The sequence below is a fragment of the Colius striatus genome, chromosome Z, assembly GCF_028858725.1.
Source record: "Colius striatus isolate bColStr4 chromosome Z, bColStr4.1.hap1, whole genome shotgun sequence".
NCBI classification, from domain to species: Eukaryota; Metazoa; Chordata; class Aves; order Coliiformes; family Coliidae; genus Colius; species Colius striatus.
Genome location: NC_084790.1, coordinates 70,682,903 through 70,754,991, shown reverse-complemented (window position 1 = coordinate 70,754,991; position 72,089 = coordinate 70,682,903). Strand labels below are relative to the sequence as shown.

The 72,089-nt window shown below is 38.4% G+C and overlaps 1 protein-coding gene across 5 annotated transcripts; it reads left to right on the top strand.

The window, feature by feature from the left end:
* The first annotated feature begins 32,294 nt into the window (after positions 1-32,294).
* On the top strand, positions 32,295-66,852 carry LOC104550217 (hippocampus abundant transcript-like protein 1). 5 transcript variants are annotated; one of them, XM_062018643.1, is made up of 12 exons: positions 32,295-32,487; positions 44,663-44,755; positions 48,103-48,165; positions 49,943-50,070; positions 50,930-51,044; positions 52,753-52,971; positions 56,735-56,848; positions 57,377-57,448; positions 58,486-58,598; positions 59,094-59,191; positions 61,140-61,297; positions 65,311-66,852. In XM_062018643.1, the coding sequence occupies exons 1-12, from the start codon at positions 32,323-32,325 to the stop codon at positions 65,485-65,487; spliced, it is 1,515 nt and encodes a 504-aa protein (XP_061874627.1). In that variant the 5' UTR covers positions 32,295-32,322; the 3' UTR covers positions 65,488-66,852. The 5 variants fall into 5 exon arrangements, with proteins under 5 accessions (XP_061874627.1, XP_061874629.1, XP_061874626.1 ...); XM_062018645.1 differs by having other exon boundaries at positions 44,660-44,755; positions 58,558-58,598; XM_062018642.1 differs by having other exon boundaries at positions 44,660-44,755.
* Positions 66,853-72,089: the final 5,237 nt, after the last annotated feature.

Below are 72,089 nucleotides of genomic sequence, written 5' to 3'. Positions count from 1 at the left end.
TCTAGATAGGAGAACATGAGTCTAATGGGAGACACAGCTATGCTAGAAGGATAAGGAGAATCACAGTGGTATGTTATAAATTATCTGGAGCTCTGTGCATCAGCTCATACAGTGCTGCTGTACTTGCTGATGTATTCTTAATGCTAATTGTAAAGCAGGCATGTGGAGTCCATGCCAGTAAAATGGTTTGCAAATGCAGAGGGTGAAGAAAGCTGAAGCATGTTTCATGCTGAGATTGAAGGGGTGGCATAATGTGATGACATTTCATCACAGCTGAGGAAATTGCTCACTCCTTAATATGCAGTATTAGGCTAGAAATACAGCAGGTACATATTGCTGAGGTGTTGGTGGCTAATCTGTCATTCACAAAATGAGCAATGTATTGTTTAATTATTCACTCAGCCTTCTATGGATGAGACACAGAACTTATTCTGTAACATATTTTAATAAGATATCATGAATTAAAAATCATTCCACTATTGCAAATTCAAAGCTACTGATTATCTATGCGTGTGTGTTTACAGTCAGAAATACTATTGTTGTGTCCACACCGGGAACTATGTGGAGAGAGTTGTTTTTAAAACTGCTTCCATTTGCCTTAAATTGCTGTACTGTAGAGACCAGTAACAGTCAATGGCTACAGAATTGAGGAGAAAATGGTTTATTACAGCTGTATTTTCCATTGAAGTAAAATTCCACTTGTACAGACTCAGAGCTTAACAACCTAAGAAGATCTGAAAGCAAAAAGATCCCAGTAATCACATCTCAACTTTTAACAAGTTCTATTGACTGTAAAAGACTAATATTATATTTTTGCTGTTTTGACCATTCCTATATCTGGAGGTAAATAGACTTGTTGCCAATTAAAAAGATACAAGAAGAATAGTAAATTATTGCTATTTTTCTTTTACTGGAACTCCTTATTTGCTTGAGATAACCTCAAATTTTTAAATTGCTATGCTATTATTTTAAAGGATTTTTGTGCTGAAATCAGTCCTACTTTATTACAAGTGCAGGAAACATTTTTTTCCCTATGAACACTCACTGTAGCCAGTAAGATCACATGCCAGGGTTCTGTAGCACCAGAACTCCACAGAACACTGACAAATGTAAAAATATAATTAAATTTACCTGTGTTCTTACGTGTTACATAGTTACATAGGGCTGAGGCATGTGCTTACAAACTTCACAGAGCTAAGAATCTCGTTATTGAATGAGGGTTCTTATTCAGCTTTAGACTGCCTGGAACACTGAAATAACATGACCATTGAAAGTAAGAGCAATTAACAGCAAGAAGACAAAGTCTTCCAGATTCACAACTTTTTGTGTACTTTGGAATGAGCTGCAGCAGGTAGTGGAGTATTCATTTGTCCCTGGTTGACTAAGAACCTTAGGCGTAGGCAGAGTTTCTGTGGCTTTACTGCGTTAATACAGGGTTAATGCTCACACTAGTTTGAATTTGAGATGGCTTATATCTTTAATAATGATAATTTACTCTTGTTAGGGTCCAAAACTAGGTTCTTTCAAAATGGTACAAGGCGACAGAATGTTCAAAACCCTTATGTACTACATGCAGTTCTTATAATACTCTATTGATACCTTAGCAGTCCACTATTTTATATCTTCAGGTCGTCACCAAGAGATGTGGACCACCACAGTTGTTTTTCACCAGTCTTAAATATTGTGATACTAGCCATTTTAGTGTTCTGTGGACAAGTGAGATTCTCTGAAGGTTCTACTTCATGGCAAAGCTGCACTCCCTAGCTTTCCTTCACAAGATTCATTTACGGAACTTATCAAGCTTTTACTGAGAGAATCAGTGGCATTTCTTTCATTTCTTTTAAAATCAAGTCCCAGATATAAAGAGCAGACTGGGGGCTTGAGCTGTCTTCTACAATAGATCTTGTGACAAGACTGGTATGTTAATAGCTTTGTAGGGAATAAAATGAGCAAGGATGTATATGCTGATCTTTTATTGTTACAGTTACTTGGAACACTGATAAGCTTTCTATCTTGATAAGAAATTGAAACCTGAAATCGAGGCATTAGAAGACCTTCAGAGAAAATGTTTTCAATGAAGAATCAAGGGTGACTACATGATCCTCATCAACATAATTTTCATCAGTGAATAATGCTCAATGTCTGACTATATTGCTGCTTCATCTGGATATCTGGTAGGTATCTTGGATTCTATTTCCTGATTTGTCTGGGCTCTTTTTCTCCTCCTTTTGGGTTGTTATATTTCTTTATAATACAGTTCAAGAACAATCTCAAGCTGTGCCCTACAGTCCTTAAAAGACCTTTCTCATCACCATGAAGATCTGAGCCTTTACTTTCCTCTTTCCAGTCAGAGGTCCTGCTTGGGAACATGTCCCTGGATGGTGGCGTACTCTTCTTTTTCTATTTTTTTCTTTTCATGAAGTAAGAACAATTCAGTGTTTAAAAAATGAGAATGTACCCTATACATCTGTATTGATATTCTGTCAAGATCAACAGAGCTAGAACTCAAGGAGAGCAGAGAGCCAAACAAGTTGCAGGTGCTTTCCAGACCAAACAAGAGAAACTGCTCTTCCATGAAGCACTCAGACTGTTTCTTGCATTTAACTGATTCTGCCACTTTTGGGGGGACCATCATACTCTGCCACCAATAATTGTTCCTAACTGAACTCTTGTTGGCTCTTTGCTCATTTTCACACATAAATATTTGTGGTTGATTTATGCTTCTGAGCCTGATTTGAGATGATGCAAACTACCACACTTTGAGTAAGAGCATCGACTTTTGGTTTGAATTATAACTTCAGGTCAGAGGCCGACTCAGTTTTTTTCTGCCTAGTTACAGAGTGTTCTTCTGGAGTGTAAAGAATTGGTCTTACAGAGTTTAGCTTTAAATGAGACTAGGGAGAAGACAAAGATCTCAGCTAACTCACTCATTGTCAACAGTTAATTTAGGAATTTACCAACTGTTCATTGGAAGACTTTGTAAGTCTCATCCATCACATCATTAAGCTTCCTTCTTTAGCTCCACCAAAGATTTAAATGTGAGACTTGGAATACAAACAAGAGATTCCAGTGCAACTCAGCATATTTTACAATATTTCAGCTCATTATAAACATATCAACTGGAATTTGTTGATAACTTCTGTATCCATTGTACACTTACATAATGTTGTTTCAAAGTATTATGATGAAATCTGCAAAAAAATTACTCAATGCCTAATTATGCTACAGCTTTGGAATAGGGAGAGGAGAACTTAGAAGTGATACACTATCTATCCTATCTGAGAAGTATAAAGGAAGAGGTGAGAGGTGTCTTCAGCCTCTTTATCCTCTATCATTTTTGGCCATACAATGTTTTTATATGTTCTCTAATATTTGCAATGTTCAGAGTAGTGAAACAGTAAAAATCAAATAATAAAATGGATGTCAGGTTAAAATAAGGTGATCCATAACCAAAAGGCTAAGAAAAAATGCCCAGAATTTACACATAGCACTGTGAAAAAGAAAGTACATATATCAAACAGGTTTCCATTCTCTGGACAGTGCAAGAAATCAAACAAGCAGGTACTCAAAGTTATACAGTACTGAAGAAATCCCAAATTAAGTAATGCAAAAATATGAAAAAGTGCCCCAGGAATACTTCTGTAATTTGAAAACTGCACCAGTGTGGTGCTTTAGTCCAATGTCCATCAAGTCATAAAAATCATCCCCCCCCCCCCCCCCCCCCCCGCTAAACTGGACAGAAGAGAGAGAGAAATACAACAAACGGCTTGTGAGTTGAGATAAGGACAAAGAGATCATTCAGCAATTAGAGTCACGGGCAAAACAGACTCAAGTTAGGGAGAAAAAGGTTTGATTTGTTAAAGAAACAATAAGAGCAGGGAGATGAGAAATAAAACCATTTTAAAAACACCTTCCCCCACCCTTCCTCTTCCCAGGACTCCCTTTCCTTCCCCCCCCAGTGGCAGAGAGGATAGGGGATGGGGGTTGTAGTCAGTTCATTACAGATGGACTTTGCTGCGGCTTCTTCTCAGGGGGAGGCTTCCTCACACTTCCCCCTCCTACACTGTGGGGTCTGTCCCATGGGAGACAGTCCCTCACAAACTTCTCCAGTGTGAATTCTTCCCATGGACTCCAGCTTCTCATGAACTGCTCCAGCATGGGGCAGCTCCTCACACACTGCCCCAATGTAGATCATCCATGGGGAGAACAGTCCTTCAGGTACCAACTGCTTCACCCTGGGTCCCTCAATGGATCACAAGTCCTGACACCAAACCTGCTCCAGTTTGGGCATCTCCCCCACGAACAACTAGGTCCTGCCAGGAACTTGGTCTAGGATGAACTTCTCATGGAGTCACTGCTTCTTTCAGGCATCCGCCTGCTCCAGCATGGGGTCCTTCATGGGCTGCGAGTGGGTCTTTGCTTCTCAGTGATCTTCCATAGACGGCAGGGAGACAATTTGCTTCACTATAGTCCTCACCACAGGTCAGAGGGGGGAGCCTTTTCAGTCCCTAAGCACCCTCCTCCCTCTCCTCCACTGACCTTGGTGTCTGCAGAGATGTTTTCACATTCTCCCTCCCTGTTGCTGCTGCAGTTTTGCAACTGTGCAACAATTTCTTCTCCTTCTCAAATATGTCATTCACAGAGGTGTTACCTCCATCACTAATTGGCCAGGCCTGGGTCAGGTGCAGGGTCCATCTTAGAACTGACTGGCCCTAACCCTGTGAGCTACAAGGGAAGCTTCTTTGTTTAAAGAAGCCATTTCTGTCGCTCCCCTGCTACCAAAAACCTGGCCCAGGCAAAACCACTACAACCAGATATGAATGGAAATGGTAACATAAGCTTGGAGACCATTAGTAAAAATCTCTTTCACTAGATAGTAAAAATAAACACTTCTGGGACTGGGAGAGAAGACCGAGCAAACTCTATGTACTGCAAGCCTTACCAAGTACTCATTTTCTGTCTGCAGTTGAGAAAGATTGAAATGTTTGGAATCTGACTGCAAATTTCAGAAGGGGTGGTAATGTTAAGTCAAAAGCCTTGCTGATCCCTCTTTCTACTAGTGATATTTTGCAAGTAGAAAAAATATTTAATATATTTCAGCTTTGCAACATACAGACTGTGTTTTTCAATGTTAAATGAAACTGCCTTCACTTTTAAAACAAAACAATTTAAAGAATTTTGTCAGAAACTGAAGTATGCAAAATGAAAGACTGCAGTTAACTAGTAGACAGTGACTACATGTAAGAACTAAAGAGACTGCAACTCAGTATATTGCTTGAAGAAACATTAATTGGATGCAGAAGACTTCAAAACCAATTGTTTGTTGTGGCCCCGCTTTGGCAGAGGGCTTCTTCCAATATTGGTTTCCCTGGCACAGGTATGAAGAATAAATGCCACACGGCTGCAGCTACAAGCATATGATGGTGTAAAGTGACATCTTCCATTTAACCTTTGATGTAAAATATGACAGAGAAAAACAATTACAAAATAAGATAAACATGTTACTAGTGCATTGACACACCTCTGCAGTTGTCATATTGTAAGGTGCATAATGTCATGTTTGCAAGTCTAGGAAATCTGTGTAACTATGTGCTTTGCTTGGTACTGCAAAAGCCAGTCTGAGTAAACCCTCTAAGATTCACTTTGGAGTTTTAGGAAGCAGGCATTATTTTATACAAAGCTGCCTCCATAGAGATACACAGGAGCACTTCCTCTAAAGCTGTTTTTCTTATCACACTAAGACAGCCATCTTTACTGTTAAGTGAGTTACATTCATTATATTTCTCATAAAACACATACATACTCATCCAAGTTCCTGGTAACTATTTACATACCCCCATCCACCTTGCACGGGTTTCATGATTTGAGTCAGGGGTCTTTTGAGGATCTCTGATGGTCTCTAGTGGTTGTTTTGAAGTGTGTGCTGTTTGACCCTAAGGTAGTTGGTCCACATGATTCAGCTTAAAAGGAGCTGTTTTTCACAAAGACCATGTTAACTGCAGGTGTATTGAAGAACATCTTGTTAGCTGCCTATGTATCTTTATGTTATTTATTACCCTCTTCCCTCATCTTCCTTCTATCATCTGGCTTAGCTCATTAGTGGTTATTTATGTCTTCCTAGTGATTACACAGTTTCCAGTATCTACACTTGTGCATACTATATAAGTGCCTTGCCTCAGTTTCTCTTAACTCAAGGCCTACATCTTGTTTATATCTTTTTTATATCTTGTATCATGCCAATTAAATAATTACAGCAATGAAGGCTATGGGAAAAGGAATATGCATGACTCTGGGTAATTGTTTAATCACAAATAGGAAGGTTCTGTCAAGCAGATGTCTTTCACTCTTCCAAATAGTGAAAGGCTGATTTCAGGAAGCTCAAAATGCTTAAACTCCAAAAACCATTATACCATTAAAAATACAAAAGGATTATCATAATAAAACCAAGAACCCACATTTGAAAAAAGCTGCTGAGAAAATGTTCAAAGAATGACAGATAAATATTTGTAATGTCAGAAAGGATAATAATAATATGAGAAAATGTTTTACATAAACAGAATTGATTTTAGTCTCACATATTTTATAAGCTGCATTCAGGCATAATTTTGCCCACTGGTGGAAATCACTGAGGAAACGTAAAATGGTCCCTTCCAGTAGTACACTGACTTGAATCTATTCCTCTCTGAGAAAAAGGGCAATTTTGCTCCAGAAAACCAAGCAGAGCTGCAGGAGTGGTATTGAATGGAGGAAAGGGTAAAGTAGTGGTGGCACTAATCCCAGTTGCTTCAGTATTTCAATACTTGTTATCTGTCCTGACTTCTTCTGAAAAAGTGAATTCTAGATGTTATGTACTACAACTCTATACCCACACAGGCTCTCCACCATCAAAGGAATCTGCTGATGGAAATACTTTCTTATTGATGGAAGGACAGAGATTGCACCCAGTAAGGTAGAGCACAAAAGTCACCATGTTATTTACTGAGAGGAGATAAAAGGCATGACAGACAACAGGGCTGGCCATGGAGGAAGAGCAGCACACACAGATAATAAGTACAGTGAGCAGAAAGGCATGTAAATTCATTTCATTGTTTTAAGTTCTGGAACTTCAACATACTTAAGCATGTTAATTAATTAAAGGAAGAGAAACTGATAAAAAAAAAAAAGAAAATTATCAAACTAAGGTGAAGATAACAAAACAACAATGAATTTACAAAACCTACACTGTTTTATTTTTTTCATGAGTTGTCTCAGAATCTCAAGGTCTGGAAGGGACCTTGAAAGATCAACCAGTCCAACACCCCCGGCCACAGCAGGACCACCTAGAGTAGGTCACACAGGAGAAGATGCCACAACCCATCTGGACAGCCTGTTCCAGTGCTCCCTCACCCTCACAGTGATGAAATTCTTCCTTGTATTTCTTTGGAACCTCTTATGTTCCAGCTTGTACTCATTGCCACTTGTCCTGTCACTGGACATCATTGAGAACAGCCTGGCTCTATCCTCCTGACTCCTGCCCTTTATGTATTTGTAAACATTAATGAGGTCATCCTTCGGTCTCCTCTTCTCCAAGCTGAAGTGCCCCAGCTCCCTCAGCCTTTCATCCTAAGGGAGATGCTCCACTCCATCAACTCGGTGGCCCTGCGCTGAACTCTCTCCAGCAGCTCCCTGTCCTCCTTGAACTACTACCTTTTTTTTACTTCCATTCTGGTTTAAAAGAAAAGCTAGATTTTTTACTGATTTTACTAGAATTCTGTCTGCTTATAGATTTTTTTTTTCAGTGGATCACACTAAGGAACTGATAATTTATTTGGTAAATAACTGCATGTCTAGGCTGACACACAGACTCCTTTAGTACAAGTTGTATGAGTGAATGCTTACCATGGAAAGGAAGCAAAAGGCTCTCAACATGTGTTTCCAGAGACAAATAGTGACATATTTTTCAGTCTCTTTGGCAAAGTGTTGGATTGAAGTTGTTTATCAAATTTGTGTAGAGAAATATTGCAACCTGATTTAACTCATAAAATACCATCCAAACTTGCATTAGACATGCCAGGCAATTACTAAAGGGCACAGTAAGTTTTTTTTCAAGTAGCACAAAAAAGCTGACTTAGATTTCAAGCCCAGTGTATCTTATGTTTAAATATTATATGGTCACTGTTACATGTCAAAGATTTGCAATTAACTGCTAAATGAAGGATCACAAATTGATTAGTGTTATGTTTGTATATTCTTTTATACAGTTTGAAACAGATGCAAAGAGGTATGCAACCTTGTTTTGTTGATCTGGTGTATGTTTAAACGGGATACTTCTCTATGCTGTGTTATTCTATCCAGCAATTAAAAACTGTATGTTCTGACTAACCCATCATTGCAATTGAAGTCATCTGGACTTTATGTCCATGTATCATTCCCTGGCACTTGATTGCTATCTCTGGACCCATCTGTTCCTCCAAACAGACAACCTGTAGTAAAATATACATCACCATACTCAGATCAAAATCTTATGCAAAGTTTTCCCCACATATACAGGCAGACAGACAAAAAATTACACTACAAAAAGACTCCTCTCACTTATGGAGGAAGAAAGAAAAAAAAAAGTGGGGGAAAGAATGAAGGACCTCATCAGTTACTATTTCTTATTAAAGACAGAAGGTAAGTGTGGGATTTGATGAAATATACTATGAACTCTCTAAGTAGGTTTCATTGATTAGGGAACTCCATGAGTACTATGCTATCTAATATTTCACTGAGTCCTTAGGCATCCTAGATGTTTTCTATGTTCTAGTGAAAGAAAAAGAAACCTCAAGGTGTTAAAAAATGACGAGTGTTTCAGATTTCAGCTAAAAAAAATTACCTTGTCCCCAGTTGTGGCACAAAGGTTCCCTGATGACATTAGCATAGCTGGATTTTTCAAAGGAACAGACCTGCCAGTCAGAGCTCTCACAGACACCTTTTCAGGCTGACTGGTGGTGTGGCAAAATAGGAGGACACAAAATGAACAAATTATGGCTTTTTTCTTCCGATGTAAGCTTAGTGCTTGCAACACTTGCACATTAATCTCTCAATTACAAACTCCTGTAAGAAATGTCCCTTTAGTGCTGGAAAAATCCCACTACAGGGGTGAAAACAGTCTTAAGTTCCTCTCTTCTCTGTCCTGAATGTCTTGTAAGAATTTCAACTGCAGTGCCACTTACAAATGTAGACAAAAGCTCACTTTTCTGATGTCTTTCAAAAGTCAAAGAGCTAGCAGAAAGTAATGTCATCCAGTCATTACTCTCTTCAAGCTGTTTGAGTGCCAAAGGTTGGAATGTCCTTTTGGAAACCCAAGTCTAAAGGTTGTACCCAAGCCTGCAAAATAGCTAAGAGATGTCAGAGGCATGATAAGGGTGTCGGAGATTCTGCCTTTTGGTCCCTTGTTTAGGCTATGTGAACACACTGCTGTTCAGCAAGCCACAAATTACTGTGAAGGTGTCAGAGCCATGGCACAGGCTGTCCAGGGAGGATGTAGAGTCTTCTTCCCTGGAGGTTTTCAAAAGCTGCCTGGACGCATTCCCATGTGATCTGATCTAGGTGGACCTGCTTTGTCTGAGGAGGTTGGACTAGATAATCTCTAAAGGTCCCTTCCAACCCCTACCATTCTTGAAAAGGACCTCTGAAGATGATCTAGTTCAACTTCCCTGCTCAAGCAGATCCCCTTAGATCAGGTCACTCAGGAACACTTCTAAAGAACTTTTAATGTCTTATGTAAGAAATGTTAGAAGAAGGAAAATAATAGTATCATGCAGGACCTTTGAGTAGGGTTCTGGTTTTCTAACAGGATTTCTTAGATTCCCTTAAGATCTGTTCTACAACATCGGCTTTTATAACTGTAGTGGTTTTGTCTGGTTTAGGTTTTCGTAGTGGGGAGCTACAGGAGTCACTTCTTTGTTTAAAGCTGCCAGAGGCTTCCTCTGTAGCTAATGCCAGTCAGTTCTAAGACCTAGTTGTTCACGGGGGAGGTGCCCAAACTGGAGCAGGTTTGCTGTCAGGACTTGTGATCCTGTGAGAGACTCAGGCAGGAGCAGTCAGTACCTGAAGGACTGTTCTCCCAGTGGATGACCCACGTTGGGGCAGGTTGTGAGGAGCTGCCCCCATGGGAGGCCTGGTGCTGGAACAGTTTGTAACAAATTGTAGCCCATGGGAAGGACCCATGGGACTATTTTCCATGAGAGGAACCCAACAGTGTAGCAGTGGGAAGTGTGATGAGGCCTCCCCCTGAGAAGACACAGGCGGCAAAGTCCATTTGTAATGAACTGACCGCAACCCCCATCCTCCATCCTCTACACCACTGCGAGGGAAGGAAGAAGAGTCTTGGTAAAAAGGAGGGGTAGAGGAGGTGTTTTATGATTTGGTTTTGTCATTTCCATGATTTGTTTTGATTGTTCATTAATAAATCAAACCATTTCTCCCCATGTTGAGTGTATTTTTCCCATGACACTAATTGCTGGTAATCTCCCTGTCCTTATCTTGACTCACAAAACTCTTGTGATATTTTATCTCTTCCCTGTCCAGTTTAGGAGGGGGAGTGATAGAACAACTTGGTGGGCATCTGGAACCCAGCCAGGGCTAAAACATCACACGTACAAATCTATTATTCAGAAATATTGCTTTTTTTCCTCCATAATTGAATGTCAATAATCCATTATGGTAATATCATAACAATTATTAGTTGAGCAATCTGGATGTACATGAATCCATAGGCCCTGATGGGATGCACCTGGTGCTGAGGGAGCTGACGGAAGGTATTGCTAAACCATTCTCCATCATCTTTCGTATGTTATGGAGAATAGGAGAGGTGCCTGAGGACTGGAGGAGAGCAAATATCACTCCAGTCTTCAAAAAGGTTAAGAAGGAGGAGCTGGGTAACTACAGACCGATCAGCCTCACCTCCATCCCTGGAAAGGTGATGGTTCAACTTATCCTGGGTTCTGTCTCCAGGCATTTAAAGGACAAGAGGGTCATTGCGAGCAGTCAACATGGCTTTACCAAGGGGAAGCCATGTTTGACCAACCTGATAGCCTTTTATGAAGATGTAACCAGGTGGATACACAGTGGTAGTGCAGTAGATGTGGTTTATCTTGATTTCAGTAAAGGATTCGACATTGTCTCCCACAGCATCCTCACAGCAAAACTGAGAAAGTGTGGGCTGGATGATCAGGTAGTGAGATGGATTGTGAACTGGTTGAAGGGAAGAAGGCAGAGAGCTGTGATCAATGAGGCAGGGTCTAGTTGGAGGCCTGTATCTCGTGGAGTCCCTCAGGGGTTGGTGCTGAGACCAGCACTGTTCAATATATTCATTAATGATCTTGATGAGGGAACAGAGGGCACTGTCAGCAAGTTTGCTGAGGATACTAAACTGGGGGGAGTGGCTAACACAACAGAAAGCTGTGCTGGCATCCAATGAGACCTGGACAGACTGAAGAGTGAGTGGGGAGAAATGGAATAAAATTCAACAAGGGCAAGTGCAGAGTCTTGCATCTGGGAAAAAACAACTCCATGTACCAGGACAGGCTGGGGAATTAACTGTTAGGGAGTAATGAAGGGGAAAGGGACCTGGGGATGCTGGTGGACAGCAGGATGAGTATGAGCCAGCAATGTCCTCATGGCCAAGAAGGCCAATGGCATTCTGGGGTGTGTTAGAAGGGCTGTGGGCAGTAGGTCGAGAGATGTTCTTCTCCCCCTCTACTCTGCCCTCGTGAGACCACATCTGGAATATTGTGTCCAGTTCTGGGCCCCTCAGTTCAGGAAGGACAGGGAGCTGCTGGAGAGGGTTCAGTGCAGGGTCACCAAGATGATGAAGTGAGTGTAGCATCTCCCTTATGATGAAGGAAGTAAAGGAGCTGGGGTTCTTTAGCTTGAAGAAGAGGAGACTGAGGGATGACCTCATTAATGTTTAAAAATACATAGAGGGTGGGTGTCAGGAGGATGGAGTCAGGCTGATGTCCAACGATGTCCAATGACAGGACAATGGGAAACGGGTACAAGCTGGAACATAAGAGGTTCCAAAGAAATACAAGGAATAATTTCTTCACTGTTAGGATAAGGGAGCACTGCAATGGACTGCCCAGATGGGTTGTAGAGTCTCCTTCTCCAGAGATATTCAAAACCTACCTGGATGAGTTCCTGTGTGACCTACTCTAGGTGGTCCTGCTGTGGCAGGGAAGGTTGGACTGGTTGATCTTTCAAGGTCCCTTCCAGACCTTGAGATTCTGTGATTCTGTGATTATTTCTCATTTGTATTGTGGGTTATGACCTAGGATCCCTCTTTATTTACCAAGGTCTCATTCTGCTAGGTAATGCATAAAAACAGTACAAAAAGAAAACCTTTATCACGTAGTTTTTCAGTCTATAACATGGCATGTTCACTATTTCCCCTTTCTTGTCTACAAGTATGAAACCATATACATTCGGCTGTTGCACTGCTTGGTCAGGCTACACCAGCAATAGTCATAGAAAAACTAAGTTGCCCAACAGGACCTTCAGAGTAGGACAGTCTTCAGCACAACCCTGCATAGCTCCTTTCAAAGCCTATTTAATCAAGGTGACAAGATTTAAGTCTACTTTCCAGCTAGGCCAGATCTTATGTTTTATTTGTAGTGAATAATGCCTTGTCACAGAAATGTAAATATGGAGCCCAGTTCAAAACACCTTCTCTTGGCCAACTCGTTCTTTTTTGTACCTCTTTCATAAAGCAGACATTGTGATTATTCCTCAAAAGCTTTTTGTGGTAAAGGTAGGGGCATGAGAAATATTTTTCGATGACAACTACAGCTCTGAAAAACGTCAGCAAACAAGATGACTAATTAGTGTTTTGATAAGGTAGCTGGAATTATAGTTGCAAAAACAAACTCTAGTCACACTATTCTTAAATTTTGCATTCCATATATATTCAAATTACTTCATTAACTCAAGTGCAAAGTGTACAAATTCAGTCCTGGTGTGTGCAGCTGCTGCAATGACTGTTCTGTTTCTGACAGAGGTAAATATGGCCTAAAACGATTTATTCACTTATAAAAGAAGTGTAATTATTCATTTTTAACAATCAACACTGCTTCTTCTATTAACTATGACAGCATAACTGCATTCACGCTTGTTCATTAGATACTGAATTATACCAAAAGGTAAAAGCAAAATGTATGAAAACCACCTTTCTGTACTATTAACACACCTGTGTCATTCTAAAATGAGTAGTATCTACGATTCTGTCAACCATCACAAATACACTTAAAACAGCAAGAAAAAAGGACAGAGGGTAACATATGGCTATGAAATTAATTTCATGACTACACTCTCTTGGTTCTGCAGACAAAAAGGCAAAGAAAGAGAAGACTCCACATGACAAATCATCTTTCTGTACACTGTATAATTTGATTTTACTGATATGTAAAACCCCTTCATTTAAAAATGTGCTTAAACAAGACATATTTCTGGAGCACTGAAGTTTCATTTTCCACCCTCAAAGAGCCTCGGTAAGCTTTATGTTTTCAAGGAGCCTGACATTAAGCAGAAAAGTCTTCTTATTGCAGTATTTCTTAATATGACTATGTCTTCAGGACAATTCATGTCACAGATGCTTGCATGAGACAAAGAGAAGAAGCACTTTTATTTACCTTTACTCTCTTTTGCTATCTTTCATGGCTAGAATGACCTGCATATTAAATCAAACTTTCCAATGCTGGAAAACTTACTCATAAGTAGTAGCAAGCTGACTGAACTGGAAATATTTACTTTTAGCTAGGAAAATACTCCAGTGATAAGTGCCTACAATGTTTTCAGGGCCAGATAAATATGTAGAAAACCTGCCTAGGTGCATTACCTTAGTATCTACTTTAGGGTGATTTTTCCTCCTATGACATATTTCAGGATTTTCAATGATACACAAAGTCAGGCTATTGACCAATAACCTATTGATTTGTTTCTATTTTCTGTTTCTAATGAGAAATAGGAATTTGTGATCTTCTATGAGTTTGCAGATTTTAGCCTTCATGATGTAAGCTGTATCTTACTGAGATTTGAGTGCAGACATGTTTTAGGATTCATCTTTTTATAAAACATTGTAGTCTTATAAGGTTTTAAAACAATAGTCTTTCTTTGTTGGATGTCATGCAGGAACAAATGTGGACTTTATGGAATAATCCACATTGGTGGAGCCCCATCTAAGTTCAGTTTTGCTTATAAAGCAGATTCAACTCCTATGTTAGGTACATAGAATTCACCATTTCTTCCCCTATGTTTAGCACTTATTAATCAAATTCTGATTGAATTGTCTCAGAATTTACATGTAAAGTCATAAACTGAATAAAGGTTAAAAAGGAGCCAAAAATAAATGAGAATTTTAGCATCTTTGTGAGCTGATCCTTTGCTCTAAATAATTCAAACAGTGGAACAAAGCAGCCCTTTCAGGCTCATTAAGAAAACTAATTGAGATTTTGTATGCTGGCTATATTTGGAGACACTGTTAATAGTTGCTGTGCCTATTTAATTGGAAAGACTGGAAGAGGTCAACCACTCAGATAGCTTTTAATTGAAATTAGAGAGTAGGTTCAATAGTGGCTATTCATTCTCTGGAACTAACTCCGTGAAAAAATTTTGCTCTTTTTTTGTGACTCGAACATAGGAATGAAGACAAATACTCAGCGTTCTCTCACTATCAGATTATGTATCCCATCCGAACCCACCAAAGATCCTATGATTGCAGCCCAGCCCATGTGTCTGTGCCTCATGGACACGTGGGGGCAGCAGTGGCTTGGTTGTAAGCTGGTTAAGCCTAAATACTTTCCTTAAGCATGACGTTGGCATTAATGGAAAGTGCTGAATTGCTCAGTATTTTTCAATTTGCAAACCGTACTCTTATAAACTCAATCATCGCCTAACCCTGCCAGCTTTGTTACAGATATACATGGTTCTATTTTACATTATTTCACAAAAAGGACTTAGCAGAAACTTGAACATGTGTGTCTGGGATGAGAAAATCTGTGAGCCTGTATTTCTACACAGTTCTTGGCTTCAGCAACAAGATTGTTAAAGCATCTGTTTTTGTTCTACTGTTAAACGAAGGGAAAAGAACAAATATATTTCACAGTATTGCATTTAACACATCGTGGACATTGCTAATATAGGGTGGATATAACGCAGGCAAGGAGGAGTGGAAGACTATATATTCCATTTCAACTCCTCTGATCTTGCTAGTTTCTTTTAAGTTGATATATTGTAGAACAAGAAGAAGCAAAATAAACATTTATTTGGGGCGAGAAGAACCCATAGATTGTTCATGTGTTTCATCCTGGTTTTGAATGTTTGGAAGAACTGTGTAAAAAGAGGAGATTCCAGCAAAATTGTTAACACCCTCAAACCATTTTTCATCTACTTATTACTGCCTTCAGAAACTGAGGTGCACACAAATGAAATATTTTTTCCCTGCACACCACACTAGTTGTAAAGTCAGGAAAAAAAAAGAAATTAATTTATATCTCTAGAGTGCATACTTCAATGTACTCTGTAACTTAATAGTTATCTACTTCTTTCTCCTCAAGATCTTTGTATCCATTCAGGTATGGTATCCATTCTGGTAACCAGTTGAATAGGGAAGCACTTTTCTTAATATCCAATGTAAACCTCTCCTAGTGCAACTTGAGGGCATTTCCTCTTGTCCTATCACTTGTAACTTGGGAAAAGAGACTGATCCTTACCTCGCTATAATCACCTTTCAGGTAGATGTAGAGTGATCATGTCTTCTCTCAGCCTCCTCCTCTAGATTAAATACCACCAGGTCCCTCAGATGCTCCTCATAAAACTTGTTCTCCAGACCATTCAACAACTTCATTGCCTGTCTCTGGACACACTCCAGCACCTCAGTGTCCTCCTTGTAGTGATGGGCCCAGAACTGAACACAGTATTCGAAGTGCAGCCTCATCAGTGCCGAATACAGCGGGATAATCACTTGCCTGGCCCTCCTGGTCACACTATTTCTGATAGAAGTCAGGATGCCATTGGCTTTCTCGGCCAGCTGGGCACACTGCTGGCTCTTATTCAGGCAGCTGTCGACTAATACTCCCAGGTCCTTCCTGCCAGGCAGCCTTCCAGCCACTCATTCCCTTCAGTTCACTTCAGACACAAACATTTTATATGCAATAAAAACATGATTATATATTTTATCCGCTCAGAGAAAAGTGTGTGGCCTTTGCACAAGAATGGTATTTCTGGGATCCTAGCAAATGACTGTAGAGTATTGAGCTGTCTTTCTTTCCTTCCTCAGAAAGACAGACTTTTGGACATACATCTAATGTGGGCTGATACCTGAATTTAATCCCATATTTCTTCTTCATAAACAACTGTAGTTATAAGTCAGGCATCAAGTTGATTGAGCTTTATAATTTTATTTTATGTCTTTGGAAGTGATGGATTTTATCCATGCTGTCCAGTCTCAGAATAATAATTAATAAAACAAAATCAAGGCAAACAATTAAAGGATGTAAAGAAAAAAAAGTTTGAACAATGCTAACAAAATTCTTCTACTAAAAAATGATGTAAAAATTTGAAGACAGATACATCTTAAACGACAACAAAGAAATGCAACCCTCCAAAATATAAATTAAGTCATTTGTGTTCTGCCTTCCTTCCCATCTACCCAAAAGCAAAGTGAGTCAATACATTTTTTTTTTCATCAGTGTGAAGTACCAATTCAAATCTGCCTCAAAAATAGAGAAAATACAACAAAAGTTGCTATCTGAACACTCTCTGGGTTGTGCACTCAACTACAAATGACAATCACAGTCAAGTAAAAAATTTGCACAGCTCTTTCTGCAGTACTAAAAGCTTATAAGTTGCATTCACAGGATCACAGGATTGTGTGTATGAGGGGTTTTCTGTCACCCTAAGCATCCATATTGCTGAAAACCAAGTTCTCACACTGCTTTTGTAATATACAATAATCACCATAAAAATCTGGTAAATGTTAATGCTGCTCATGATCAGAACAGTAAAACCAATCAACGTTTGTAATTGCCATGGCAACAGCAAGCAACCTAGACTTAGTAGGTATAATCCTGCTATGTGTAATAAGAAGTCATTCATCCATTAAGAAAACAGGAAAGTTGAGAAGAAAAAGAGTCCTCTGTAGGGGTTACCTTTTGATTAGTTCCAAAGTTCCCATGTTTCACCCCACTCACATAAAAAGCACATCATACAGCACAACAGATTTTGCCCTCTAGCCCTCCTCTTGCTATTTCCTTTTCACAGTTGCTTCAGTGATGAATATCCCACTGCCTGTCTTGTGATGGCTTGCTCAACAACACTACTCTGCAGTGACCTTTGTCTTCCTGTCTCAAACGAGATCGCCAGGAGACACAGGAGCATTGGCTGGAGCTGTTATATAAAAGAAGCAGCCCATAACCTATACACATCTCAGATAAGAAGTTGTCTGATTCAATGTCACTTGGTCTACTGGAGCTGTTTTACCTTTTTGTTTCCCATTATTTCAGCAAAAAAAAAAGTGTGTCAGTTTTCTGTATTTGGGTTGTTACGTGCCTTTTTATAAGGCACTTTTTATAAGCTTTAGGATAGATCTCCTGATTTTTCCCACCAGAGTTGCTTCATTTATATTAATTGATCTAAAACCAGAGAATCAGAGAGAAAAAAAAGAGTGAATAAATCCATATACTGGTAGGTGGATGGGTACTTCAGCGATGGAACATTCAGGCTTGCATGCTGATTTTGTGCCAGAGTATCTCATATCCTATGGAAATGTCCTGTCCCTGAATCACATATTCTTAATATCTCTGGTTTTTTTTCAGGGGGTACAATGAAAGAAAGAGAAACTTCAAAATATATTGAGTTTATCCTGATCTTCATGGCAATACTTCAAAAATTATTGTTATGTCTCCCATCAATCTCTACACACACTGTCTGGAAACCTGTTTCAAGATGTATTTATTAAAATTCCTGTTTTTATTTGAACACTGAAAATGGTACAGTTGAAAGGACCTGCGTTGAGCCTGCGTTCTGCTCCCTGTTTCAAGATACGTTCTCTTGGAGCTAAGAAATGAGAAGGGGGATCTGAAATGCTATACACTGAGAACTGACATGTAGCACAGAATTAGCTTTTTATTCGTAAAGCTCATAGCAAGTAATCTTATCCAACAAACCAAGTTACCTTCAGTGACTGAAATAAGGAAGTGTGTAAAAGAAACACTCCTAAGTAAGCTGCATTCCAGCAAGGTCTCTATGCTCCTTGGGAAATTAGCTCTAGAAATACAGCAGCAGCAGCTACATAAATAAAGTTAATCTATTTTCATATTCATCTTCATTCTATCAAAACACTGAGATACACTCTATCTCTGTAGAGCTGCCTTAACTCTAGTGCCTATAATGCCTAAAAGCATTCTCTTAATGGAAAAGATTGCTATAATGCACTATACTTTTTCAGAATCCAAACAGAATTTGCTATGTATTCATATTTGTAAAGCAATGATATTCAAAGACAAGTGATAGATTTTAAGACAGGTAGTATAACATTTACAGTGTACTTTAGTATAGGATATTCTAATATGTATAATGTAATATTCATAATAAAATTTGATGGTTTTGGAGGTGATAAGGATATAGGGAGTTATTACAGGGCACAGTTTGAATAGATGTCAATAGACAACAATTCTTATCAGCAGTTTGCATTATAAAAACAGCACTGAAAAAAATGTTATCTTTATAAAGACAAACAAAAAAAAGCTCATCCCTTTGCATTTGACCTCGCCGTATTTGACCTGTAAATAACATTCATTTTGCACTTTTATAGTGACTAAGTTAATAGTTGTAGCTTCCCAAAACACAGTCTTCAGCATCCTACATTGAAGACCCCGCAATTAAAAACTACTTTCCTTGTACTACACTGAAATGTAAAGTAAGGACTGAATGACTGGTTCATAACAAGGTTCCTGAGTTAGTAAGCAGAATTTCTATAAAATCCCTCACGTTTTCAGATTTCTTCTTTATAGCAAATCATATGTCTAAAACATTTACAGGATTCAAGCATAATAAACTTCATCTGCAATGTGATAAAAATTCTTAAGTTTGTCATTGCTTACATCTCAAGCTTCTATTTCACTCTTCAAGGTATTAAAAGATCTTGAATAACTTAACTTCAGAAGTATTTCGGAAAAACCTTTCGATTTTTTAGAATGAAAAGCCATGCTTTCAACTCATTACTGGATAAATAAAACAAAGAGTGTTGTTTTGTTCATATGCTACAACTATAACAAGTTTGAATCAGTGAGCTGCTTGTTCATGACAGTGTTTGCAAGGAACCACATTAAGGGCATTTTCTTTCCAAGTTTCTAGAAGAACATTACAGAAACCCAAAAAGTATTTCTAAATCAAGTAAAGTAGGAAGTAGTGCCTCAACTCAGAAATAGAAATCTATCAGGATATTTAAAGAAAATGACTACAGGTTAAAAACCTGGAAAGTAAAAGTACGTTGGTGCAAACTTCTTTACCTGTAATTCACCACTGCTGTTGAAATGGAACATTTTCCTTCCTTGAATTTTACTAATATGGACAATTACATTCTAACTGCATTTCCCCAGATTTTCTTCTATTTTAATTATTGTACTGACTTGAATAATTTCCATTTTTACATGGATACCAATCTGAACATTTTACAGCTTTTTCCTGACACCAAGATCTTATATATTTGGTGCTCTGGAAGAATTGATAATTTAAATACATCTATGGAGACTTTTGTTAAGCTTTTATTCCTAAGTAAGGTTGTGCCACTCTTCTATGTTATCTATTACACCCATCTAACTGTTGTGTACTTTTTTGCTCATGGAACTTCATATATTTCCACATAGTTATATAGTTTAAATGAAGTATATGCCATTTTAGTACACTGATCCCTTACCCTGCTTTTGAAAATATCAGATACAACGATACATTTTTCTGTCTAAAGCTCTAAAGTAATGATGAACTAGTAGAAATATATATGTAGAGAGAGCAAAAATCCAAGGAGATATTTTGTTTCATAATAGAAAATTTAATCTATGACAGGAAATTCACATGTCTTGTCTATATCCAATACTGAAACTCATGTAGCAAGTGAAAATCTAAAAGACTACTGCCACAGACCAAATAGGACACTGGTATAGTGATTACATGGATTATAAATACATGCTTCCAAATGATGACTTCAAAATATAGTGACATCAGCTGTCTTTCTGACAATCTCTCACAGTTAAGGACTTCCAGCCATGCAACTGTTTGGCTCTCCTGTTTTTTGTTTAGTTTTTTTGGCTGTACCACATGAAATCAATTCCAAACAACAACAAAAAGATATTTTCAAAAGCAGGAAACAGATGCAAGTTTTACGTGGTTACTACATTTCTTCTGTTTGTGAAAATACTTCCTACAATGCAGAATCCAGAAGCAAATGATGAGAATCAAGGCTCAAATCTTCTGGGCCTTGTCTAATGATAAACTTGCAAAAACACTAACCCAGTTCTCTTTCTCATGTTTTAAAGCGAAGTAATACTAAGCAACTTCATACAAAAGCTGCAAGTTTTGGCTACTTGATACTATAAAGATCTTTAGTATTCTCAGAAGCGGCAAAATGTTCTTATTTCTTTTCGGATTAAAAATACCATTTTTCTTTAAGAACCTATGTCCCATTAGTAGATTAATTTGCTCCATATGGTAAAAGCCCATGAAAGAAGCAGTGAAGACAATGACACAAATCAAAAGTAATGTTAAGGAACCTTACAAATTATTCCAAAATCTTTAAAAAATGCGATCATTTGCTGTGGAATGTTTCCTGTGGCATGTTTCCACTTGCCACTCAGATTGTTTACTGCATTCAGGCATACGCAGTTCTGTTGAAGTGCTTTTCCTGAGAAGCATGCTGCTGAGAGAAGAGCTTTTCTAACTTAGAGACAGCGGTATCAGTAAATGCTCTGCTTTACCTTAGTGCAGTATGCTGCACTAGAAAATTGTTCAGGAACAAAATTATATGAGAATAACTGCCTCTAACTTACATCTTTTTAAAATACACACACACAATTGCCTCCCTGGTAGAGTTAACAGTAGGTTGAGCAGCAGGCAAGAGAGATATGCACTGCTATGTGTTATGTGTGCAAATTAAAAAATTTGTTACTGTATAAAATTGCAGTTTATCTCAAAATTAAAAACAATAAGTGCACAATAGCAATTGGGCTGGGATGCCAGAAGATACTTACAGCAATCATGACTTAACTCCCAACTTTCCTTGAGTGCACTTGCCGTCTTTCTCTAACGGAAATATTTTTATGGATTATCTTTTCCTGCCTTATGAGTAATATGTAACTTATGGACAACACGCTAACTAACCCTGCAGATGTACTAATGAGCTCCCAACAAGAGAAAGAAAATACAGTTATGTCGTGGTTTTGACAGCTGGGGACAAAGAGCCACGAGGGTGCTCGCTCACTCATCTCCCTCCAGGCAGAGTGGGGAGGGGAACCAGAGAAAAAGAGGAAAAACCTGCATAGGTTGAAATAAGAACAGTTTAATAGAACAACAATAAGAAGAAGTTCAGGGAAAAACAGTTTTAACAGTAAATGAGGGGATATACAACAGGAATGGTGTGTGCCGCAGCTGCTCACCACCCGGGACCTGACACGACGGCTCCTGACTGGCAGCTGAGCTCTCACTTCTGCAGCCCCGTCCCCGACTAGCTCCCTGCCTATATATACTGGGGTACTGGGCATGATGTCAGTATGGTATGGAATACCTGTTGGCCAGCCTGGGTCAGCTGCCCATGCTGTGCCCCTTCCTACTTCCTCATCAAAGTTAACCGTATCCTAGCCCAAACCAGGACAAGTTAGCATCTGGAATTAGGTAGGAGTGGTGAGAGCGACTTAAGCCTATTGGAGAAAGAAGGGCAAAGGAGACAAATTACAAACCGCATGCAGAGAGGTCCATATTGATGTCCTGATGCAGTCTGATGAGATGTTCTGCTGCCAGTACTTAAGTTACTCCATAGTTTGCAGGATATTTCCACAAAGGGGAAGAATTAGTGACTTCAGAGGATGTCCTGAGGGTGAAGCCTACAAATCACATTGGTTTGTACAAAATACCCTCTTCAGTTCTTTGGAACCTTAGGAACCTTAGAAGCAAGTCAGGATAAAATCTGCATCTAGTATGCTAGCAGAGAGAACATAAGACTGATATGTCTGGGGCAAAAACGAATCCTTCCTAAATATGTTTTAAGTGCCAAATGGGCATGAGACTTCATGCTTCTATTCATAAAAGCTGCTACTTAACTTGGAAAAGGAAATAAAAGACAGATCTTTTTGACTCTTCTGTTTTTGCTCAGGAGGGAAAGGAACCATAATTGACATGGCTCTGAAATAGAGTACTTCATTTATTTGAAAAGTGGTTACACATACAATTGTCTGTTTTCATTTGTTTTACTCCATTTCTTCCCATGGAGGGCTATGAAGATGAATACTTCTAACTGAAATCTTGAAAGAGTCGTTTAAGTCCTGAGAAAAAGTATTACCATAATTAACCCACTTTTTGAAAAGGAAGCAACACAGAGCAGGGCTGATGATGCTGCAGTATTTATTACTTGACTATAAGTAAAGTGCAAGTAGGAAAGGGGAAAATGTCGGCTCTTCCTTTTTAACCCATTATATCTGTGCAAAACTACAGAGAACTCTAAATCTGTGTAGAAGGAAAAAGTTTAGAATCTGTCTCCAAAATACATATACACTTTAGCATTTCTAGGACTGCTTTGAGGTTTTAATCTTTTCTGAATCTCTGAAGCAAAAGCCCAAGGCTGCATATTCAAAATAAACAAAAAACTGTAAAGGAACTATGAAGAAGAATGAAATAATCACTCAAGGGAAAATTCTGAAATAGGATACATGTGTAAACACAGCTGCAAGGGAAATAACTGATCCTGCTAAAGCTTAACATGCTCTGTACTGGATGCAGCTGTTCTTAACTTCTAAGTATCCTGAAAAAAGCTATGATAGGCTATACCACAGTTCCTCTGTATCTATAACTTAAATGAATATACTTATATAGATGTTGAGAGTTTACACATTCATTTTCATTAATTAGGCTGGCTCTTTGAAATGCTACTTTGTTAATCACTGGCTACTAGTGATAGTTGTCTGGTAAACATTTTGAGAGGCCTTTTCTTCAAAATGAAAACAGAGGTCCAAAATAACAAGCAACTTCTTGAATGGTATTGACATTCTAGTGACAAAAAGCTGAAGATACACTACCACAAGGTATTTATATGATCATGCAGTAGAAACTGAAAACTGGAGCTAGGTATTTTCTGAATGAGACACTTTGATAGAAACTTTGAGTCAAAGGGTGAGCAGACGTAGCAGTTATGACCATCCTTGTTGCAGGAAGCTAGCAAACGCTTCTCTACAATACCTGGCAATATATAAATCCATCATTTAAAGTAAAGTGTTGTGAATGCTCCAACCTCTAGGCCCTTTTGAACAGTTCAAATCACTCTTACATTTCATATTCTATAATTTTAGTATAAGTATAAAAAAGTGAGAAAATTCTTCTTCCTTAATTGATGACGTATGCAATAAGAAAGGTCAGGGATATAGAGAGGTCAACACTATAAGGATGGCTTTTCTACTATATTGAAAGTAACCCTGAGGTCTAGCTATGACTTGATAAATTTTTTCTTCATACTAGAGAAGTAGAGGAACAGTAAGTAGCACCAGCAACAGGTGGATTCAGATGTATAAGGGTAATGATGAATAAATGAAATTTCGGTACAGAAAATGTCTGGTTCTAGTTATATATAAGGGAATTTTTGATATTCATATTTTCTGTTTCTTGACCAAATTTTGGTTTAAGTAATATGCTTTGCCTTCTTGGCCTTTTTTCATTATTTCTAATTGACTCTCCTATACTCTTTATTTCATCTATTAAATACTATAAGCTGTGGCAAATTGTTGCTGTAATATAAAGTAGCAACCACTACAGTTAAAGTAGTTTTGATTTCTGTCCTTTACATGTAGACAGTACAGTATAGTTATCTGTACTGATGCTCAGCTTAAATGAAGTAGGACCTGTGCTGACAAATGTCAAACATCAACTTCCTTTTTTCTGTTTATTCTGCTGAATTCTTTGCTCTGGCACCAGTAACTAACCTGCCATATCCTGCCCACAACGATTGTTCAGCACTTACCCTGTCGCTTTTGGTTTTGTTTTGTTTTTAATCATTCATTTCTACTACTAAAATCCACAGAGAACACAGGAGATGTGAATATATGCATCTAGTAAAGAATATTTTAAAACACAAAAGAATAACGAAAAGTGACGCCTATTTGTCGCAACTTGGATTTCACTTGATGAAAACACATTTTGATAATGTGGTATTTTTTACAGTGATGCCTTTCCTTTGATTACAACTGGTCCAAATATGTAAATATACATAAAGGCCTAGCACAGTGATAGATATGTGAGTGCCTTGGAAATATGGCATTAATGTCAATCTTACTGTATGCCTGAAGCATTGTTGAACATGTTATTTCCTTACAGAGTAACTGAAGACATAGGAACCTAGTGAAACTTCTAACTCAATTCCCATCAGAAATGACAATACATCTAATGCTGGGCCAGAATGCAAGTGTTCTGCCCACTCTGCAGGCAGCCTTTTGACACAATCCTACACTCAGTGCAACCAGACAATGACTACAAATTGTACATGGTCCCTGCATTCAACTGCCACCAGAGTCGGAGAGGCCAATCACCCGAAAGAGTCAGAGAGAGGGAGAGGGAGCGGAGCAGATCCCCACTGAGGCACGCTGGGGAGGCCACCCCAGGGCAGAGACCCGGTGCAGTACAGGGGCCCTCAAATTCCCCATCGCAGCAACTGCCAAGTGCACGCAGCTCTTCTCAGGAGCCGACCCAGCTGAGAAGAGGGAGCTGGCTGTCCAGATGTGTCGTCCAATGAACACCCAGAGGCTTTGCAGAGACTATTTTTTCCCCTGAACCAAAGAGCTACCCACTGTTGGAAATGGTTTCCCACACGGTCTCTGCAGTGCAGGAAAGCCAGCGGGAGAATTTGTCAGGGTGCACAACGAGTTTATTTCACCTAAGTTTAACATCTTTGGTTAATTTGACGGTTTGTACAACCACAGCAGCAACATTAGTTGGTTTGCTGCAAAAGCAGGTCTTTTCCTTGTGCTCTCCTAGTGTGGTGGTTTTGTGTGGCCAGGTTTTGGTGGCAAGGGGCTACAAGGCTGGCTTCGTTAAACAAATAACTGCCAGAAGCTTCTCTTGTATCTGACAGGGCCAGTGCCAGTCAATTCTAAGATGGAAAAAAAAAAAAAGTGAAGCAGGAGCACAGGTTATTTTCTCTTCCATCCTGTTCACTAGAGGTAAAGGAGATGTTACCAGTGCAAAAATCAGTCAAGCTAACTCCTGGCTAAGAGGCTAGTGCCAGCAGGGAGGTTTCAGATTTTATGACAATGGATCCTTCTTTGGGGACTATAACTTTAGAGGACAGGATGGGATTCATCTCTTCCCTAAGGGCACTGGAATATTTGGTAATAGGCTAGCCAACTTGATCAAGAAGGCTTTACACTAAAGGACTTGATGGGTGGGGGGAGAAGTAACATAGAACAAGCTATCCTGTATAGCAGGGAAACAGGGGAGGGCAGGGAATGCCATAAGTGCCCCTCATCCACACACTGTGTTGAGATGCAGAAGACTGACCATCCTGAGGGAGAGCCAAACCAGGGAGAATCCTCCTGCATCCATCCAGGGAAACCTGTGTGTCTGAGTAAAGCCACTGCGCTGCCTCTATACCAATGCACACAGCCTGGGGAATAAGCAGGAGGAACTGTAGATGTGGGTGCGGATGCGGGGCTACGACCTCATTGCGGTCACAGAGACGTGGCTGCCATGACTGGAGCACAGCCATGGAGGGTTATGTATTGTTCAGGAAGGACAGGCTGACAAGGTGAGGAGGTGGAGTTGCTCTCTGTGTAAGGGAACGATTACTGTGTACTGAACTCAGCCTGGGTGGGGATGAGGGGCAAGTTGAGTGCTTGTGGGTGAAAATTAAGAGGCAGGTAAGGTAGGTGATATTGTTGTAGGAGTTTGCTACAGGACACCTGATCAGGAGGAGGAAGTAGATGAGGCCTTCTGTGAACAGTTGAGAGCTGCCTCATGGTCACAATCACTGGTCCTCATGGGGGACTTCAACCTCCCTGATATTTGCTGGCAAAGCCACACAGCCAAGCACAAACAGTCCTTGTAGGAGGTTCCTACAGATTGCTGACGACAATCTTATTAATATTTACAAATATTTAAATGGTAGGTATCAAGAGGTTGGGACATCCCTTTTTTTGATTGTATCTAGCAACAGGACAAGGGGTAATGGGATGAAGCTGGAACACAAAAAGTTCCATTTAAACATAAGAAAAAACTATTTCACTGTGAGGGTGTGGGAGCAGTGGCACAGGCTGCCGAGGGAGGGTGTGGAGTGTCCTTCCTTGAAGATCTTCAAGACCCACCTGGACACGTTCCTATGCGACCTGATCTAGATGGGCCTGCTGCTGCAAGAGGGTTGGACTAGATGATCTCTATAGATCCCTTCCAACCCCTACCATTCTATGATTCTATGAAAAAAAAAAGATCTTTTTTTAATTTTTCACTTCTCCTTGGTCTTGTATTTTACTTACTTTTACCTGTTGTTTTTACTAATAGTATAATGACTATTTGTAGGTTTAATATCAGAAATACCATTCTTAAGAGCTGAACTAAATTAAAAATCACACCATGGCTAGGAAAGGAGATATGAAATTGGTTTTGAAAATACATTTTTTGTAAGTTTTAGATAATTTGCTTGAAGTTGCTTGGTTTTCCAGTACTTCTTACTTACCAACATTTGATATTATCACAAAATCACTTTTAAATTGTCTGTGTCCCTGTCCTTGTCCAGATACTTCTCCTTTTTCTGTTTTCTCCAGTGATTCTAAAAGCTAAACTTCACTTGCTATCCTTTGTGCTAAAAATCATAGATTGAAGTGATTTAGTACTAATAAAATTCAATTAACTTTATTAGAATGAGGATGACTCTTGAGATGTCTATTATCATTCTTAAAGTGTAAAACACAAAGCCATTAATAAACTGATGTAGAAGGGAAATTGTGCTAAGCATAATAACAACAAATATGGTACCAGAATATTAATATAAGTTTTTCAATAATCACAAACCAGGTAATATAAAAAATACTTTTTGTCTATTTATCTCAATATGTTTTCACCAGATTCATAGGTTTGCATTCTTCCTTTTAGTTGTAGTTGTAACTACATTTGATTAATTCTGATTTGAGAAACTTCTTTTAAAACTGACCAGTAAGAAGAACCTAAAAAAATAACTACTTATTTTCATAGTAATTATTTAGTATTTGCTTTTGTAGAATTTGAACACAATTGTTGTGTTAACCTGTCGTCATAAAAATCAATAAATAAAACCTCTGTTCCAAATAGTTCATGTATTATAGCAGTAATGATGTTACTATTTCCAAATTAAGAGGATTTGTGCCAGAGGTTTTTTCTGTAATTGCTACTTGTTAGCATATAAAATGGTATTGTAGTACTGTTAGGGAAAGAGAAGGGAAAACCAACCAAAAATATAAGAGATTTTAGACACTGAAATCTATGAATGGTGCCTCAAATATAACAATGACTTTCTCAGATAAAGCTAAAATAGCTTGTGCCAAATGTAAGATTGGTAAGAAAATCTACCAGTGAACTGAAAAGATAAAGAGAAAAAATTCTAATTGCAAACAAATTTCTTGAAGCAATTATGAATAAAAAACCTGCTTGTCCTACAATCACATTATAAAATAGTCTTTCTTTGAAACTATAACTCCATCTAGTGGGACTCCTTATTAATAACTGATAGACTTTGATCTGTTCCTTTCTCTGAAACCTGTTTTGGTAAAGGCCATCTAATAATAGCAGGACATTCCCAGGTCTTGTCTACACCAAAGTAGCTCCTTAAAGTAGACTATCTTTGCTACGATTATGATCTCTTTATGAGTAAAAATGGGTTGATGCATTCAGGGAACTATCTTCCAAATTATCTGGATGATCTCTGAAAAAGCTTAGATTAAATGAGGTAAAAAAAAGTATCCTGTTTTATGAGATTTATTGGCAGGAAAGTACAATGTAGCAGTAGTGTATGTCATTAGTTTCTGGGGTATCTGCATGGATTTCCTTCAAAATTGTCTGTAGTCACACAAAATTAATAAATTACAAGGGTACCAATAGCATAAAAGAAAGTAACTTACTGCCTTGATCGTTGGGGACAGGTTATAAAAAATTTGAGCAAACCAGTAATGAATTCTGGCAGTGTGTACAGCTAAACTGCTGTATGAGCCTATTCCACTGGTTTTGTTCATCTTGCCTGTAATAATGCAAAGAAATTGAAGATGAAAGATGTCAGTTCTGAACGCTTCTCACCAGGAACTGTGATTTATGGAGCAAGACAAGGGTGGAAGGTGTTTCTGGTCTGTAATACTTGTAGCTCATATTATTTTAACAAACAGCACAGACTGAATGTAGAAAACATGGCAAGTGCCTGCCTTGCTGAATGAGCTGGTCTGCCTCTTGCACACAGTTTCTTCATTGTTAAAAAACTTCAAGTTGCTTCTGTTGACAGCTCATCAAATACGAGGCTCTTCATTGCACCCTGACAAGACAGATCACCCTCACAAGCTGCAGGGATTGTTTTCTCAAGCTCTGCCTGGCTGAGCCAAATTAATGACATCACCTTCTATGTTCAAATAATTTCCTAATGTTTGGTATTTCTTTGATAAGCAATAGTGACTATCAGCATTGACATACAAATTATCATCAATTTTCTAGAGAGTATAAACCCATTGATACATATGGGGCAGTTACACTTCTGTCGGAGCACTTGCTGAACCCTTGCAAAGTTGATCTGCCAAGTACTATTGTGGTTTTTGCTACAGACACTAAAAGAAAAAAGCAGATATGCAGAGTTACACCAAACTTCCACCTACTGCAGTTCTGAGACATTAGTATATCCTTACAGAAAGAGTAAAAGACATAAGCAACCAACTGCAGAGGAATCTTCCAATTAATTCACCCACCTTCATGCAGATACCAGCTCAGAGACTTTCTATTGCCTAATAGCTTTTAATGGAATTTTATTCTACAAATTTTTGTAATTACCTTTTAAACCACTAGTACTCTTGAACCGAAATATCATATGGAAATGAATTTCATGATTTAATGACAATTTGCCTGGAAAATACATTTGCTTCTCTTTGTTTTAAACCTACCATCTGATCATTCCATTTAGTATCTCCATATCCTGTGTTAGAAGAGAATATCAAGTAATGACACACTTTTTACATACATACTTCCCTCAGTTATTTCCCACATACTAAAGTTGTTCCATGACTCTGCTCATCCTGGTTCCATGTCCTATATTTTTTGGTTGTTTTTAATTCTTTTTTTTTTTTTTTCTTGGGATGAGAATGAGAACAGCATAGAGATTTCATTGATTAGGTTTTTGCTCATCTGGTTACTTACAATACTTCCAAAATTTCTGTTTTCCCTTTTAACGACTTCTGAGCATTCAGAAAACTATCTATACAGTTTTTAGAATCTTTCCTAAGCTGAAAGCTAATTCAGAGATCTATAAACCCAAATGACTAATTAGAATTCTTTTCCCCTGGATGATCTATCTTCAATCATCAACACTTTCAGATGACGTTTTAGCCTCCACTGCAGTTCATTAAATGCTTTTATAACTCTTTACTGTTTTGATCATGCTGAATAGCTTTCTGTAATAAGCTTTATATCTTCATTATAAATTCCTATTCTAAACAGCTTAAAAATACTGCTTAGGAATATTACAGAAAGCAGAGAGTGCAGAATTGAGAAGAACTGTACCAGTAACATATGTCCACAAACCAAATATTTATTACTTTTTTTATTTTTCTTTCCAGTTATTTGGTTAACCAGTTCTTAATATTGTAAGTCTAGACCAGCATGTGAACCAATCCTTTCCAACTTCAAATTCTGTTTGGGACAAGGACATAATGGCAAAAAATTACTAGTGGCTGTCTAGTGAGCCTCAATCAACAGCCATAAAAGTTGGTGGAAGACTTCCTACAGATTTGTGCATGAATTGGGCTGAATACTGAGCGACTTGTGTAAGTACTTTATTGCTGAAATTTTCAAAATATGATGGTGATTTCAAGCAATATTTTTTTACATGATGTAGGCAGCCAGAAACCTACCTACCTACAAATCTTGATTTATTAAGCTTTGTAACAGAGGAAGCTGTTTGAATTTAAAAAAAGCCTCAGTATTTTGAAGACTGTTGATAACAAAGAAACCAAACTTACACACAAAACATCCAAAACTGTAAAAGATGAAGCTCATTTTCAAATCAACAGAAAAATGGTCAAGTTTTAAAGGAATAACAGTATTACTGCATTTCATAGTTGGTGACTACTTTAGAAGAATTGAAAGGTTCTGTAACAGCTTATAGGCAACCAGAACAAAAAAAGTGGAAAGCAAGCATGAAATTCTACACACAGTAGGCTTTGCCTAGGAAAAGTGATTTCAAACAATACGTATTGATTCACTAATGCCTATATAAGAAGTTAATTTTGCCTGTCTATTCAGTTCATGGTATCCAATGTTCCTCCTAAAAAGCCAATGTCTAAACAAAACAGAGCTTCGAAAAATGCTTATAAAGAAATGCCTTACAGTCAACACACTACTGAAACAAAACACTTGCTAAACTGTTGTGCAACCACCATAAAAGATGAACTTCACAAGGCATTGTTTAGCAAGTGTATAGCTTGTTACACGCTGAAAAGCCAGATATGGAGCAAAGAGAAAACAGCACTCTAGTAAAATGAAAAGTTCTGATCCTGTAAACAGCTTAGTACTTAGCGGCCAACACCTGAGATACCAGTGAAAACAATGACTTGGCCCAGTAATTCATGAAGACAGGTGAAACCCTCTTAGCATTGTTGGGGCCTGGGCTATAATGAATGTTACGGAGTCAGTCAGAAATGGAGAAAGTCAGCAGTTTGTCTTTGAATTGCCTTCTACAGCAAAAAAGGACAGAAAGGAATGCCTATGTGATAGCAAGCTTGAGCAAGGGGAAAATCAAAACAGCAGATTGTAACAGAAACAAGGTCAAAGCAAGAAGATAGGACAGGACATTAAACTAAGCATTGTTAGAAGACTGAATAGAGCACTCAATTTAGCATTGTATGATTGATTGTACTTGACTAATAAATTGTAACATATGTAACTAACAATAATATAAAGTTAACTAAATGTAAGGTAAGCATAACCATAGTGTGAGAGAAAACTAACTGAAGGCCGAACAGATGGGGTGATATTTCAAGCACAATAAGGCTGATGTTTTAAGCACAAGGACGGCGTTTTTACACAATGAGGTTGGTGTTTAAGTTGTTACAAAAATGAAACTTTAAGGCCTTATGCATAGCGCGTGATGCTTAGTATTAACTTTTTGCCATGAATTGTAGCACGTACACAGTATTTGAAAAAGGTATATAAGTGATGATTATGTGACAATAAACTGGAGCTAATGCACATCATATTAGTGTCTGGTCACTCCCGTTTTGCGCAACAAAGAAGAAAAAGAAGAACCCCTGCACAAAGAAAAAGGAACCCTGCAAGCATTGCCCACCCAGTACCATTTTGAGCCCTTTGGAGAACAGCTTGTTCTGGACAGGCGACTTGTCCGCTGTATTGATTAGCTGCTGCTTTTACAGTCAGCGTTAAAGTACTGCATTTGTGCCCCTCTAAGGAACTGTGAAGGAAGCTGTTCTGCTTCGTACAGTACCTTGTGGCACTTCTTATAACCTGCTGGCCTGACTCATAGCATTTAAGGGAGAGGAAAGTATGCTCGACATGACAGCTGCCCGGTGACTAAGTACCAAGGGACTCAGCAAGATGTAGTGAAACTCTACCTGAGAGAAGGCGGGAGCTGCCATCGCGCGCTGGTACAGCAGCGGGGCGGCGGCAGCGCCTCAGCCCTTCAGGAGGGCGCCGTGGAGGCGGAGCGGGACCTCCAGCCGGGTGGGAGCAGCTCAGCGGCGGGGGCATGGCGGCGTTACGCGAGCGCGCAGCGGCGCCCCGCCCTGGAGGCGCGGCGGAGGCGGGAGCGGGAGGCTGCTCCCAGCCCGCGCCGCCCCCGGTCCTCCTGCAGACCGGCCTCTCGAGGAGGATGGTAAGACCGAGATGAGTCCCGAGCCGGAGCCACCGCCCGCCCCGGCCCGGGAGGGAAAGGAGGTAGCGGCGGCGGTTCCACCGCTGCCGCCGCCGAGGGAGGGTGGTGGCGCCGGGCGGAGTGGCTGGATCATGCTGGTGAAGAGGGTCGCCCTGAAGGCGGTCGGCCGCAGAGCGGTAAGTGTGGGGCCGGGCCGGGCTGGGCCGGGGGTCTCTGGGCTCCGTGGCCCTGCTCAGGGGATGCTGCTGTGTTGCAGGCCGGGTCGTGCGGCCCGTTGTGGCCAGCACCCGCAACGACCACCTCAGAGCACACGAGGGGCTAGCTGTCCCGCCGCCCCCTGTCTTCAGGGTGCCCCTGTGGCCATAGAAGCTCTCTGGAAGTTGGGGTGCTGCGGAGAACCGGCCTCCTGCAGGGCGCGTCTGGCGGCGCCTCCTCACTGGATCTCTACCCGCTTCGGGTTGTTCTTTTCTACTTCATCCCCAGCAGAGGTGACATCTGCAAGCAGGTGTCTGGAAATTACTTTCCTTTTTTAAAGAAATATAAATCCAAGGTATCTAGACCTAAAGTTTAGTTTTCCTTTGGACTTATAGGAGCTTCCTTTTGGTGAGATGAACCTGTAAAATGATACAATTTTAATAACTCGCTACTCATTCTGTTTCCTATCTTCCTACTACATTAAGGAATCAGGTGTCCATGTGAAAATGAAAGAAGCTGGAAGGGAGTGATCTGTGCACTTGCTTGAAAGCATCTCTTAAGAAAGTTGTGTTTGTGAGTGTGTCAGTCATGCATAATTATTTCCCAGCAGAAACTTCTTTCGAGTGAGTTGAGCCTATCCCTTTGTATGTGTGTTCTCATAAGACATCTTAAAACTAGGTTTGACGTTGCATCTCCTGAGCTTTTTGCAGTAGGTGGGGACAAGTGGCTTGTTTCAGGCAGGATGCACCCAGCTGAGGTGACATAACCCATTCTATGCTGCTGGCTGTGAGCCCAGAGTGTAAGATGGGAGTGGAGGAACCCAGGGAGAAATACGAAGAAATGAAAGTCCCGACTGTGACGTTTTTTGAAGGGATACAAAACTAGATGAGCTTCTGATAAGTTTTTTTTTGTCAAGTTGACAAAATTAAGGTATGTTGAAAACATGGCTTTTGCCAAAAGTTTGAAAACAATGTTAAGTTTAAATCAGGGAGTGTGTGTGTGGCACGTGTGTCACCATCTCACATCTCTACTATTGCATAAGTTACTGTTAATAAGAAACAAGTGAACCTGTAGTATCTTCAGCTTAACGTAATAGTGTGGCACTAATGTGACATTATCGCTACAGTTCAAGAATTTAAAAAAGCAACTTGAAACTATCTTTTTTTATATCAGTAGATTCTTTATCCTTTACTCATATTAGATGAAGATTTTCAGGTACTTCTAATATGTAATTAACCCAGAGAATGTCAGAAATATTCTGCTGAATTGATTTGTTTTATGTAAGTTAATTTCAAAGTAATCTTGTAACCAATTCCTTTCATATTCAAGTCATCCAGTTCTTTTTAGAAACATGGCCTCCAGAAAGCATGTTGCACCTCAAGAAGTGAAACTTGATGTCTACTGTATGGTATATTTGCTGTTCCAGGTTTTTTATAGTCAGTCTAATTTAGGACTCTAGATAAATATGATGTGGTGGGAGTGTCTAAAAGAGTGGAAAAGTAACTACAGGAGGCTTATTAGCTTTTTAGTTAAGAAATGTAAGCTTTCAGTTTTATCAGCATGGATGATATGAAAGAGAGGATGATGTCATTATATAGAAGAAAGACAGTTTTATTTAAATATTAACAGATAGTAGGAAATGAAAATTACAGGCAGAGAGATTTTAAAAAGTCAAAGAACTTTGAATTCTTTCTCAAACTTTGAGGAAGTTTGAGTAAAACTCATCTGGAAAATCTGTAACTGGTGAAGGTGCTAACCTGATTTTTATTAATAGATGGAATGTTTGTTAAATTTGTATTAAGGGTTAAAGTAGTCTTTTTGAGTACTTAAACTGTACCATTTTATTAGTTTGAAAATTTAGCTTCTAGATGACATAATTCTTAATTTATAAAATATTCTCAGGCTTTGCTTTTTGGGTCAGTCCCCTCCCACCCCAGTTGTGATCTTAAGGGATTGTATATTGCTGTAGTGCATCTACAAGAAAGACATGGGGCACTAACCTTATCTTCTCTACATTGGTATAGCTGTAAGACAGTTATATCAGCTTCACAATTCCTGGCTGAACAGTGTGTTTCCTACTATGTTATTGCAGTTCCTGCACCTCCCTGTGATTCTCATGTGGCTGTCATATCGCTAGAACTCTGCCTGCCTAGGCTTTGTTGAAAGAGCTTATTCAGACTAAAATATAAGCTATCAGATCATGGTTCTAAATGTAATTGCAGAGATCTCTTTGATACTAGTGAGAGTGTACCCATGGCATTTGAAAGTGGAAGCTTGCCCTTTGGGCAGATAATAAAGGATATACAAAAATGAAATTTTGGTGAGCTGCTTCTTTGGTCTGCAAAGGGTGCTTTAATTTTAGTTTCTATTCTGATTCTTTTGTTACATGAGATCGGGAAGTGTATGACCAAGTCTGTCAGGTTGTGCAAGGCTTTGTCCCTTTACTCATCCAGCTTGAGTGTAACAAGTTTCTGTTTCTTGATTGGTTTGTGACTAACAGTTGAATGCATTGGCTTCACTGAATTCAGGAATTAAAATATAAAAGCTGAACAGATGAGTTTTTATAAATTGAGTTGCTGGCTCAAAACTAATAAGAGAAATACTATGTTTCAGTAAATTCCACTGGAATTAAATCAGCTTCTGTTGTCTCTATTGTCGTGATATCAGTGAGCTTCAGAAATTGATGCCATGGACATTTTGTAACCGGTTATGCAATCGTGCACTATCTGAATTATGAACACTGTTAGTCTAAAATTTAGCATGATGTTCAAAATATTCATACCACGTACTTCATTTCTATGCAACCTATTTTCAGTAAAATGATGCTACACTAAAGAGGCTTTTAAGCAAAATATAATACTCTCTAAAGTGCTTTTATGGGAGAAGTCCCCAAATGGAATATCTAAGGAGAAAGCACACCTCTGTACTTCTCTGAGAATTAATGATAACATTAGTTTCATATTCTTGGACACAATAAAATGCCTCTGTTATCCTGAAGCATCTCTGTTTTCTCGAAACATGATGAAAGAATTCCAAAGGTTAAAACTGCACAGCTTGGCAGTTTCTTACTGAACTATTTCACACAGCAAAGCACAACTGGTACCTACCCAAAGAATTACAGGTTTTTACCCTTACTGCTAGCACTTTTTAAAATACTTCATAAAAAATAAGGCATGGTGAAACTGAGGCAGCATGATCAAATATGATGAGATTTTACTGAAACACCTATCAGTCCAGTAAGCTTATTTCTTGAAGTTTTTTCTTGCAAGATTTCAACTGAATTGCTAGTAGTAAGTATAGAATACAAATTGTTCATTTGGATATATAAAAATAAATCTGAACCAAAAATGGTGTTTTGATGTTTTATCCTCCTCAGAAGATTCCTACTTCATAAGCTTGTCCAGCCTAAACTTAAACAGGAATGTGTTCCCAGCAGAAAAAAAAGACATACCAAGACATTTTAGATCATGGAAGTAAATTATGTGAAGTGCTGTGCAGTTTAGACTTGCTAGTAGGTCCTACTTTATTTGCTATGTTGTATGTTGCTATAACAATCACAGAATGTTAAGGGTTGGGAGTGACCTCAAAAAATCTAGTCCAACCTCCCTGCTGGAGCAGGACCACCTAGAGTAGGTCACACAGAAACTCATCCAGGTGGGTTTTGAATGTCTCCAGAGGAGACTCCACAACCCACCCGTGAAGCCCATTCAGGTGCTCTCTTACCCTCATAGTGAAGAGGTTTTTTTTGTGGATGTGTTCCAGCTTGTACCCATTGCCCCTTGTCCTATCGTTAGAAATCCCTGAGCAGAGCCTGGCTCCATCCTCCTGACACCCACCCTTTGTGTATTTGTAAATATAAATGAGGTCACCCCTCAGTCTCCTCCAAGCTGAAGAGCCCCAGCTCCCTCAGCCTTTCATCACAAGGACTAATTTAAAAAAAAATAGTCTCTTCTTTCTTTGTTTTTCAAAGCTTTAATTCTTCTGAAGATTTCGCACCCTTTTCTGTTTGCTTTCAGAGCCTTTGGAGAGAGTTTTTGAGCATGTTTACTTGAATTTTCAGAAGGGTCAACATGACCTCCCTTACCCATAGATATTCTTTTAAGAGCTCCAGTATTTTTAAGACAGTTTCTCTTTTAAAAAAACTGCAGGCTTTTCCATTTTGAACGAGTTGTGGTTCTCACACTGTAGTCCTGTGGAATATGACGTAGACTAGCCTTTTCTTTGGAGATTGCATCGTGATCTTACTGTACAGATCTCTTTAAGGTAATTCTTTTGCAACTGAATACAGGTTTGGGCAATGTATAAGCTGAATTGGTTATGATTTATATTCCATCTCACAAGTCACATCTAAAATGTTAAAGCTGCATTGAAAAGTACTGCTTTACTTTGGCTGGGGTTTGCACACCTAGACACTTGGTGATTGTTTCATGTGACCAGGGCAGCTGAGGTCTTCTTGGTGCTTTGCATTGAGTGACTTCTTGCCAATTCCAATAAATGGCACATTTTGTGGGGAACAGGTGGACTTAATGTGGTTTCTAAATACTACTTTTTGAAAGTTAGAGACAGTAGAAGGAGGTAAATGTGCATTGTCCCTAGAGAGTTGCCTAGGTAATATGTGCAGAGAAAAGAGCCTCCTTAGCATAATGAGAGGGATTGGTAGCATCATATTTGTGCTAGAGTAAGCTAAAATGATTAAATAGTGATGTAGTGAAGTATACCAGAAGAATTTTGTATTTGGGGAGAAAACTGAGAAAATAGCAGTGAAGATAAATGTGGAAAGGGAATTTGTTTTATTACTTGACATAAACTTCAAGGTCTGAATGAATTCATACATAAAAGCATGTTTCTCAAACTGTCTTACTGATTCAGTTCTGTTCTTTGTTTTCTTTAAAACGTGACGGTTGACATGGTGAACTGCAGTGCAGTTCATTGTGTAAAAAAAACCAAAAAAACAAAACCAAACAATTCATTTTTGAAGGTAGAAAATGTTTCTGTACACATTTTGTAAAAGCAAGTTAGAAAATTCTTCATAGTAATGCATTTGAATATTGATTTATATGCTCTAAAGGGACAGTGAGTGCTGTTTGCAAAGCCATCTCTGCACTAGAAGTAGAGTAAATCACTACCAGGAGCTCTTGAAAGACCCTACTGCTTGGTGGTAAAGAATTCCCTGGAGGAGGCTGTCAGAGGAGAAAGGCAAGTTCCTTTGATTGTCTGTTCAGGAGTTTATAGCTTGAGTTTGGCTGTTATCTGCATTGAGTGATAACGGGGTCATTTAACTGGAACAGTATGTCAGGGACATTACACTTGGGGCAGGATCAGCTGTGAGGCCTGAGCAGGTTGTCTAGGGCTTTTCCAGTTGGGTATTGAAACTCTGAGGTTGGAGAACAGGTGTCTAGCACTGAGGATAATGAGCATCACCCTCATGGGACAGGAGAAAAAAAATGAATTACTGTATTTATGCAATTCTTGTGGTCTTGTGGCCCTTGTGAAAATGTAAAGTTTGCAAAAGTGCTCTGGAAGACATCAAGATTTGAACACTGAGAAGTGGTTTTGTTCTGAAACAAGCACATTGCTGAAGACAGTTAAGTATGTTTGAAATTGAATGTTAAGGTGCTTTTGCAGCCATTTGAACAATTTTAATTGTTAAATTTCAGATTTGTATTAACAGGTAGTTGCCTAATAGTTGCATGAGTAAATTGATACTATAAATTCTAGCTTTACTCTGAAGATCTGTGGCTATCTGTAAAATTGCATCTTGCTCTGGACTATTTTAAGTCTCCTTCAAAAGGTCTGAGACAAGATATTCTTGCTGATACTGTATTGAATTTTTTCCACGCCTTTTCTATGAGCAATTCCTTGCCAGATGTATTTGTGTTCTTGACATCTTGTCATGAATGTATTAATGTTCAACAGCTGTGTTCTGCTTTAAAAAAAACCAAAACCTTTGTATTGCATCCCAGTAGTTCTCCCTATTGTCTTCAAATTCACTTTTGGATTCATTCTGCCTCTAAAGGCAGAGGAAAACCTGTTTTTTAGAATTGGGTATGGATATTAAATTAGAGAAATAGTAGATATTTTTTAAACTTTTAGGACTTCAGTTTTGTAGTGATGGCCTTAAATGTTTCAAGCATTTGACTTTATGTAATGCTTTGTGCATTGTTGATCATGCAAGCCTAATAGCTTGATCAGCAGCTGCATTTGAAAGTAATGATGATACTCATACATAGTTTCTCAGCCCACACACTGGGATATCATGTCAAGAAATCTGTGTAAAGAGAAAATAAACCCATAACAGATTTAAGACTTTCCTGATGGTGCTCAATTTTTAACATTAGCACTTCAAAATTTAAGGGTGCAGGATGATGAAAGCAACTTGTATGTTCACCATCTCTGCACTATTTCTGAAGTCTTCTTAAAGAATGCAGAAGATTGTCCCCATATTGTCTGATCTAAAAAGCTGAAAGTTCTTTGTTCTTTAAGTTTAGAACCATTTTTTGCATGTGCAACTCAAGTTCATTCTTTGTGACTTGCATGCAGTTGTGTTCTGTTTGAAAGTATTTACTCTATAGAAATGAACAACACCCCTGACTTCTAGGGTAGCTTCATCTTAAAAGCAAGTGTGAAGTGTTTTTAAAAATCTCTTTGATTTTAGTGAGAGTCTTTGGTTTTTTTTCAGTGGTCCAGGCTGTGTATGTGATCTGTTATAAACCATTTTTGACATTTTTGGGTACTTTGACAATGGATCCTTCCTTGGGGACTACAGCTTCATAGGACAGGATGGGATTCATCTCTCCCGTAAAGGCACTGGATTATTTGGGAGTAGACTAGCAAATTTAATAAACAGGTCTTTAAGGGACTTGGGGGGTGAGGGGAGAAGCAAAACAGAACAAGCTGTCCCCTCTAGCTGGGAAACAGGGCAGAACAGGGTATGCAATGATAAGTGCCCTTCATCTGCACACTGGTCTGAGATGTGGAAGGCTGACCACCCTGAGGAAGAACCAAACCATGGAGGAACCTCCTGCACCCGCCCAGGGAAACCTGTGTGTTTGAGTAAGCCCCTGCACTGCCTCTACACCAATGCACACAGCCTGGGGAATAAGCAGGAGGAACTGGAGATGTGGGTGCAGATGCGGGGCTACAACCTCATTGCGGTCACAGACGTGATGGGACAGCTGCCATGACTGGAGCACAGCCATGGAGGGTTATGTATTGTTCAGGAAAGACAGACTGACAAGCCGTGGAGGTGAAGTTGCTCTCTATGTGAGAGGTCAATTACTGTGTACTGAACTCAGCCTGGGTGGGGATGAGGAGAGAGTAGAGTGCTTATGGATAAAAATTAATGGCCAGGGCAAGGCAGGTGATATTGTTGTAGGAGTTTGCTACAGGCCACCTGATCAGGAGGAGAAAGAGGATGAGGCCCTCTACAAATAGCTGGGAGCTGCCTCATGATCACAGTCCGTGGTCCTCATGGGGGACTTTAACCACCCTGATATTTGCTGGGATAGCCACACAGCCAAGCACACGCAGTCCAGGAGGTTCCTGCAGACTGTTGACAACTTCCTGTCGCAGATGATCGAGGAACCAACAAGGAGGGGTGTGCTGCTGGACCTGGTACTGACAAATAGAGAGGGCCTGGTTGGGGATGTGAAGGTTGGAGGCAACCTCGGCTGCAGTGACCATGAGATGGTAGAGTTCAAGATCCTGTGTGGAAGGGGCAGAACACAAAGCAAGACTGTGATCCTGGATTTCAGGCCAGCCGACTTTGGCCTCTTCAAAGATCTACTTGGATGGAGCTCATGGGATACGATTCTAGATGGTAGAAGTGCCAATGGGAGCTGGTCAGTCTTCAAGCACCACTTCCTCCAAATCCAGGATCAGTGTGTCCCAAAGCACAAGAAAGGAGGAAAAGGAGGTAGGAGGCCTCCATGGATGAACAAGGATCTGCTGGGACAACTCAAGCAGAAAGCAGCCATCTATGAGAGGTGGAAACAGGGGCTGGCTTCTTGGGAAGAGTATAGGAACATTGCCAGGGCATGCAGGGGTGCAACTAGGAAGGCTAGCGCCCTTCTAGAATTAAATTTAGCCAGGGATGTTAAGGACAGCAATAAGGCATTTTTCAAGTACATCAGCAGCAGAAGGATGGTGAGGGAAGATGTGGGCCCGCTGCTAAACCCTGAGGGTGCCCTGGTGACCGAGGATGCAAAGAAGGCTGAAGTACTGAATGCCTTCTTTGCTTCAGTCTTTACAGCCAACGCTGACCCTCAGGAAGCCCAGTCCAGCAAGGATAAGAGGATGGCCAGGACAGCAGAGGACTTGCCCTGGGTGGAAGAGGAAGAGGTTAAAGACTTGTTGGCCAAGCTTAAGGCTCATAAGTCTATGGGTCCTGATGGGATGCATCCTAGAGTGCTGATAGAGCTGGCTGATGTGATTGCTAAGCCTCTCTCCATCATTTTTGAACAACCATGGAGGACAGACGAGGTGCCTGAGGACTGGAGAAAGGCCAATGTCACGCCAGTCTTCAAAAGGGCAAGAAGGACAACCCAGGAAACTACAGGCGGTTCAGCCTCACCTCCATCCCTGGAAAAGTGACAGAACAACTCATCCTGAATGTTATCACTGAACATATGAAGGATAAGATGATTATCAGGGGGAGTCAACATGGCTTGACCAAGGGGAAATCCTGTTTGACCAACCTGATAGCCTTCTATGAGTGCATAACCGGCTGGCTAGATGAGGGGAGAGCAGCGGATGTCATCTACCTTGACTTCAGCAAGGCTTTTGATACTGTCTCCCACAACATCGTCATCAGAAAGCTCAGGCAGTGTGGCTTGGATGAGTGGACAGTGAGGTGTATCGAGAGCTGTCTGAATGACAGAGCCCAGAGGATGGTGATCGAGTTGCACAGAGTCGAGTTGGAGGCCTGTGGAGCAGCTCTTCAGAGAGACACCTGGGAGTCCTGACTGATAATAAACTAAATATGAGCCAGCAATGTGCCCTCGTGGCCAAGAAGGCCAATGGCAGCCTGGGATGCATCAAGAAGAGTGTGGCCAGCAGGTTGAGGGAGGTTCTTCTCCCCCTCTACTCTGCCCTGGTGAGGCCTCATCTGGAGTCCTGTGTCCAGTTCTGGGCTCCTCAGCTCAAGAGGGACAAGAAAGTGCTGGAGAGTCCAGTGCAGGGCCACCAAGATGATCAGAGGTATAGAAATCTTTAATATGAGGAAAGACTGCAGGAACTGGGGCTGTTTAGTCTGGAGAAGAGGAGATTTAGGGGTGATCTTATTAACATTTATAAATATCTAAAGGGTGGGTGTCAGGAGGTTGGGACATACCTCTTTTCTATAGTAGTAACAGGACAAGGGGTAATGGGATGAAGCTGGAACACAAAAAATTCCACTTAAACATAAGAAAAAGCTATTTCACCATGAGAGTGACAGAGCAGTGGCACAGGCTGCCCAGAGGGGTTGTGGAGTCTCCTTCCTTGGAGGTCTTCAAGACCCACCTGGACATGTTCCTATGCAACCTGATCTAGGTGAACCTGCTTTTGCAGGGGGGTTGGATTAGATGATCTCTAAAGGTCCCTTCCAACCCCTACCATTCTATGATTCTATGATTTTCTTGAAAATTTTGTGGTGCGTGATTGAAAATGGAAACTTTTTGTGATAAGATATTTTAGGACCTAGAGAAAAAAGTCAGCATCCAGAAATAACTTTGCACTGGTCCATTTGACAATATCAGTGAATTTTTCTGTTTTCATGATTTTTGTTAGTTGATACAGACAGCCATTTGCACAAGTTCCTGAATTCCCTGAGACATCTCAGGCTCTGCAAAGAAAACTGGAAGTCATCCACCAGGCTATGTGGATCATAGATCTGTAGCTATTAGTATATGTGATGCAGACTACTTCATTTTGACAGACGTATGTTCGTTTCAGGATTTTAATTCTTTTCCAGGTAATGTCTTGAATCCAGAAGGCCTCAGAGGTTTATGGGTTTTTAGTAGTTCAGTGCAGTTATCTATAAGCTGCATGATACTGCCAAAAAGTATTTGCAAACTGTTTTAATGAACAGGAAATATTAACTGAGGCTCTTCACAGCAAAAATACTTTTCTTTCACAAAAGTTTTAAGACTACTTCTCAGGAAATAAAAAACTGCATGTCTTTTAAAATATATATGTACTTAGCATCTTTCTGATAAACTCTGTACATCTCAGGTCAAATTTGCATGTAATAAAAGCATTATTAAAACCCCAAATCCTTCAAGTAGTTTTTCTTTTGTGTCATTAGAACTGTTTGCTGAATGCAAACCAGAGGTTTGTATATGACTAGGCATGATGTTGGATCAGAGACAGCAGGGGGTAGTAGAGGCAGGAGAAAGGCTTGTGAGTCCCTTATGTACTCAATACTGTAAATTTTGCCTTTTCCAGAGGAAACAACTGTGGGAGAACTCTTCTTACTTCAGTGTAGCCTGTATCAAGTCCTAGTCCAACTGGCATACATCTTGGCAAAAAAATGCCCTTGAAATTGTTATCCTACTACTTCTACTATGTAGAAGTACTTGGCAGACTACTTATACAAGGAAGATCGCTCCCCACCCCCACCCCGAATCTTTGGATCTTTCTTATTTAGACATTAGAAATTGCATGCAAACCTATGAATGAATGTTAATAGTGCTTGAAAGTTTTTCACCCTCCTAGAGACAATCTTTGCTCTGTCATATTATCATATTATTTCCTGGGAGAGAGAACTGTTTTCAAATCCTCAAGCTTTGAAACAAGCGTCAATGTAGAAAATATTTTGACTCTTACCAGCTATTTTAAAAAAAAAAAAAAGGTGTCTAGGTTACTTTTAGATTATCAAAACCTGCAGCAGCAAACTTTGATAGATTTAAAAGTTGTTAGAGAACTGGGCATTTAGACAGTCCCAGCAGTAGGGATTTCTTTAACCATCTTCAAGTGATTAGCTTAAATGAATCTTGCAATACATATGTTTTCTAAACCTTTAATTCCTACCAGTCTAAATGAAAGGTGCTGAGCTGGGGAGAAATATGAAGTACATCTCTGCTCTACCTTCAGCATAGGCTTTATTGACCTTTTTTGGAGTGAGTTTCATGTTCTCCCTACTTTCCAACTGCTGAAATGACACAGCCTTGTTCTTACATGTCACTAGATGATCTCTATTCCACTGTGTCCTGAATTACTAGACTGCACAATGTGCAGTCCTTTTATATTTTTGATTAAACTTCCAAGTATGTGTGGTAGGATAGCATGAGCACCAAACAGCTGCTTTCTAAGTACTGGCCATCCTGTGCAAGTGTAGTGATTTTGGATTGGCTAGAAACACTGAAAAAAATCTTTTACAAGGTGAGTGTTCAGGGAAAGGGGAAGAGCAATTTTAGAGCCCCAAAACTTTACAGTTAACTATGGCAAGGGGCATACAGAAATGAAAGAAAACAGCAGTTCTAGTTAGTTCTGCTTTAGTTAAGGGTTCTGCATGGTTCATCTAAATAAAGATTCCAGATATCTCCTGGGATACGATCCTTGGCTCTTGAAAGGCACCAATTTTACCGCATTGCAAGTACTTCCATAGTTTTCTAATTCTTCCTGGGATTGCTTGTTAGCTCCAAGATCTCTAGTCTATGGGCACACACAGGTATGAAATCAGTTGGTCAGCAGTTGTACAGGTGATGTAAGTTGCTCCTTCTTTTCTCCTACTTTTGCAGTTTCAAATGCAAAAATTGGTGTGCTGCTGCTGATGTACATTGTTGCAGTTCTACTGTAACAGTGATATGGTCTTCAGAAAGCAAATTGATTTGTTGTCACTTGTGAAGACAGTAGGGGGAGATTAGTGCTCAAGCAGGAAGAAAGCTAAAGGTAGACTGTAGGTGAGAGCAAGACAGGGCAATGTCACAAATGGGGAAAATAGTCCTCTTCACTTGGCAAGAGTTCAAGGAAACAAACTTTCTCAAGCTCCCTGGAGATCTTTAGTTGTTTTGTAACAACTCTTCTCCACCCTTGTTTGGCTTCTTACTGTTCCCAAGGGCTTGGTAGTAGGTCATCCTGAAAGCTAGTTATGCTCAAAATATATTTGTAAGTATCTTTGCATGTGTAATGAACTGGATGTGTGCAACCACTGTGTGTGTTTTTCTTTCTTAGCAGCAAGGTGTTGATCGGCCAAGTGTGTACCATGCAGTGGTGGTCATATTTCTAGAGTTCTTTGCCTGGGGGCTCTTGACAATGCCAGTGCTAACAGTAAGTACTACTGATCAACTGTTGTCTTGACAATAATGACAAAAGTTAGTTAGCACATTCCTAGGGATAGAGGTTTTGTTTTGTGCTTCCTGCTTGCCGCACTAACTGAATTTCAGGAGTCTTAACGTTCAATACTACACAATTGTAGTATATTGCAGCTGAGATCTGAGCTGCTGAAAGAGTAAAAGATAGTGAAAAATAAATTAGCAAAATGTTGTGCTACTCTTAACTTTTATTTGCCTGTAACAGTGATATTGGTTTAGTGTATTGATGGAAGTCTCACTGGAAATTCTGGCTTTTCTAAAGACCTCATAGTTAATTCCTCACCTGTCATAACAGTTGAATGATGTGTCTCACAGTAAACTTCGTATGGTACTGTGGACTATTTTGCCAGCACATAACTTGAAGTAAAATGTAAAGACTTTGGTGTAAGAGGTAGATTTTCTAAGTATATAACCTGTTCTGGAATGCAGTTATTTTCCAGATGAATAGAGAACGTTTCGTAATACGATAGTGAGGTTTTCAACTGAAGACATAGGTCTTACCCTTTGAAATCAGGCATGCCTCAGAGAAGTCCACTGAAAGTCTATTAGTCCATTTTTTCATCAGATAATGTCTGAGAACACTGAGTACAAGATGACCAAGGTTTTGTGGGATTGAAAGACCTGGAGTAAATAATTTTCATTCTGCAAACTCCAAATAAAATAATCTAAATAACCCTTGAAAGATGTTTGTCTAACTTTCCTAAAGACACTGAGATTTTTAGCACAACTTAAATAAAAAATAAAAAAGTAATAAAAAAGTCTATATAAACAGTTAACTGATTGCCATAAAGTAGTTGTTTTGCTAAAGTATGGTGCTGTCCTGACAGTGACAAAACGGGAATTTTACTTGCTAGTCTTTCTTGTTTCTTTTTTTTTTCTTTCCTTATTAACCAAAATGCTCAGCTTCAAGTTGCCCAAGCTTGACACTTCTCATTTAAAGGGTTAATGTGCAAATAGTTTTAATTCTTATGCAGTCTTATGAAATACTTTAATTTAGTAAAACTGTTAGATGTATTCTTCAATAGTTCCTCAATAGTATACTCTAATGGAAATAGTTTCATGTGATTTTTTTTTTTCCTGTGGATCACATGCAGTTGAAATATTAATTTGTAAAATTAGTGGTTTTCACTGCACTGTGTCTAACAGGATTGTTATTAAATCATTCTAACGTAAATCTTAAATTCTTATTTTGACTGGATTATGTGGATTCAGTACAGTCATAGTCTTGAATGTCATATTTTGATTGTTATGTTTTTCTCTTATGTGGTCTTGAGTATGTAGAATGATGTTGCATTGGATTGAAAATTTGATTTAAAGCAATGAGTTACATATAATGGTGTAACTTTACACAGGTGTAAATTACTTTTATGTTGTTGAGGATGGTTATCTTTATTTGTAATTACCTTTTCATACATTGAGAGGCTACTGATTTGTTTTGGATAATTTCAGATCTGATTTGATCTTTTTCACATTATTTTGTGTTGTAATATACTTATGATAGCTTGCCTTGGCCTGCTGATCAGCTAGCAGTACTAGAAGTCATGTAGAGCTTTCTTGACTGCCAACTGCTAACTTTTGCTCAAGCAAATTTGTCTGTTAGGAAGGGAAAAAGTGGAAACATTTGGCCTGTTGAACAAAGCTCATGATCACTCAAACTTTTTGTGATCATGTCAGGATTCTCTATGTCATTGTCAACATTCAGAAAGATTGATTTTTTTTTTTTAAATACATACATTTTAATGTAGTTCTGTGATAGTTGAGATTATTTAAAGTTCTTTTTTTTAGGTTACCTTTTCTCTTCTTTTGACAGCTGTTGGGAAAGCAGTAGTGTTTGTTACTTGTAACACTGTGCTTAGAGAAGAAAAGATTTGAAGTGTTTATTAAAACGCACAAAGACTATTTTGCTCACAGACTGCCCAAAGCTTATGCTTATTACTCTTATTTATGGACTTACAAGCCAATATTAGAATATCATCATAGCAATATTAATAACGAAATGGCATATTCTGTCTCTAATGTCTTTTTTTGAATCTGTAAACATTTTTTATTGCCAGAACTTGAGTAAGGCAGTTCCCTCTACCAGTTTGTCAGCTTGCATTTCTCTTGTCTGCAAAGTAACAGAAATTAATCTCAGAAGCTCGAACCAGTATCAGCAGTGATTGCCTTTCAGGAAAAATACTGAAAAATGCTTTACAGAAAGATAACTAAATTTGGCTTTCTGAGCTTCTTACTTGCTTTTTTTTGGGTTGTTTTTGACATGGAAGACATCCACTCTTAGATCTCTAATTTGAGCCCTGACCTTTTTTCTCCTTTCATGTCATAAGATCAATAGTCAAACAGATGAAAAATTGCTTTAAATGTCTAAACATCAGAAAGAAAAAGGGGTGTAAATAAGCAAAATTATCTGTACAGTAGTTAACGTAGGAACAACCACCTTTTATTAAACTTGTGATTTGAGAATCTCAGTCCTCCTTGAAAAATTATGCTGAGCCATTTCAGTGACTAAAGTTTTTCAAGCTGGTGGCTTTCTCAGTATGTGTAGAAATAATTTTTGTAGTTGTTAGCACTTCCAAAGTAAAAAAGCAGTTGAATTTGAAGTGTGTTTGCATACATGCTTTGATCATTGCAATAGCATGGTTTTAGTTGATGCTAGCACCTGGGAGGCCTTTTAACTCTCTTGCATATTTGTGGTAAATCTGTTTAGTGTAGATTAACATGCTTGTGCTTGAATTAAGACTTCTGGTAAAGTACTTTCAATGAATTCATAGATGTAATTAAAAGATTCATGAAACGCTCAGAACTGTTCCTAATGTTTACAAGCGTCTATTTGTTCATCAGAAGTATTTCTAATATCTGCAACCCGTTCAGAAGTAGCTCGCACAAGGCCTTTTTGGGCAGTTGTGACTACTAGTCTGTTATTTCTTTGACAGAGTAAGTTAGTTGAATCTTATTTTCACTCGTAATTAAAAACAGTGATTTAGTCAACCTTTTAAAGGAATTATCTAACTCAAATTCGGTGATTTGTACCACATGGAGATGCTTCTTGCTTAGAGACATCCCTTTTCTGAACAAAGTACCCTAGATCTATCTATCTCTGTGATACAATATGGACTCTGCCAGGAGAGGTATTTGTGACAATAAATTGATATTAAACCTTATTAGTATTTTGTAGACAAAAGTGTAATTCTAGGATGAGGTAAGTCCCAATAGAGATATCATATTTTATAAATCAAATTTAAACTGTGAGTCAACTTTCTGCTGTCTCCTGATTCACATAAACCATTTTTTTTTTTTCACTATCAGGTCTTACATGAAACATTTTCCCATCATACGTTTTTAATGAATGGTCTTATTTGTGGTCTTAAGGTAAGATTATTTTTTAAAGCCTCTGACCTAAATATTATGTTTGTTACTGTATGGTAATTTATCTCTCCATAAGAACATACAAAACACTGAGAATATAGTCGGTTGTTAAACTATTTTTTCATTGTAATAGTTCCTGTAAGTGTTCTTGGGCTCCGTTCAGGTTTTACTGCTAAGTGGTAGCATCTTGAAAAAAACAGAGAATTTCTCATAAATTTAAATTCCTCTTATCTGAATAGGTAATAGTTGCAGCTGTCGTAATCTTGATAAGTGTCTTTCTAAGAATGGTGCAAGGCTTTTAATGCCTGCTTCCAAATGTTAGATGAGTTGTACAAAAAACAGACTAATGAAGGCATAGTGATATCATTGAGATAAAAAATTCAGCATCTAAACATTGATTTTGTCCAAATCGTCATAGAAAACCTAATTTTCATCAAGGTTGTGGAGTTTTTAGGGTGTTTTTTTAATCAATTTTGGCTGCTCTGTGATAGTTGAGATATTTAGGGCAATTTATGACTTGCTTATACCCCTACATTCATGCAATGTTCATGCTGGGTTCTTGCAGTGAAAAAAACCTGTAAAATTTCTCTAGCATAATTAAAACTTGGAAGTCTCTTTTGTCTTACTGAGAGACTTCAAAGCACTTAGTGTAACTTAAAGCTAAACTACCTTGTAGCACCCAGAAGTTATTTAGCTTTGTGTTCTGTAACAAATCTAGAGAGTTATCTAAAAATCTAAAGCAAAACTAAAGTTGTAAGAATATGACATAGAATCATAGAATGTTAGAGGTTGGAAGGGACCTTTAGAGATTATCTGGTCCAACCCCCCTGCAGAAGCAGGTTCACCTAGATCAGGTCACATGGGAACGTGTCCAGGTGGGTCTTGAAGACCTCCAGAGAAGGAGACTCCACACCCTCCCTCGACAGCCTGTGCCAGGGCTCCCTCACACTTACAGTACAAAAATTTTTTCTTATGTTTAAATGGAACTTTTTATGCCCAGCTTCACCCAATTACCCTATGTCCTGTTACTAGATACAACAGAAAATGGGATGCCCCAGTCTCCTGACATCCACCATTTAGATATTTATAAATATTAATGAAATCTTCCCTACAGTCTCCTCTTAAATATTTAGGATGGACTTGTTGTCTTGGTATCTTTCAATGTGGCATGACGGAACACCATGGACGAGGGAAGTCAGGATGTCTCAGACTAAAAGAAGTTAACTTTGCATTGTGTCGTTAGAAGAACAGTGTTCATATTCCTCTTTCTTTCAACTTTATTCATAGTGTGGTGCAATTATGAATATCACTGAAGTGGTGAATGCGGGATTCCCCATGTTCTTTCTACAGAGCATGTCTGTAGAAAAGAGCATGAATATGTTGGTCTAAATGTATGTATTACTCTAACAGCTAAAATAAATAGGAGAGCGTAGACCCCAGTGAGCTTGGATGTAAGTATCCAATACATTCTTTAAAATGCTGCTTATGAAACATCAAAAGTGTTTCAGGTAACAGTAAAATATGTTAGATCAAAAATCTGACTCATGAGAGCAAAACCATAAATTTCCACCAATTAAATTCGTGCCTTTTTAAAATGCATTCACATTCAATAGCTTTGAAATGTAAAACATCAGAATCACAGAAAATCAGACTATAGAGGAAACTGTAGTTTCACTTAGCTCCAATTTTGTGTTTAATTTAAAATTAAATTGCATTTTTAGTATTTTTAAAATTTTATGGTTAGAACTTGTACATATTAATTATTTTTCTTCTATCACAGGGGTTTTTGTCCTTTCTCAGTGCTCCACTAATAGGTGCTCTATCAGATGCATGGGGAAGAAAATACTTTCTTCTTCTTACAGTTTTCTTCACCTGTGCCCCATTTCCAGTAATGAGAATAAGTCCATGGTAAGTGGTACAGACTGTAGTAGTGAGCTTGTCAGTGTAGCAGAAATTCAATCAGAGGAGGAAATTATAGAGGGACAGTAGGACAAGAGGGAAGTCCACTTTCCTTTCAAGCTGTGATTGCATTATTCTGGTCCTTTTCTGTTTAAGAAGTAGAAATTATGGAATATGATTTAGTTACTATATTTGCACAAGTATAACAGTAAATAAAAGGATTTGATATCCAAAACTCAGTTGTAAGCTCAGCTGTTGATTTTTTTAGTTTCTCCCCTGAGACATGACAGTGCCATAATAAAAATGTTTCTAAAGCTAAAAGGTTAAATTACAGAGAAGTATAATTTCTGCAAACAAGATATTTTAACTCTTTAATTAGGCAACTTCAAAGTCTTGGCTAAGTGGAGTGGAGTTCGTTTCAGTTTCACTTCCATTCAGTGAAAGTCAGGAACATCACAAAAGAACTTTTTGTACACTGAATGCGCTCCGAGTTCAGCTTTCAAAGCATTAGATATGATAGTTTATTCCTTGTTGATTGAGAAGCTGTGTTTTCAGAGAGTTCATATGTTATAACTAACACTCTCAAAGCTGAAGTAAATTTGAAAATGTGTAGATACTGTGTCCTGAATGGTCCATTTCTTCTTTTAGACTTGTGTAAAGAGTAGAATATAAATAAAATAAAATAAAATACTGTTTTCAAATATTCAAATGAGATTGCACAACTATTTCCATATGTTAATAGAAATAATTTTCTGTGTTAATTCTTTGGGAACAATTCTGATAGCTTAAATACAAAACTTCTTCATTATTAAATGAGAAGCAAGAGCTCTTTGCTTAAACTTTCTAATTGTTGCTTTTAAATCATTAGGTGGTTCTTCGCTATGATTTCAGTATCTGGAATCTTTTCTGTTACGTATTCTGTAATACTTGCCTATGTAGCTGATGTAACACAGGAACATGAAAGAATTACAGCCTATGGACTGGTAAGATAAACTAAACTTGAAAAAAAAAGTCAGATTATGACCTTCATATTGTACTTATGTTTTGATGCACAGCTTGTTTCCTAATTAATGTAATGAGATTGATGGAAAAGGGAATGAACTGTGAATCAAGGCACTACATTAGATTTTTGGAAGTCTAATTTAGACTTTTTACTGCTGCATAGACTACTCTGTGCTTGTAGCAACAGAGTAAGAATTTGACAGCTTTACCTGCACAGAGACTGTGTAACAAAATGTGTTTTAAGTTTCACAGGCAGAACAAGAAATTTTATTAAAATATATGCAAGTTATTTAATGCTCTGTAAATTGCACCTCCAGTTTACATAATTTCTCATTCATACAGAATGACTTTTTCTGTGGTCAAGCAGGAAGAGCAAAAATGCGTAATGTAATTTTTTTAGTAACTTAGTCATGAACTCTCTTAATTAGAAGAGATGAAAAAAGTAGTTCAGTTAATACGAGCTAGCCTTTCAAACAATAATTCCTGCTTAGTTTGCATTTGTGAATATCTGTATTGGTTTAGGGTTTGGAGGCTCATTGATAGATATCCTTAGCCTTTGAACATCATTTGTCTCATCCTCTGTGCATCTGTTTTCATTGTATAGCTATTCATGGGCTGACTTGATTTTTGACTGACTACATTGTACTTGCAACTGTTAAGGTTTTCCTTTATTTTGAGCCTTAAGGAGGTATGATTTCTCAGGTATTGATTTAACAGTTAAGACAATAAAGGACTTGATACTCTTGAAGCAAATGTATGTAGCATAGGATGAAACAAGTTTAAAATTTCTGGAGTTCCCAGTTCTATAAAGAATGTATTTGAAGCATATATTTGTATGCCTTCAAACAGTTTTCTGTTATCAGGAACAGCTAGATCTAAAATTTTCTAAAGTGATAGACAAAAGTGCAGTTTTGTTGATTAAGTCTGTATCTCTAATCAGTTTGCTTGTTATTATTTCCTAGATTTTTTTTTTTTTTTGGCTTGGTATAAAGCTGAATTTATAGCTTGTGATCATACTTATTCTCCGAAATAGTTATGCAGAATGTTTTTTTATTTTGATACTGGAAAAGAGTAGTAATTAAAAACCTCAAACTAGCATTTTTGTAACCTTTTCTGGTGATTTTTATAGTGCAATTTAACTTGATTTTTCATCATATTACACTACATGTGAGTATAATAAGTGATATGTTAGTAGCTGCTTGTCACTACAGCATAGTATGAAGCAATACAGTTGTTGAAATTGTCATAGCTAATGATTTCCTAGTTGGTTGTGCTATTCAGTGGCAGCTGTGTATTTAAGATGCAAACTATTAACAGGGGTGTTGTGTTACTCCATGTATTATGCAGTGGTCAGGCTCATGTTCAGTTAGGCAGGCATTTAAATGTGCTGACAAAATTTTCAGTGAAATTTCATCAAATCGTCTTTGGAAAAAAAAAGCTTTTCTTAGCTTCAAACTTGCTTTTTGCAAATCCCATCTTGTTTGGTGAGGTGTGGAGAAGGTTAGAGAAACTGTATTTGGACCCATATTTACTGTCATAAGTGTTTCTTTGTTTCTGATTTAGAATTTGACTGTTTTTTTTTTTTTAAGATTACACTTCTAAGGGTTGTGGTGCTGAGCAAGCTACTTCATTTTTCTGCAATGACAGAATAACCACTTCAACAAGTTTGTATACTATTCTTGTGTGTAGGTACATGCCACCTTTGCTGCGAGCATGATAATTAGTCCAGCCTTTGGAGCATACCTGTCCGCCAGCTATGGAGATAACGTTGTCATACTAGTGGCCACATTGGTTGCTGTTGTGGACATATTCTTTATCCTCCTAGCTGTACCAGAATCTCTGCCAGAAAAAATGAGACTGGCTTCATGGGGAGCTTCTATGTCATGGGAACAAGCAGACCTTTTTGCTGTAAGATGCACTTTAATAAGTAATTAATAAATAATTGATAATACAGAAATATGTATTTTTAATAAATAATAAGATATTGCATTTTATAAGCTTGAGAAATCTTTAACTTTACTAGTAGCTTCATTATTTAGTGTACTGTAATCTCTGTTCTTCTGCACAAAACAATCTAGCTATATATAGAAACAAAAACCAAACTGTGGAGGAAATTATTCTTGAATTGGAAATAATGTTTATTGTGAAATCCAAAGGGAAAGGCTTTACATTTCTAACTCAATCTGTTTTATTGTCAGAGAAATGATGAATTCTGACACTGCCACAGACTCCAAAATCTGATATTGTAAGATTTTTTGATGTTCATGCTTTATACTTTGGGTTGGCAATGTCTTGCCCCCTCTTGAATGCTACTTTTGCTTATATGTAAGTTATTTTTAACATAGTATGGCTCTATAAAGCCTGTTCATTTTTCTACAGACATATATAAGAAGCATTAAAATGTGTAATGCAGTTTTTCTATTAACTTGTATGCTAGTTATTCGACTAATTTGCATTTATGTTACACCTTGATATCTTGAGAAGAAAGAGTAGAATGATAGAATTATTATATTTGGAAAAGACGTTTAAGATCGTCACATCCAACTACAAACCTCAGACTACCAGGCCCATCACTAAATCATAGAATGGTAGGGGTTGGAAGGACCTTTAGAGGTCATCTAGTCCAATCCCTCTGCCAAAGCATGACCACCTGGATCAGGTCACACAGGAATGCATCCAGGTGGGTCTTGAAAACCTTCAGAGAAGGAGACCTTACACTCTCCCTGGACAGCCTGTGCCAGCGCTGTCATCCTCACAGTAACCATTTATATACTTATTAATCATCTTGATGAGATCTCATTGAGAGCCGTTGAGATGACCAGGGGATTGAAACATCTTCTTTATGAGGAAAGACTATGGAAACTGGGGCTGTTTAGCCTGGAGGAGACTGAAGGGGGTATCTCATTAATATTTACAAATATCTAAATAGTGGATGTCAGGAGGTTGGGATAATGGAATGAAGCTGGAACATAAAAAGTTCCAGTTAAACATAAGAAAAAAACTTCTGTACTGTGAGTGTGAGGAAGCCCTGGCACAGGCTGTCGAGGGAGGATGTGGAGTCTCCTTCTCTGGAGGTCTTCAAGACCCACCTGGACACGTTCCCATGTGACCTGATCTAGGTGAACCTGCTTCTGCAGGGGGGTTGGACCAGATAATCTCTAAAGGTCCCTTCCAACCCCTACCATTCTATGATTCTGTGATCCCCGCTCAGTGTCTTCCTCTCCAGACTAAACAGCCCCAGTTCCCATAGCCTTTCCTCATAAGGAAGATATTCCAATCCCCCAGTCATCCTGGAGGCTCTGAGTTGGACTCTCTCCAGAAATTCCCTGCCTCTTGAGCTAGAGAACCCAGAACCAGACACAGGACTCCAAATGATGCGTCACCAGGGCAGAGTAGAGGGGAAGGAAAACCTCCCTTGACCTGCTGGAAACAGTCTTCTTGATGCATCTCAGAATGTCATTGGCCTTCTTGGCTATGAGGGCACGTTGCTGATTCATGGTTAGTTTATTATCAACCAGGACTCCCATGTCCCTCAGCACCTCATCTATAAATCTTTTTAATATCACCAGGGATGTTGACTCCATCACCTTCCTGGGTAGCCTGTTCCAATGCTTAATAACCCTCTCGTTGAAAAAGTTCTTCCTGATGTGTAATCTAAAACTCCCATGGCACAACTTGAGCACATTTCCTTGACTTATATCATTCATTACTAGAGAGAAGAGATCAACCTGCACCTCACTACAACTCTGCCTTCAAGTATTTGTAGAGAGTGATAATGGCTCCTCCCAGCCTCCTCTTATCCAGACTAAATATCCCCAGCTCCCTCAGCCCCTTCTCATAAGACCTATCATCTAGACCCTTCCACCGGCTTTGTTGCCCATCTCTGGACATGGTCCAGCACCTCAATATCCTTCTTGTAATGAGAGGCCCAGAAGTGGACACAGTATTCGAGGTGTGGCCTCACAAACACCGAGTGCAAGGGGTCAATCCCTTCCCTGGTCCTGCTGGACACACCATTTCTGATACAGGCCAGGATGCCCTTGTACTTCTCAGCCACCTGTGCACGCTGCTCTGTAATGTTCAGCTGCCTGTTGACCAATACCCCCAATAGTCCATTTTTGCAGGATAGCTTTCCAGCCACTCTGCCTCAAGCCTGTAGCATTACTTGGGGTTGTTGTGGCCCAAGTGTCAACACGTGACCTTGTTGAACCTCAGGCACTTGGCCTCATCCCATCACTTCAGCCTGTCCGGGTCCCTCTGTAGAGCCTTCCTGCCCTTAAGCAGATCTACACTCGCCCTCAGCTTGATGTCATCAGCAAATTTACTGAGGATGCATTTGATTTTCTCACTGTATTCATTGATAAAGATGTTGACCAAATAGGCCCCAGCACTGAGCCCTAGGGAACAATGCTGGTAACTAGTTGCCAACTGGATTTAACTCCATTCATTACCACTCTCTCAGCCCAGCCATCTGGCCAGTTTCTCACCCATCTCTAGGTAGGTCCAGCCATGGGCAGCCAGTTTCTCCAGGAGGATGCTGTGGGAGACTATGTCCAAGGTTTTACTGAAGTCCAGGAAGACCACATCCACAGCCTTTCCATCATCCACTGGGCAGGTCACTTTGTCGTAGAAGAAAATCAGATTGGTCAGAGAGGACCTGTAATTCCTAAAGCCATGTTGGCTGAGCCTGAACCCTTGGTTGTTCTATATGTGCCTCACAATGATGCTCAGGATGATCTGCTCCGTAACCTTCCCCAGCACTGAGGTCAGGTTGACAGACCTGTAGTTCCCTGGCGCCTCCTTCTGGCCCTTTTAGATGGAGGGTGAGGGGGGTCATATAAGCCATCCTCCAGCCCTCTGGGACCTCTCTGGTGAGCCAGAACTGCTGGTAGATGATGGAGAGTGCCTTTGTGAGCACTTCTGTCAGCTCCCTCAGTGCCTTCAGGTGGACTCCATCATCCACTTGTGAGTCAAGATGGAGCAACAGGTCACTCACCATTTCTCCTTGGACCGAGGGGGCTTCATTCCATCCCCTACCCCTGGCTTCTGGCTTAGGGGGCCAGAGAAGAGCTCATTTTACTATTGAAGACAGAAGAAACCATTAAGTACTTTTCCTTGTCTTTGATCATTAAGCTTCCGTGTGCATCCATTAAAGGATGGAGATTCCCTTTAGTTCTCCTTTATTTCTGATATATTTTTAGAAACTTTTCTTATTGTCTTTTACAGCAGTGGCTGTAATGATTCTATGATTCTATGAAATATACAAGGAAAAATACTCTCATAATTTTGGAAGAGAAACACTTACAATGACTCTCTTATTTAATAGCATATTTCAGAGCAAGTTATTACAGAGACCAGTTAGATATTATGCTTTTCCCTAAATATTATATGATGCCATTTTCAGTGAATACTTGTAATTTTGTACTGAGCAGTAACTTCAAAAATCAAATGGAAGTTTTGAAGAAGAATGAGATACTACAAACCTTATACGACAGGAGATTCTTTCTAACTTAATGTTCATTGTGATTGTTTTGGCATGTGATTTTTTTTTTTTGACTTATGCATGGGTAAAGATGAATCTTGAAAATGTTAAATACACTTTCTGCTGTCTGTGTTTTCATTACGCTTTGTAACAGTGTTCCAATACTTGTTTTGTTTCTTTGCTTTACAGTCTCTGAATAAGGTTAGAAAAGATTCTACGGTTCTCCTAATCTGCCTTACAGTACTTCTCTCCTATATGCCTGAAGCTGGCCAGTATTCTAGCTTTTTTCTGTACTTGCAACAGGTAAGCGTTAGTGTCTCCACATTTTACTAAGGATGTTTAAATAAATATTCCCTAAAAACAATTTCTTGTTGAAGACAGAAATACTGCTCTCTGGCAAAATGCAGCTTTAAAAAATAAAGGGAGGGTACTTTGCTAATTCAAGCACTAAGTAATGCTTGGCTCCTGATGCATAAAGCCTGCCATAGCTTAAGCATGTAGTCATAAAATTAAGCAGACTTTTGTTCCCATCCAGTGCAGCACTTAGTGTTGATGGGGAATCTTGCCTGTTGCCAAGCTATTGTGTCTGTGAGAGGGGACAGAGAACTTTGATTTCCAAATACATGACATTCTCTGTCTTCTTTTTTTTAAAGGCAATTTCTATCTTTTTTTTCTTGGCAAACAGTCAGGGTAAGGATTATTCTCAAAAGTAGACACATCTTATATGCATGTGGATTCTAAACAGGGATTAGTGATATCTTTGAGGAAGATACCTCTTTCCTAGTGATTGTCCTGGATTGTATTTTATAGTTGTTTTATGCTTCTCTTCAGATTATAGGTTTTGGATCTGCTAGCATTGCAGCATTTATAGCTATGCTAGGTGTTCTATCTGTAATAGCCCAGGTAAGCTTCAGTCTTTTCAATGCTCTTCTGACTGTTAAGCTTGTTTATAAACTTAATACTTGCTCTAAAATGCCAGTATGTCTTGCATTCGCTAGAGATTATATTCATATGTAGTCTGAGTAAATGTCTCGCTTTCCCTAAAAAATTTTGGACTCTGCATTGGAAAAGGAAAATAAAATTTGTGGAGCCTGGATTCGTAAATGTGCTGGAACTCTGGCTTTAAATTGTTAAAATGATATAGGAAACTGGTTACTTAATGCACAGCCTTCTGAAACCGATATATGTTGTTTTTATTAAGCAAAACTCATGCTATTTGCACCTAGTCAGGTGGCTCATGTTGCCAAACTTGCATGCAACCAATGCAGGTATTGACATAATCTGTCCAAGGTTCCTTGGGCTCAGCAGGGAGGCTGAGTAACTGTGAGATGTGTTGCTTTCATACCACTTAAAGGCAACAGTGAGCTGGTTTTTGGACAGGGCCTTTGTACATGTTAGAAATTAAAGTTTTTTGATGCAATCTTTGGTATCTTTGTGGGTGCAGTTGGTCTTCCTGCTGTGGTAACAGGAAGAGGAATAGAACATACAATGTGTTATATCTTTGTTACCATCCTTAGCCAAGTTGGGATCTTACTGTTTTGATGTAAACAACACGTTCCTCAGTGTTTACCAGTTTTACTGGCATCATCTGTGTCCTTCCTTACCAATTCAAGTAATTATTTTGATGGAAATGGGAACAAAAGCCTGTTTACAGTAGGAACAGACAGTGAGACAGGGAATACATCTGAGAAGAGTTACAGAGAAGATGATAGATATACTTCCCTATGCCCTGAAGTAGAAGTAGTTAAATTTGTCTGTACATCAAATGCTGCTATGACTAGTCCACATTATGGACTTACTAGAGGGGAAGTAAGAGCATGGCTAGTGTGAATTTCTTCAGCAGCTGAAAGGTCTTCTGAATTACTTTGTGCAGAAGGAGCAATTACTTTAACAATCTGGCTTTTTGTAATAACTTTTGGGTGAACCAATTTATCTTGCAGACTGTGTTTCTCAGGATCTTGGTGAGGTCTATAGGGAACAAAAATACAGTTCTCCTTGGCCTTGGCTTTCAGGTCCTTCAGTTGGCTTGGTATGGTTTTGGATCTCAGTCTTGGTAAGCATGCATTTTCATAGGTATGTACCTGTTAAGGAACTGAAAATGTTTGTCCAAGAAATTCTGCTGCTTACTTCTGGGTCTATAAATGTTCTGTTAATTAAGTGTTACGTGGAATGATAGAATTTTCCAGGTACTTAGTGTGTATGTTGCAGACTAACAGCGCTTTTGAAAAGGAAGTCTTTGCACATTTTCAGTCCAGTGAGTTTTATGTCTACACACATGGTTAAAAATTTTTCTTAAACTCACACGCTAGTTAGTAGAGTGTTCTCTCCAGTAATTCCACTAGATCCATTCTATCAATCAGTTAAGCAGACCTCTACTTTTTGTCTTTACTACTAACTTGTCATTCTCTTAGCATGACTATTTTAATAAGAGTACATGTGAAAGGGCATTAAACCTTAAATGAGGTTACCCTTGTGGCCATTTTTGGAGGAATAGGGAGTAATTATATGGGTAGTCTTATCTTTAATTCAAATTATGTATTTAACACAGGATGATGTGGGCAGCTGGAGCTATAGCAGCAATGTCAAGTGTTACATTCCCAGCAATCAGCACTCTGGTTTCCCGAAATGCAGGGTCAGATCAACAAGGTGGGTATTTAATAAGTCTGAGCATCAAACTGCTGTGTTGGATGGCTTTTCAGTTTAAAAAGAAGAATACTTACATAGATGTACTGTTGTATGTTGATAGTAATGAGTTTCTTTGCTGGGGAAGTCTGCCAGTCTATGCAGAGAGGAAGGAAGTGCAGAAATTTATCAAATGTACATTGCAAAATACTGTTTCTGTCTTAACAGCTTCCTGTAAAAGGAAAAAAAAATATTTCCTATGAGAGTGGAAGAGCCTTGGCACAGGCTACCCAGGGAGGATGTGGAGTCTCCACTGGAGATTTTCAAAACCTGCCTGGACCTGATCCTATGTGACTTGACCTAGGTGGATCTGCTTTGGCAGAAGGGTTAGACTAGATGATTGCTAAAGGTCCCTTCTAACCCTACCACTCTATGATTCTAAAAGTACTGCAAAAACACCAAAACCAAAGGTGGTAGCTTTTATGTTTTTTCCTTCCTCTTTTTTAACTAAAAATAATATTCTCAAAGTAGATTATGAGAATTAATGTAACAATACTATCTTAATAATGGAAGCTGAAAACACATTTTAGTAGATTAGATCTATACAAGAACTTCTGTTTTGTGTGGAAAAGTTGGTTCTATTTACTATAATAATATTTTCAAGGCATAGAAAAGGAAGCTTAAGTAAATAGTTGATGTGAGAAGATAGTAAAATTCATTGGTTTTGATGTGACGGGAAATGAACAAGCAGAAATAACTCATTTAAAATCAAGTGAGAGAAGGAGTCATCACAAAGTGTAACACTGGTATATAATAACTGGATTTAGTTTTCTCTTTTTTAGAAGTCTTTTTCATGTAGATCATAAATATTGGTCTTGCTTTAACATTGTACAACTTGAAATTAGGTGAGTGCAGTTCTAGAAGACATGTTTCTGTTGAATTTGAAAGGTGCAGAAGACAATATTTTATGTGGTGTTCCTCTGTCCACCATTTTTGTTTCTAATAGACATTTAAAAGACTTTTAAAAGACATATTTTCAGTTCATGTCATTTAATGAGTAGTTTAAATTGACAGAAATCATTTATCTTTCATTTTACGTGGAGAAAACTGCTGATAATCTCTCAGGCAGACAATAGTTTTTAGTGTAAAATTTTGCCACCTAGTGGCACCAAGATTTTAAGCTTATGTGTCAATTTATGAATAAAAACTGACAACTTCCTTTTTGGTGTGTTTTCTTCCCTTCCATTTTACAAGTTACAGCCTTAAGGAAGGGGATACACAGACTACTAATATTTTTTAAAATAGCATTCTGTAGACTCTTAATCTGTAAGATCGTAAAAAATCCTTTTTAAGCTGTTATCACAGTCACTTCACGAAATTGAAGCAGAAATATACTCTTAGAGTTTCGATTAATAAAACTTTTAAAGAAATCTAATATAAAACTGCAACCAATCTGTTATTGTGAGTTTATTTCAGTACTGCTGCCTCAAATAAGTTACTTGGAACTTAAATCCTGGTTTTAGACTAGTGAGGGGAAGAAGTCTCAGAGTTTGTCTGTATTTTGCCAATAGCAACCCTTAACACATAGATACATTACTCTAAATTTCAGTTGAAAATAAATTGAGCAGGTAGCACATAACCTCGTTTTCTTCATTTTAGGCTTTGAGTGAAAGTGAAGGAGCTCTTAATACAGAAAGTTAGACTTGCCCATAAATTTAGTCGCTTATATTAAAAACTCATGATGCTTCCTGTAGCCTACAAGTACAGTGACAGAGGTGTAATCATGCAGAGGATTATTTTAATCCAGCAAAGTTATCTTCAATGTTTTTCTTAAAAATCTTAGCCCATAGGAATAATGGAGATGTGCTGTTTTGGAACAGCCATATAATGCACTCAGAACTGTTGACTCCAAGAATTTCATTCTCGATTAAAGAATAAACAACTCTACTGTTTCTTTTTTTGCCTTCCTTAGGTATTGTCCAAGGAATAATAACTGGAGTAAGAGGTCTGTGCAGTGGCCTGGGACCAGTACTGTATGGCTTTATTTTCTTTCTCTTTCATATGGAGCTTGATGAATTGCCACCTGATCAGACTTCAGGAAAAAAGGCAATGCTAGATCCCAGTGATGATGTAAGTTTAAAATTTTATGTGAAGAACTCGTAAAAATCTGTCATTTTGGTTGATTTAAAAATCTTTTCCTCATTCTTGAACTACTTATTTCTCACTTCTCAGCTTTATTGAACTATATGAAATTTTGACAATAGGGAAGTAATTTTGGTAATACAGTAAACCATAACAGATTTATCTTTGAGTCAGCAATAGATTAATTATTCATGTATACAGTAATTCAGTACAGAATTGAGATATGTGTATTTTTGCCCAGTGGTGGTAACAACGCAGTTCATCAACTCTCCTTACCTGTATGAAACTTAAGGGAGAGGGGAGAATTCAGTCCTTTAGAATGGTTTTTTTTTTGGAGCTCCCTTCAGTTTTTTCTTTCATCCTTTCCATTTTTATTTCAAGTCTGCATTTTTGTCTGCTCTGTTCTTTCCTATTTGTCTGACAAAATATTAAATATATGCTTACTAGAGTTTGGAGAATCTTGTGAACCTGTTTCTCGTTTTACCTTGATTGTTACGGCCTCCTCAGGTACAATTCCATTGCTTTTTCAAAATACTAAGAATGAACTTTTCAGAGAGATGGTGATCTCTTACCTTGTTATTAAGCTTATTAAGAAAGACAACGGATTAGCTGAATGTGTAAATAACTGATGGCTGTTACCATGGAAACAATAGTTTTTGTTCATCCCCCAGTCTGTGAACTTTTCCAGATATTAACTGCAACCAGTGTTTGAATGTACTGCTCACTGGCTTACTTATGGTGGGGTGCTCTGTAGTTTGCTCAAACAAATCGAGTAGAATTTTGGAGCAAGAAAGCAAAGACACTTTTGTTTGTTGTACAAAAAGGAAACTACAGTAACATATGGTAAAACCTCTGTAATCATGATTTCAGGTTTTCAAGAACTTTGTTGTTAAATTTCATTTGTGAATTCTTTTTTAAGGCATCAAATCATGTGAGCTTTTCTTGGGGACAGGGAGTGTAGTAGCTTTTTGACATGGTACACACACTCCTGCTGCAAGTCATTTCAATATGTTCTGTTACAGTAAGAATATACATATATGGATTTTTTCTTTTGTTGAAGTAGTCCAGATGTATTACAGAGAAGCAACTAACTGCTCCAGTAAGTTATACATGAGTCAAAATTTCTATTGTGGAGTTTTCTGAAGCTTGTGATAGAAAAAATTTTCTGTACTGAAGCCTAATGTATGAGCTCCCTATAAAATAATGATTTTTCTAAACTATGATTCTAAATTAAACTATTTTTTCTATTTTCTTGAAAACCTACTTATTTATTGAAATTTTTTAGTTAGCAGTACAGAAAAATATGTATTTGCATAACTAAGATTGCTCTTTATTCTTATTTCACTGGGACAGCTCTTAGGGGTACATACATAGCTAAACACGAGTTTTGTTAAATGTCTGAGTTATCTCTCTCTGTTAATAGTTACCAGGCACCTAACATGTATTATTAGTTTCCTGAATTAGTGTTACCTTTTTTTTCTAATTCTTATGTTGAAGTCTAATACAATAGTGGGCAAGAACTCCACAATTTACATGTTATATAGCTTTAAAAATGGATCTAAGTAAAAGGAGTGGAAGTGAAAACCAGGGAAGGTTCCAACTAAACAAGGAAATCAGCAAATATGTACAAATGAAGTTTACAAGACTAGTACTAGTAGAACCTTGGATTTGCAAGGCCGAAAAGCAAACTAGCTATCTCTTGATTGTGTTCAATGATTTAAATTGATAACTAGGCATTGCTTTACAGATATATGTAGTTTGAAACTATATTTTCATGGTTTTAGTAAGTGGTATAATAAATATTCACCAAGAAGCATGTTTATAACAAGTTTAATTGGTGAGATACCTTGTTTTCGAAAGTTACTGGATGTCTGTGGAACTGCAGTTAACTGATATGATGTGTTTTAGTTGGTGGCAGGCATCGTTAATTTTATTTTTGTTTAAGCTTGTATTCTATCCCTACTTGTCAAAATCTAAGTCTCAACTGAGAATGCACTGTTACTGTGCTGAGCCTTGACCAAACACAGCGTGCTATTGATGTGAAATAAAAACACTTGTTTCGTTTCCACTAGTGCACTACTGGGTGTTACTGCAACCACAAGAAACAGGTTTTAAAGTTATCAGAAATGGGTTATTTGTATAAATATTGTCAAAATTATTAATGTGCAGAATACATCTGAGTAACTTTTGACTTTACTGTGAGGGAAAACTGTCTTGTCGTTAAAAAAAGCTTTTAAGTTTAACTGAACTAGTGAAAGCTAATTATTATCATAATTTAGTATTGTACCTTTCAGATACAAAGTCTTCTGTGTTTACTGAGGGATAAAATACTAAACCAAATTATTACCTATAATGGCTTTGTAAACCCTGATACTCAAAACAATGGTGATGGGTAAGCCTGGATGGAAATTTCAGTAGAGTAAGTGGAGGAGAATACATCGTAGTAGTTGTTTTGGATGAGAACACATCCTAAAGGTCGTTTTTGACCTTTTTTTTTTTTTTTTAACAGCTAAACTTTTTTTTTCTTCTTTGACTTACCTTTAAATATTCATTCCTGTTACTGTAGAGGACTTAGCAGGATTTTACTGTCACTTCTTGGAAGTGGAAGAGTTGCAGTATTACCACAGGTCACACTTCTAATTCTGTTCCATCAAAGAAAAGATCTGATGCCACTATTCAAGAAAGATTGTGTATCTGCTCTGCAGAGCATAAATGATAAAAGTTAAGCATATCTGTCTTGATTCCCGTTTAAATAACTGTTTTCAGAACTGGAAATCCTGAAGAGAATGAGGTTTCATCATTATAATTATCCACACAGAGCCTTTAGAGCAAACAGTGCAGTCGTAGGCTGTGTTTGGAGAGTGATAATAACACTTGGCAACGCAATGAACAAGAACTGCTTTTCAAAGCTTCTTATTCCCTTCAGTGAAGCTGCAATAGTGGAATATTCATAAGCTGTTCAGATAAATCAGCTGTTATACTACAACTGAGGATACTAATTCATGGAAGTTTATTACATTCTTTAAGTACTTGTGGGTTTAGCACCACTTGAAGATTTAAGTAATACTGTTAATATAAATTCTGTTAATATGATTATATAATTTAAATTTAGAGACCATCAGCTGAAAAATTAGGCCTCTGCTTACAATGAAAGTTGAAGCTAGGGAAATAAAGTGTTACTGTGTGCTTAACTTCAGCTACTTTCTCTCTTCATATTAGAGTAACTTCCTGCATTTCATTTGGTAGAAAAAATGCACTTGATTGACAAGTCTTATGTTCTGACTTTTCTGTATTTTTTGTCAACTAAAACTAAATTAAAGTTGTTTAAGATTAAAAAAAAATTGACAAATTGCTGGCACATCTTTTTGTAGAGTTCTGCCATCAAACTTGGCAGGCTTAAAATTAGTTTTGTAACCTGATCCTTGTTTTTAATTGTGGCTATGAAGTGTAGGTAAGTTGTATTTTAAAATTAAAAATAAACTGTTTATATAAGTTATATATAACTTATATGTTTATAAGTTATCATACGTGCCTACTACTTCTGTCTGCATTGAGAATGGTGTGTACTGCATAGCCTGCAGTTAATTTTCTCACTTGTGTGTTAGTTCTTGGGGATGTCTATTGATTTGTCTGGCTTGCTTTGATAGCTGGCATACTTTAGAATTAAGTGGAAAAAAAGGTGTAAGTTTTCAAGATTTATTGACCTGCTCTAGGTGGTCCTGCTCTAGCTGGGGGATTGGACTAGATAGTCTTTTGAGGTCCCTTCCAACCCTTAAGATTCTATGATTTTATGACTTGTACTTCTGGATGTTGAAACCTTTACTAATCTTCAGAGGAGTCTTGCTCGATTTAACAGGCATGTTGCTTAAAGAAAAAAAAAAAAGGCAGTTTATAGTTACTGTAAACACATCTCCCGTTATCTGTTTCCTGAATGATATTGTTAATGCAGAAGTTAATGTCTAAAACTTCATGAATTCTTTGATATGCTTGTTTCCCCACAGAGAACAATCATTCCTGGTCCGCCCTTCCTGGTTGGAGCATGCATTGTTCTTCTGGCTTTACTGTCCACTTTCTTTATTCCTGAGCACAGCAACAGCATCAGCAGTACTCCGAGTAACAACCTAGAGAGAAGGAGTGAAGAGGACCTTGAACCACTGCTGCAAGATAGCAGTGTATGAAGTCTTACTTCTGAGGACACTATGGAACAAGTTTGTGCACTGGCTCTGGAAGTTCATTCATGGCTCTGGAAGCTTGGCAGGATGTACAGAGTGTCTGACCTCTGAAAGGAAGGGAGCTGTACCTGCAAGAAGGTCACTTGACTAGCAGATCACAACTAGGTGTGATTTGACCCAATATTAGACTTCAAATGCAATATCAAATCCTCCTATTGGGTAGAATCACACATATACAGATAGAATGGATTGTTTTTTGAAGTTTGAATGCTAAATTCCCAAAGTGGTATGCAAAATAATCAGGTTTGAGGCAGAACAGTTTCTGTCACCACTGTTAAAGGTTGTTCTGTGTTTCTTATGCCTTCTATCTGCATGTATGCCACATGTAGTCCTCAACGATATGAGAAGTACTGATCTATAAAGTTCTTGCACCTGAAATGGTGGTTATCCGCAAAAGTAATTAAATTTCCTGAAGACATCTTTTCAAATGTTACTTAGTAATGAGAAGTCCAGTGGTTACCAAAAAAACAAATGATGAAACTGAGATGACTTCTAAGGATATATGATCACACGTGGCGGTCATATTGAAGTCTTAAACCCACATTACAAAACAGTCAGCCCTGAGCAGGCAGAGTAAATCCAGATGGCATCTAAGACATGTTAATGTTTTGCTGATAAAAAAATAGGAATTTTATTATAAAATGAACAGTGTCAGAAATATGGACACACTTGACTTGCAGGGCAGGGAAATCACGGGATGCCAGAATAGCTAACATCAAGAAATTTGTATATTTATTGCATTTTATCACTTTATCTGCAATGAAATAATCTTTCCTATTAATTCTTCTCACTCCTGTCTTAACTGCTACTTAGTCTTCAGTTATTAATCATATTTAGCCATCATATCACTGTCTTACCTACTGAATCCATGGATATATTCATATCAAATTTCCTTTCTCAAAGATGGTTTAAAGGAGTTACGGCTGCAAATGTGCTAATTTTTAGAGACATTTTATGAAAAATACATGGATTTATATGTATTTTGCTGCAGTGTAAATGGACCATTAAACCCAACTTTAATGAAGTACTCTTATGAATGTTTTATATGTATGCAATATATGTAGATATTTGTAAGGAGTTAAATTTTTACAGATGGGATGCTGTGTAAATCATATATTTATAAACGTAATGAAGGTACTGACAGATATCGAGTTTTTTAAAAGAATTGTGTATTGACTGAACAAATTGTAAAAATATGTATTTTGAAACTTGTTCCGCTTGAGCAGAGATAACAAACCTTTTGTACTACACGGTTTGGTTTTTAAGGTTAATAAGCTTCTTAATGCATAATAAATCTACATCTTAAGCTTTCTAGGTTTCAGGTGTGTGTTCTTCCAGGCTTGCTGTTGTGCCTTCCCAGCTTCAGAACAGAAGTGCTTTAATCCTGCTGCTGGATGATGGTACCTGAAGTACTCTGTGTGTGTTGTGTTGTGTCTGTGTCAGCAAGTGTGATGAAAGTGATGCTTTGCTCAGAAGCCCTGTTGGCATCTGACTTGGTGCCCACCGGGGTAGGGAAGTGGGCAAAGTGGAAAGGAGTCAATTGAAAAAAGAAAGAAAGAAAAAAAAAAAGACATTGCACATGTACTACAGAATTAAGATGCTTTTTCTGATGAGGCTTAGGACTTTAATTCCTTGGAATTCAAGCCTTGACTGTTATGCTGGATATCTTTTTTTTTTTTCCCTGCAGACCAGATTGCAGTCAAGTGAAGTTTGCATTATCTCAATGTACAATGTCTTAAACTTGATGTGTAACTTAAGAGAACATACAGCATGTTACTGTTAAAAGTAGCAAGTGTCAAATTTATCACTGCAAATACTATTCCAGCAGTTGATCAAGTTTGAATTTTAAAAGTAGACTCTCAGAATCATAGAATGGTTGAGGTTGCAAGAGACCTTTAAAGGTCCTGGGTCAGGAACATCTTTCACTGGACTATATAGCTCAAGATGCCATCCTACTTGACTTTCAATTTTTCCACGGGAAGGGCATCCAGAACTTCTCAGGACAACCTGTTCTAGTGCCTCACCACTGTAAAAAAAGTGGTAAAAAAGTTTTCTTATGCCTAATCTAAGCTTATATTTCTCAATTTAAAACTTTTGCCCCTAGTCCAGTCACTACTGGCCCAGGTAAAAGGTCTTTCTTTAAAGCCTCCTTCATGCGGTGAAAGAATCTCCCCAGAGCCTTCTCTTTTCCAGGCTAAAAACAGCCCCAGCTCTTTCAGCCTGTCTTCATAGGAGAGGTGCTCTAGCCCTGTGATTTTTCTTAGCCTTCCTCTGGGCCTACTCTAGGAGATCTATGTCCTCCTTTTGCTTAGAGCTAGATGTAAACAAATACTTTTAGCATGCACCCCTTATAAATATATTGAGTATTTATAAATATGTAAATTCTATGCAAATACTGCTGAATTAATGAAGAACAAAAAAAAATGAAAAAAGTGAAATACAGATTAAGTAAAGAACTTAAAAAGAATTATTAGTGGTACAAAATGCCTTTTTGCTCTCACTAGAAAATTAGTGACTCATAATGAATGATACTGTGGAATATGCTTCATTAGTTTTGAAAGTCTTTTAGTGCAGAGATTCAATGTTCAATTTATTTTGATACTTGGTTTTAAAGGCTGTAATTACTGAGAAAGATAGCTCATAAAGATACACAAATCCAAATGGAAGAAGTGCATTGCTGCTTCCCCTTACTGAATGATTGTGCTCATTTTTCAGTCTTGTCAACAAGTTATACAAATGTGTTTGTTAAACATCTACAAGTAAGTTTCTGTCTTCCCTGATATCAGTCATTCTTGCAAGCTAGGTGGAAGGTGTTGAATTTTTATGTTTCTCAAAAGTATTGAAAGCCAGCTAAAACTTTTGATTCTGTAGATTTTTAAACAGCTTAGAAAATTGTTTCCAAGTTCAAGTGTACATGTGTGAGGGGTTTTATAGGTGACATCTTTGCACCAATTTTGCAACAAAATCATTTGGCTATGAAAACATTTCTACACTTCTTGTTTTCAAATTCTTCTCTCCATGGAATGAGCTTCTTAAAAAAAAACCCCAGCATTCGTCTCACTCATTATTAAAATATCACCGTTGTCTTGAAGAGACAGATTAAAGATGTTTGTATTTCGAAAATATCGGCCTAGGAAGCATACTTCTGACAAGCCCTTTTCATCACAGAAAAGGTCAGCAGATTTGGAACACTTGCTTGTCTTTCTGAGAAAAAAGAGGAGTACATATTTTTTTCTAAATGTGACAGCTCGTTTAAGCACGTGTCCATGAGAGAACCAGTGATCTTCTGTGATACAAAGGACTTTTGTAGTCACTCCTCATCTCTTTCCAAAGCACTATAAAGATTCTAGTATTGGGTGGTCTTGTTTTTACAAAATTGACCACTTTGATGACAGCTTGTAGCACTTTGTGTGCTTCTGGCACCAAGTTAATTTCTACTTTGCTGCACTCGCCTACCTGTGAGTGATCCAGTGAAGGAATTGTGTCACTGTCGCTGTAGTCTTACCTAGGATCCTTTTTTTTAAATTCCAGTCAAAGCAGCTACTTCCTCGGTGGTTACACTTGTACAGTTTTTCTATAAAACAAGATTTTTGTTAAAGAAACTGTTTGCTGTTGAGAATACCTTCTCCAGAACGTCTTTTCTTTAGTGACTGATAAGAAGTTGTTGTTCATATATCTTGTCATTTAAAAAATTCATCAAGTGCTGTTAACTGAGATGGGATTGGAACACCTGTACTTTCATCCAGTGGTGTAAGAAACCTCTCAAACCCCATAATTTGTTCTAATACTGCTTTCTTCTTAACCTTCACTGATGTTGCCTCTGAAATTTTATCAAGTACTGAACTATTACATGACTCTAAACTTCACTGATGAAATTTGTAAAGATTTTTCTTCTTGTCCTCAATGGTTGATTTTTAAATCCCATGCTAATCCTGATTTTTTCATGCTGTGAGTAGCCAACACCTAAAGGTGCAAAATACGCTTGAACTGAGGTTTATTGTTAGTGAATGGAAATTCCTATTTCAAACAGTTGCCTTGGTAGTTGTTTTGGCCAAGTTCTTGTCGAATGTGATTAAATTGTCATTGGTACTTCGATGCAGTATGACTGACAAAGGGCTCTTACGAAGAGAAGTGTCAACTCTGCAGCTTTTTTGTTTGTCCTCAGTTATTGCCTTCAGTCTACAAGTTAGTTTGGTTTTTTTTCCAGGTATCTTGGAGTGTCTTGGTCATTCTGTGGGGGCTTGTTTATTTGTAGCTCAGTAATACAATCTATAGATACACTTACTGGGCACATGTAAATTGCAAGATGTCACAGTACACTGAAGAAGGATGAATGAGCAAGGGTGCTACTGTCATAGAATCATGGAATTGCTTTGGATGGAAGAGACCTTTAAGATCATTGAGTCCAGCCTTTGTCCCAGCTCTGTCAACCATTAGACCATTTCCCCATGTGCAACATCCAACTGTCTCTTAAACACCTCCAGGGATGGTGACTCCAGCACCTCCCTGGGCAGCCTGTTCCAATGCCTCACAACCCTTTCAGTAAAGAAATTTCTCCTCATATCCAGCCTGAACCTCCCCTGGCACAACTTGAGGCCGCTTCCTCTTGTTCTATTGCTTGTTACTAGGGTCTACAGACAGACCCCCACCTTGCTACAACTTCCTTTCAGGTAGTTGTAGAGAGTGATAAAGTCTCCCCCGAGCCTTCTTTTCTCCAGGCTAAACAGCCCCAGATCCCTCAGCTGTTCTCATAGGAGACGTGCTCCAAATCCTTTACTAGCTTGGCAGCCCTCCTCTGGATCCTCTCCAGCACCTCAATGTCCTTCTTCTCAAATACTGGACACAGTATTTGAGATGCAGCCTCACCAAAGCGGAATACAGGGGAATGATCACCTCCCTCCTCCCGCTGACAACCCTGTTCCCGATACAGGCCAGGATGCCATTGTCCTTCTTGGCCATATGGGTGCAAAGCTCCCCTCTGGATCATTAAACACCAACTCTTCTCCAAGAAGTTGCCTTGTGTACTGGCTACGTGGTACGTGACCATCTGACATACAAACCAAGTAAGAGTGCTAGTGTTGAGACATATTGACTGTTAGTTAAGTTTGCTTTCTTGCTTGCTTTTTAGGCAAACAATTTCTAATATTTTCTTCCTGCTCCCCTGTGAGTTGCCTTGCACAGCCCTGGGATGTTCACCCCCTGCCTTGGGAGACCACTGCTCCAGAGCATGTTTTATTTTAATGTAAGAATGCAATAAGAGGTAAGATAGTGCCTCACTGCCTCTGGGTGTGCTTCTTTAGGACAGCTTCTGGTCTTCATTTGTGTGGAACTGTGATGAGAGAAAGTAAGTTCCAATTGTTACAGTGAGATGCATTTTTCTTTTTTCATGAGAAATCAAACATAGTCTCACTCTGACAAAAGCAGGGGAAGGAGAAGACAGACTAAAAGTCTGGAAAGCTAAGATTAGGATACTTGTTTCTTATTCCTCTCTGCAGAGATTTTATGCTGCCTTGTACATGTGTTTATCAGAAAAATATGATGCTACTGTGCTTTGATTATAATATGCTGGGAGACTATAATATAACCTTGATCTAGGATTTAGATTGTTTAAACAAGTGTTTTAACCAATCTGTTATATATACTGGAATCAGAACATCTTTTATCAAGAATTAAATTTAATAACTTATCTAACAAATCTGCCCAGACTTTCCTGTTGATGTGGTCCAAACCCCTTCACTTACAGAATCTCCCAAGCTTAATTGGCTATGCTTGGACACTTCCTAGTATATCTGAAAATGTTTGGGAAACAGGATGAGAAGACAAGCAGGATAGCTTATTTTTGGTGGGATTGAGGAAAACAAGTATAATTTTATGTTCTCTATTTGCATACTATCTCATATGTTGTCAGAGCTTGATGGTGGGGAGATTGATCTAAGAGTACAAGTAAAGGCTTGAATCTCAGGTATTAAACCATTAAAAAAATCTCGATTATTTCTCTGGAACACATTGCAGAAAAGAAGATACTATTTGTCTTCTCTCATTGCTTCAAAAGAAGAGGTCTTGCTCTGTTCACTAAAAGAATACCTTACAATAAGAGGATGGAGGAGGTTGAGCAAGGTTCAGGTTAACACTGACAGGCCTAGCATTTCTAGTCCCTAGCCCTTGAAGCTTGTGTTGGTATAAAGGTGCCTTTTTCTTATGCTTAACATCAACACCTTAAAGCAAGAGTGGTAAAATAGCTCATCAATTTGAAAGTCAGTACTTGATCAGTTGCTAAATCCCAGAAATACATAGAGCTGGGTAATACAAGTGTCATCAGCTGAGTGAGGTGCCAACAATGTTAAGGTCAGAATTTTTTTATAAGCATTGATTTTGTTGACAGGAAGCAAAGGCTACTTCTGATTACGTACCCAAATCAGACTTTGCGCTCATGGATTTCAGAAAGTTGCTTCTGTGTGAAGTGTCACGGAGTTGCTGCTTTATGTATCTCTTAATGCTTGTGTATCAATATAAACAGAAATGGGCTGTAAAGAAAACTGCTGCTAGCT

Coding starts and splice junctions, on each gene's coding strand:
- LOC104550217 (XM_062018642.1), top strand. CDS start 32,323: ATGAGTCCCGAGCCGGAGCCACCGCCCGCCCCGGCCCGGGAGGGAAAG. Junction 51,045..52,752: donor GAATTACAGCCTATGGACTG/GTAAGATAAACT, acceptor TCTTGTGTGTAG/GTACATGCCACCTTTGCTGC. Junction 57,449..58,485: donor TTCTATCTGTAATAGCCCAG/GTAAGCTTCAGT, acceptor TTTATCTTGCAG/ACTGTGTTTCTCAGGATCTT.